At 46.3% G+C, this 72,089-nt stretch overlaps 2 long non-coding RNA genes across 2 annotated transcripts; one reads left to right on the top strand and one right to left on the bottom strand.

Moving 5' to 3' along the window:
* Positions 1-27,090: 27,090 nt before the first annotated feature.
* Positions 27,091-46,474, bottom strand: LOC120982560. The gene is made up of 3 exons (XR_005774942.1): positions 46,464-46,474; positions 43,373-43,382; positions 27,091-27,201 (listed from the first exon to the last, which is right to left on the bottom strand). It is a non-coding gene; the product is annotated as an uncharacterized LOC120982560 (long non-coding RNA).
* LOC120982561 lies at positions 27,112-49,839 on the top strand. The gene is made up of 3 exons (XR_005774943.1): positions 27,112-27,205; positions 36,258-36,266; positions 49,829-49,839. It is a non-coding gene; the product is annotated as an uncharacterized LOC120982561 (long non-coding RNA).
* The last annotated feature ends 22,250 nt before the right edge of the window (positions 49,840-72,089 follow it).

Here is a 72,089-nt window from a genome sequence, read left to right as displayed (position 1 = left end):
CCTAGTCTGCACAGCATATATAGAGAGGTTTCTTTACTATGGTGTCTGAACAAGTTAAATAGTAAAAATGCAGCAGTTGGCATCACAGATTATTCAGGACAATAAAGCCAAACATTTCTCACAATGAATGATTACAATAAGTCAAACTGCTCCAAATATTTTTCTATATTTCACAGTGCAGTTTAGTGAATGAATTTATCTCCACAGTCTCATCATTATCTGCAATTATGATACGTGTCTAAACTTATAGAATATTGGCCAAGAGTGGTCAGAATTGTACCCATTATCTTATCTAACTACTTTGTTATAGTGTTAAATCATGACTTCATTATGTCACGAATTAGCCTTATCTTCCAGCATCATGCAATTTTATGATAAATCTCCCACAGTACATTTTCTTCCACTTTTGAATATTACTTTGTAAGTCCTGCTTCCATTAAGTGTTCTTACCAAGTACATACAGTACTTATTTTCAATCAGTACATATTTTCAGTCATTAAGGAGATTGTCCAAGATTAGAAAAACATAGCTGCTTTATTGCAAAATGATTTTGGCTGAACTGTAATACCATAAACAACCTGCAGACAGGTGTGTGGCTGTTTTTGAATGATAGCAGCCATCTTTTTCTTGTCCTGGAGAACCCTTTTCACAATGGTGATATGTATGCATTGTGAGACCTCAACATAATGTATTTAGTGATGTACAGGGTGGGCCATTTATATGGATACTTCTTAATAAAATGGGAATGGTTGGTGATATTAACTTCCTGTTTGTGGCACATTAGTATATGTGAGGGGGGAAACTTTTCAAGATGGGTGGTGACCCTGGTGGCCATTTTGAAGTTGGCTATTTTGAATCCAACTTTTGTTTTTTCAATAGGAAGAGGGTCATGTGACACATCAAACTTATTGGGAATTTCACACGAAAAACAATGGTGTGCTTGGTTTTAACGTAACTTTATTCTTTCATGAGTTATTTACAAGTTTCTATTTGTTTACAGCCATTGACATGTCGCCAAGGTGAGGAGCGGATAGAAATTGTGTTGATGTCTGGTGAACGGAGTAACCGGGTCATTGCAGCAGATTTCAATGCAAGACACCCTACGAGACCACCCATCTCCCATGCTACAGTTAGCAAACTGCTTGCTAAGTTTCGGGAAACTGATTCAGTGTTGGATTTGCCAAAATATGCTTGAAATCTGTCTCTAATGAAGAAACATCAGTGGCTGTCCTAGCTTCATTCAGCAAGAACCCACAGCGTAGCACTCGCCGCATGTCACTAGAGAGTGGCATTAGTCGAACATCCCTTTGGCGGATATTAGCTACTCACAAATGGCGCCCTTACAAACTCCAGCTACTGCAGCATCTCAACGAGGGTGACCCAGATCGGCGCACTGAATTTGCAGAATGGGCAAAACAAAAATTGGAACAGGACCCTCAGTTTACGCAGAAGATTTTGTTCAGTGATGAGGCAAACTTTTATGTGAATGGTGAGGTTAACAAACAAAACCACCGCTATTGGTCTGACACTAACCCACATTGGATAGATCCCTCCAAGACTGTTGGAACAAAAAAATTTATGGTATGGTGTGGTATATGGGGTACAAAGATAGTGGGGCCATTCTTCATCAATGGAAACCTCAAGGCCACTGGATATGCGAAATTGCTACATGATGATGTGTTTCCCTCTTTATGCACTGAAGCTGGCACGTTCCCTGAGTTTTTCCAGCAAAATGGTGCACCACCACATTATGGGTGTCAGGTCCGAGCATTCCTAGATGAACAGTTTCCTGGAAAGTGGATTAGTCGTCGTGGGCCAGTTGAATGGCCCCCAAGGTCTCCCGATCTGACCCCCTTAGACTTTTATCTTTGGGGTCATCTGAAGGAAATTGTCTATGCTGTGAAGATACGATATGTGCAGCACCTGAAACTACGAATACTGGAAGCCTGTGCTAGCATTTCTCCTGCAGTGTTGCTATCAGTGTGTGAAAAGTGGGAGAAGAGGGTTGCATTGACAATCCAACACAATGGGCAGCACATTGAACACATTTTATAAGTGGTCAGAAACTTGTAAATAACTCATGAAAGAATAAAGTTACGTTAAAACCAAGTGCACCATTGTTTTTCTTGTGAAATTCCCAATGAGTTTGATGTGTCACATGACCCTCTATCTATTGAAAAAACAAAAGTTGGATTCAAAATGGCCGACTTCAAAATGGCCGCCATGGTCACCACCCATCTTGAAAAGTTTTCCCCCTCACATATACTAATGTGCCACAAACAGGAAGTTAATATCACCAACCATTCCCATTTTATTAATGTGTATCCATATAAATGGCCCACCCTGTAGTGTAGCTGAAGTACATCAACATAAATCAGCCATACATTTAAAAAAAAAAAAAGGTTGTTTCTAAATTGGATCTGGCTGCATTCTACCAGCGAATTTAGTCAATCTTTGTGAAGAACCGATAATTAAGAAGCTGGAGGAAGATGATATTTCTTCCACCAATTTCGAATAATCAAATAACATCTTATGGCATGCCAGACTCTATACATACTCGTATAAGAAGCTTCCAAGAAAAGTAAAATCTCTCATGATGAAATCGTACTCGCTAAAGAGACAGCTAAAGGGAATAGCTCCTGGAAACATCTGCTATTGCCGGTAAAGATGAAGAGGACAGTCTAGGAGAAATATAGTTGTCATGTACGGGAACCGCCTGGTCACATGACTCGGGTGCGACTGCTAAGAGTCTATTTCACGCACTTAATCTCTCGCACCCCTACATAAAGGCCTCCGATTTAAACTAGATCACACCCCAACACAGCCTTTCATGCACCCCAACATGCTTCCACCATCCATGTCTAATACACCAATTAATTAGGGGCTCATAGAAAACGCCACAGCGCCCCACTCACAAGCAGGCTCACAGTAGCACAGAACATTCTTATAGAAAATACACTTAAAAAAGGAGGTTACTGGGCTCATTCAGGGCACAAGGCAAAACCGTGAAAGTTGTGTTTTAATGTGCTAAGAAAAGGTACAGTACTTAGCTATAAAAAAATAACAAGAAATGAGAGCCATACATAAACGTGCACAAAAAAGTTATACAAATAAAAGGATTAAAAACAGAAAGGTTCTTACTACTCAATGAATTGTGTGATCAGAATCTGTTCCGATTCCGGGGACAGGAGGACGCGGAACACAACCCAATGTCGATCAGATCCCAAAATTGTGTCAATGCAATGTTCTCAATCGCTCATTGCTATCCCCATTGGGCAGAGGGTGGAGCTGAGAGGAGTCTCCCTCCAATTCTCGTCCCAGCCTTCAGGGACGGCCTTCATTACCTAGTCAGGCTCCACCTCTCTTACTCATGTGGCAGACATGAAATATTAATAAAACATGGCTTCCCATCCACAATTATGGATATTCTGGCCCGACATGTTTTAATAACGCATATTTCATCAGGCTGATCATTCTGATACCACATATGACTGGTCTAGGGGTCCTAGAAGGTGAGATACTCATTATGTGGGAATACTGGCTGTCAGGGCAGGGATGTTTGGATTCCCTACGATGCCCACATTATACAGAATGCAATGATTACAATTATTAATATGTGAGTTATCGCTTATTAGATATATTCTTCATCTTCTTATACTTGTAGGTCGCCAGCTAAGACCTGTCCTGGGTTGCTAATATACAGTACAGACCAAAAGTTTGGACACACCTTCTCATTCAAAGAGTTTTCTTTATTTTCATGACTATAAAAATTGTAGATTCACACTGAAGGCATCAAAACTATGAATTAACACATGTGAAATTATATACATAACAAAAAGTGAAAGTGAAACAACTGAAAATATGTAATATTCTAGGTTCTTCAAAGTAGCCACCTTTTGCTTTGATTACTGCTTTGCACACTCTTGGCATTCTCTTGATGAGGTTCAAGAGGTAGTCCCCTGAAATGGTTTTCACTTCACAGTTGTGCCCTGTCAGGTTTAATAAGTGGGATTTCTTGACTTATAAATGGGGTTGGGACCATCAGTTGCGTTGAGGAGAAGTCAGGTGGATACACAGCTGATAGTCCTACTGAATAGACTGTTAGAATTTGTATTATGGCAAGAAAAAAGCAGATAAGTAAAGAAAAATTAGTGGCCGTCATTACTTTAAGAAATGAAGGTCAGTCAGTCAGCCGAAAAATTGGGAAAACTTTGAAAGTAAGGGCTATTTGACCATGAAGGAGAGTGATGGGGTGCTGCGCCAGATGACCTGGCCTCCACAGTCACCGGACCTGAACCCAATCGAGATGGTTTGGGGTGAGCTGGACCGCAGAGTGAAGGCAAAAGGGCCAACAAGTGCTAAGCATCTCTGGGAACTCCTTCAAGACTGTTGGAAGACCATTTCAGGGGACTACCTCTTGAAGCTCATCAAGAGAATGCCAAGAGTGTGCAAAGCAGTAATCAAAGCAAAAGGTGGCAACTTTGAAGAACCTAGAATATGACATATTTTCAGTTGTTTCACACTTGTTTGTTATGTATATAATTCCACATGTGTTAATTCATAGTTTTGATGCCTTCATAGTCATGAAAATAAAGAAAACTCTTTGAATGAGGTGTGTCCAAACTTTTGGTCTGTACTGTAACTTTTATGTTTATATAGCTATACCTGCCAATAACCTTAAAACAGTTCCTATGTTTGTGTGTTAAAGACAAGTGCAGAGTTATCTACAGTGACTTCATGTTTGGATGTCATATAACTGTTATATATTGTGTTCATAGAAGCCGAAAAGATAATATGCCTTTAAGATTCATTATATGGATGTGAGGTAAGCTCAATGACACAGCAGAAACAACAGATAGCATAGAGTTAAACTGTTGTTGCTGGGCAGGAGTCTCGACCAATCACAGCCAGCCTCACACAGCCCACGAGTTTTGACCAATTACAGCCAGCCTCACACACAGTTTGTGTGGGAAATTCCCCTAGCAGAAGCTGCTGGAATCATTATTCACCAGAGAGAAAAGCTGAACCGACATTCACTCCACTAAGAGCTGTGTTTTATGGAAGCAGTGAGGCCAAAATAGGTATTTAAAACAGTTATATAATGTTCCTACTGTTAATATAGGGATTAGAACTGTATACTGAACCAATTATATGTGTGTTTACTTACAGTTCCACCAAATTCGATTGCAAACTACAAAGTTCACAATCCGAATTCAAATTCCATATTGCAATCCAAATTACATACAACCATACCAGATCATACTCAACCAATCTGCAAATAGTCACTACTAACTGCATACTGAAAATTTCAACCAAATTCAGCAAGTGAACTATTAGTTAGACCTCAGATATACCTCTCAGAGAGATCATAAAGTGCTTAAATAACTTAAAGTGAGAGTACAGATACTCAAGAGAGAAATATATCCACCATTTTATGTTGAATGACAAGATTCAACAAATGAACCACTATCTTATGCATACCGCCATTTTGTGATATCTTTTCAACATGTGTTATGTACATGGGCTATTGTAACATCCAAGCGTTACCCCGCTACATCCTGTTAAGTGTGTGTATATTGTCATCCTGTGTAATCTAACATTGCATTTTTAATTATGTGTATTTTCTAAGCCTGTCATATATATTATGCTGTAATTTCCATGTACACCAGCAGGTGGCAGCAGTATGTAGCAGAACCTTAGCCAGTTTAGTATATCTAGACTGGAATAGTACATTCCAGCCTAGCTCCCCCCTCTTTGAGGAGGTGTGGAATGTTCCCACATCCTGTCTCATGGGGAGGAAGGAAAGTTCTAGTTAGTGTACCAGCCACCCCGGCTAGGGGAAGGCTGTGTTGGTAGGAGCTCCCAGAAATAGGGATTCCAGACCAGGATCTGTCTCGGCTGAGACCAAAGATCACCCTTTCCAGACTGAGCCCTCAGCCTCAGCTGGTTGACAGGCAAGCAGCACCTCCAGTACTACAGATCTCCAGGACGAAACATTCCCTGCGAGCAGAACTGTGAGTAACTTATCCAGAGACCAGGAGAAGCCAAATTCCTCCTCATCTACTCAGGCCCACACTAAGCAGAAGATAGAGCAGAAGACAGATTCCTGCCATATTCTCCAGGCATATAGTATAGAAGCAGAAGAGATATTGATCCCTGCTATACATTGCCAAATACCTGCTGGGACCCAAGACTATTGATGTATCTCATGTGGATTTATGCTGCCATTCAGTAAAGAAAAGTTGGATTATGTTACCAGTCTGGATCTCATTTACTGCTACCAAAGTTCCTCAATTACTCCTACTAACAACACTCAATTTATTGCAAGTGAGCCAGGATCCAGGAGTCCAGCCGTACCAAGGTAGGAGACACCAATGACACTACATAGAGACATTATCCCCACTCTGGCATTCCTTACCTGGTACGTGAGTTATAACATCTTAAAGGGCCCTGCAACAGTACCCTGCGCAAACTGCAATTGGCGTCACAAACAAATCATAGACTTATATACACAAACTCTGACCCATTACATAATTGGCCACCGTACCACGGTCCTGCTCATTGCTCATTGCTCGAGTTGAGCGAACACCTGGATGTTCGGGTTCGAGAAGTTCGGCCGAACTTCCCGGAAATGTTCGGGTTCGGGATCCGAACCCGACCCGAACTTCGTCCCGAACCCGAACCCCATTGAAGTCAATGGGGACCCGAACTTTTGGGCACTAAAAAGGCTGTAAAACAGCCCAGGAAAGAGCTAGAGGGCTGCAAAAGGCAGCAACATGTAGGTAAATCCCCTGCAAACAAATGTGGATAGGGAAATGAATTAAAATAAAAATAAAAAAAATAAAAATGAACCAATATCAATTGGACAGAGGTCCCATAGCAGAGAATCTGGCTTCACGTCAGCAGAGAATCAGTCTCTTCATGCCATAGCAGAGAATCTGGCTTCATGTCAGCGCAGAATCAGTCTTCATGTCATAGCAGAGAATCAGGCTTCACGTCACCCACCACTGGAACAGGCCACTGTCACATATTTAGGCCCCGGCACCCAGACAGAGGAGAGAGGTCCCGTAACAGAGAATCTGGCCTTATGTCAGCACAGAATCAGTCTTCATGTCAAAGCAGAGAATAAGGCTTTACGTCACCCACCACTGGAACAGGCCACTGTCACATATTTAGGCCCCGGCACCCAGACAGAGGAGAGAGGTCCCGTAACAGAGAATCTGGCCTTATGTCAGCGCAGAATCAGTCTTCATGTCATAGCAGAGAATCAGGTTTCACGTCAACCAACCACTGAAACAGGCCACTGTCACATATTTAGGCCCAGGCACCCAGGCAGAGGAGAGAGGTCCCGTAACAGAGAATCTGGCCTTATGTCAGCGCAGAAATCAGTCTTCATGTCATAGCAGAGAATCAGGCTTCACGTCACCCACCACTGGAACAGGCCACTGTCACATATTTAGGCCCCGGCACTCAGACAGAGGAGAGAGGTCCCGTAACAGAGAATCTGGCCTTATGTCAGCGCAGAATCAGTCTTCATGTTATAGCAGAGAATCAGGCTTCACGTCACCCACCACTGGAACAGGCCACTGTCACACATTTAGGCCCAGGCACCCAGGCAGAGGAGAGAGGTCCCGTAACAGAGAATCTGGCCTTATGTCAGCACAGAATCTGTCTTCATGTCATAGCAGAGAATCAGGCTTCACGTCACCCACCACTGGAACAGGCCACTGTCACACATTTAGGCCTAGGCACCCAGGCAGAGGAGAGAGGTCCCGTAACAGAGAATCTGGCCTTATATCAGCGCAGAATCAGTCTTCATGTCATAGCAGAGAATCAGGCTTCACGTCACCCACCACTGGAACAGGCCACTGTCACATATTTAGGCCCCGGCACCCAGACAGAGGAGAGAGGTCCCGTAACAGAGAATCTGGCCTTATGTCAGCACAGAATCAGTCTTCATGTCATAGCAGAGAATCAGGTTTTACGTCACCCACCACTGGAACAGGCCACTGTCACATATTTAGGCCCCGGCACCCAGACAGAGGAGAGAGGTCCCATAACAGAGAATCTGGCCTTATGTCAGCGCAGAATCAGTCTTCATGTCATAGCAGAGAATCAGGCTTCACGTCACCCACCACTGAAACAGGCCACTGTCACATATTTAGGCCCAGGCACCCAGGCAGAGGAGAGAGGTCCCGTAACAGAGAATCTGGCCTTATGTCAGCGCAGAAATCAGTCTTCATGTCATAGCAGAGAATCAGGCTTCACGTCACCCACCACTGGAACAGGCCACTGTCACATATTTAGGCCCCGTCACCCAGACAGAGGAGAGGTCCCATAACAGAGAATCTGGCCTTATGTCAGCGCAGAATCAGTCTTCATGTCATAGCAGAGAATCAGGCTTCACGTCACCCACCACTGGAACAGGCCACCGTCACACATTTAGGCCTAGGCACCCAGGCAGAGGAGAGAGGTGCCGTAACAGAGAATCTGGCCTTATATCAGCGCAGAATCAGTCTTCATGTCATAGCAGAGAATCAGGCTTCACGTCACCCACCACTGGAACAGGCCACTGTCACATATTTAGGCCCAGGCACCCAGGCAGAGGAGAGAGGTCCCGTAACAGAGAATCTGGCCTTATGTCAGCACAGAATCTGTCTTCATGTCATAGCAGAGAATCAGGCTTCACGTCACCCACCACTGGAACAGGCCACTGTCACACATTTAGGCCCAGGCACCCAGGCAGAGGAGAGAGGTCCCGTAACAGAGAATCTGGCCTTATGTTAGCACAGAATCTGTCTTCATGTCATAGCAGAGAATCAGGCTTCACGTCACCCACCACTGGAACAGGCCACTGTCACATATTTAGGCCCAGGCACCCAGGCAGAGGAGAGAGGTCCCGTAACAGAGAATCTGGCCTTATGTCAGCACAGAATCTGTCTTCATGTCATAGCAGAGAATCAGGCTTCACGTCACCCACCACTGGAACAGGCCACTGTCACATATTTAGGCCCAGGCACCCAGGCAGAGGAGAGAGGTCCCGTAACAGAGAATCTGGCCTTATGTCAGCACAGAATCTGTCTTCATGTCATAGCAGAGAATCAGGCTTCACGTCACCCACCACTGGAACAGGCCACTGTCACATATTTAGGCCCAGGCACCCAGGCAGAGGAGAGAGGTCCCGTAACAGAGAATCTGGCCTTATGTCAGCACAGAATCTGTCTTCATGTCATAGCAGAGAATCAGGCTTCACGTCACCCACCACTGGAACAGGCCACTGTCACATATTTAGGCCCAGGCACCCAGGCAGAGGAGAGAGGTCCCGTAACAGAGAATCTGGCCTTATGTTAGCACAGAATCTGTCATCATGTCATAGCAGAGAATCAGGTTTCACGTCACCCACCACTGGAACAGGCCACTGTCACATATTTAGGCCCAGGCACCCAGGCAGAGGAGAGAGGTCCCGTAACAGAGAATCTGGCCTTATGTCAGCACAGAATCTGTCTTCATGTCATAGCAGAGAATCAGGCTTCACGTCACCCACCACTGGAACAGGCCACTGTCACATATTTAGGCCCAGGCACCCAGGCAGAGGAGAGAGGTCCCGTAACAGAGAATCTGGCCTTATGTCAGCGCAGAATCAGTCTTCATGTCATAGCAGAGAATCAGGCTTCACGTCACCCACCACTGGAACAGGCCACTGTCACATATTTAGGCCCAGGCACCCAGGCAGAGGAGAGAGGTCCCGTAACAGAGAATCTGGCCTTATGTCAGCACAGAATCTGTCTTCATGTCATAGAAGAGAATCAGGCTTCACGTCACCCACCACTGGAACAGGCCACTGTCACATATTTAGGCCCCGGCACCCAGACAGAGGAGAGAGGTCCCTAAACAGAGAATCTGGCCTTATGTCAGCACAGAATCTGTCTTCATGTCATAGCAGAGAATCAGGCTTCACGTCACCCACCACTGGAACAGGCCACTGTCACATATTTAGTCCCAGGCAGAGGAGAGAGGTCCCGTAACAGAGAATCTGGCCTTATGTCAGCACAGAATCTGTCTTCATGTCATAGCAGAGAATCAGGCTTCACGTCACCCACCACTGGAACAGGCCACTGTCACACATTTAGGCCCAGGCACCCAGGCAGAGGAGAGAGGTTCCGTAACAGAGAATCTGACCTTATGTCAGCACAGAATCTGTCTTCATGTCATAGCAGAGAATCAGGCTTCACGTCACCCACCACTGGAACAGGCCACTGTCACATATTTAGGCCCAGGCACCCAGGCAGAGGAGAGAGGTCCCGTAACAGAGAATCTGGTCTTATGTCAGCACAGAATCTGTCTTCATGTCATAGCAGAGAATCAGGCTTCACGTCACCCACCACTGGAACAGGCCACTGTCACATATTTAGGCCCCGGCACCCAGACAGAGGAGAGAGGTCCCGTAACAGAGAATCTGGCCTTATGTCAGCGCAGAATCAGTCTTCATGTCATAGCAGAGAATCAGGCTTCACATCACCCACCACTGGAACAGGCCACTGTCACACATTTAGGCCCAGGCAACCAGGCAGAGGAGAGAGGTTCCGTAACAGAGAATCTGACCTTATGTCAGCACAGAATCTGTCTTCATGTCATAGCAGAAAATCAGGCTTCACGTCACCCACCACTGGAACAGGCCACTGTCACACATTTAGGCCTAGGCACCCAGGCAGAGGAGAGAGGTCCCGTAACAGAGAATCTGGCCTTATATCAGCGCAGAATCAGTCTTCATGTCATAGCAGAGAATCAGGCTTCACGTCACCCACCACTGGAACAGGCCACTGTCACATATTTAGGCCCAGGCACCCAGGCAGAGGAGAGAGGTCCCGTAACAGAGAATCTGGCCTTATGTCAGCACAGAATCTGTCTTCATGTCATAGCAGAGAATCAGGCTTCACGTCACCCACCACTGGAACAGGCCACTGTCACATATTTAGGCCCAGGCACCCAGGCAGAGGAGAGAGGTCCCGTAACAGAGAATCTGGCCTTATGTCAGCACAGAATCTGTCTTCATGTCATAGCAGAGAATCAGGCTTCACGTCACCCACCACTGGAACAGGCCACTGTCACATATTTAGGCCCAGGCATCCAGGCAGAGGAGAGAGGTCCCGTAACAGAGAATCTGGCCTTATGCCAGCGCAGAATCAGTCTTCATGTCATAGCAGAGAATCAGGCTTCACGTCACCCACCACTTAAACAGGCCACTGTCACATATTTAGGCCCAGGCACCCAGGCAGAGGAGAGAGGTCCCGTAACAGAGAATCTGGCCTTATGTCAGCACAGAATCTGTCTTCATGTCATAGAAGAGAATCAGGCTTCACGTCACCCACCACTGGAACAGGCCACTGTCACATATTTAGGCCCAGGCACCCAGGCAGAGGAGAGAGGTCCCGTAACAGAGAATCTGGCCTTATGTTAGCACAGAATCTGTCTTCATGTCATAGCAGAGAATCAGGCTTCACGTCACCCACCACTGGAACAGGCCACTGTCACATATTTAGGCCCAGGCACCCAGGCAGAGGAGAGAGGTCCCGTAACAGAGAATCTGGCCTTATGTCAGCACAGAATCTGTCTTCATGTCATAGCAGAGAATCAGGCTTCACGTCACCCACCACTGGAACAGGCCACTGTCACATATTTAGGCCCAGGCACCCAGGCAGAGGAGAGAGGTCCCGTAACAGAGAATCTGGCCTTATGTCAGCGCAGAATCAGTCTTCATGTCATAGCAGAGAATCAGGCTTCACGTCACCCACCACTGGAACAGGCCACTGTCACATATTTAGGCCCAGGCACCCAGGCAGAGGAGAGAGGTCCCGTAACAGAGAATCTGGCCTTATGTCAGCACAGAATCTGTCTTCATGTCATAGCAGAGAATCAGGCTTCACGTCACCCACCACTGGAACAGGCCACTGTCACATATTTAGGCCCAGGCACCCAGGCAGAGGAGAGAGGTCCCGTAACAGAGAATCTGGCCTTATGTTAGCACAGAATCTGTCTTCATGTCATAGCAGAGAATCAGGTTTCACGTCACCCACCACTGGAACAGGCCACTGTCACATATTTAGGCCCAGGCACCCAGGCAGAGGAGAGAGGTCCCGTAACAGAGAATCTGGCCTTATGTCAGCACAGAATCTGTCTTCATGTCATAGCAGAGAATCAGGCTTTACGTCACCCACCACTGGAACAGGCCACTGTCACATATTTAGGCCCAGGCACCCAGGCAGATGAGAGAGGTCCCGTAACAGAGAATCTGGCCTTATGTCAGCGCAGAATCAGTCTTCATGTCATAGCAGAGAATCAGGCTTCACGTCACCCACCACTGGAACAGGCCACTGTCACATATTTAGGCCCAGGCACCCAGGCAGAGGAGAGAGGTCCCGTAACAGAGAATCTGGCCTTATGTCAGCACAGAATCTGTCTTCATGTCATAGAAGAGAATCAGGCTTCACGTCACCCACCACTGGAACAGGCCACTGTCACATATTTAGGCCCCGGCACCCAGGCAGAGGAGAGAGGTCCCGTAACAGAGAATCTGGCCTTATGTCAGCACAGAATCTGTCTTCATGTCATAGCAGAGAATCAGGCTTCACGTCACCCACCACTGGAACAGGCCACTGTCACATATTTAGGCCCAGGCAGAGGAGAGAGGTCCCGTAACAGAGAATCTGGCCTTATGTCAGCACAGAATCTGTCTTCATGTCATAGCAGAGAATCAGGCTTCACGTCACCCACCATTGGAACAGGCCACTGTCACACATTTAGGCCCAGGCACCCAGGCAGAGGAGAGAGGTCCCGTAACAGAGAATCTGGCCTTATGTTAGCGCAGAATCAGTCTTCATGTCATAGCAGAGAATCAGGCTTCACGTCACCCACCACTGGAACAGGCCACTGTCACATATTTAGACGCAGGCACCCAGGCAGAGGAGAGAGGTCCCGTAACAGAGAATCTGGTCTTATGTCAGCACAGAATCTGTCTTCATGTCATAGCAGAGAATCAGGCTTCACGTCACCCACCACTGGAACAGGCCACTGTCACATATTTAGGCCCCGGCACCCAGACAGAGGAGAGAGGTCCCGTAACAGAGAATCTGGCCTTATGTAAGCGCAGAATCAGTCTTCATGTCATAGCAGAGAATCAGGCTTCACATCACCCACCACTGGAACAGGCCACTGTCACACATTTAGGCCCAGGCACCCAGGCAGAGGAGAGAGGTTCCGTAACAGAGAATCTGACCTTATGTCAGCACAGAATCTGTCTTCATGTCATAGCAGAAAATCAGGCTTCACGTCACCCACCACTGGAACAGGCCACTGTCACATATTTAGGCCTAGGCACCCAGGCAGAGGAGAGAGGTCCCGTAACAGAGAATCTGGCCTTATGTCAGCGCAGAATCAGTCTTCATGTCATAGCAGAGAATCAGGCTTCACATCACCCACCACTGGAACAGGCCACTGTCACACATTTAGGCCCAGGCACCCAGGCAGAGGAGAGAGGTCCCGTAACAGAGAATCTGGCCGTATGTCAGCACAGAATCTGTCTTCATGTCATAGCAGAGAATCAGGCTTCACGTCACCCACCACTGGAACAGGCCACTGTCACATATTTAGGCCCAGGCACCCAGGCAGAGGAGAGAGGTCCCGTAACAGAGAATCTGGCCTTATGTCAGCACAAAATCTGTCTTCATGTCATAGCAGAGAATCAGGCTTCACGTCACCCACCACTGGAACAGGCCACTGTCACATATTTAGGCCCAGGCATCCAGGCAGAGGAGAGAGGTCCCGTAACAGAGAATCTGGCCTTATGTCAGTGCAGAATCAGTCTTCATGTCATAGCAGAGAATCAGGCTTCACGTCACCCACCACTGGAACAGGCCACTGTCACATATTTAGGCCCAGGCACCCAGGCAGAGGAGAGAGGTCCCGTAACAGAGAATCTGGCCTTATGTCAGCACAGAATCTGTCTTCATGTCATAGAAAAGAATCAGGCTTCACGTCACCCACCACTGGAACAGGCCACTGTCACAAATTTAGGCCCAGGCACCCAGGCAGAGGAGAGAGGTCCCGTAACAGAGAATCTGGCCTTATGTCAGCGCAGAATCAGTCTTCATGTCATAGCAGAGAATCAGGCTTCACGTCACCCACCACTGGAACAGGCCACTGTCACATATTTAGGCCCAGGCACCCAGGCAGAGGAGAGAGGTCCCGTAACAGAGAATCTGGCCTTATGTCAGCACAGAATCTGTCTTCATGTCATAGCAGAGAATCAGGCTTCACGTCACCCACCACTGGAACAGGCCACTGTCACATATTTAGGCCCAGGCACCCAGGCAGAGGAGAGAGGTCCCGTAACAGAGAATCTGGCCTTATGTTAGCACAGAATCTGTCTTCATGTCATAGCAGAGAATCAGGCTTCACGTCACCCACCACTGGAACAGGCCACTGTCACATATTTAGGCCCAGGCACCCAGGCAGAGGAGAGAGGTCCCGTAACAGAGAATCTGGCCTTATGTCAGCACAGAATCTGTCTTCATGTCATAGCAGAGAATCAGGCTTCACGTCACCCACCACTGGAACAGGCCACTGTCACATATTTAGGCCCAGGCACCCAGGCAGAGGAGAGAGGTCCCGTAACAGAGAATCTGGCCTTATGTCAGCGCAGAATCAGTCTTCATGTCATAGCAGAGAATCAGGCTTCACGTCACCCACCACTGGAACAGGCCACTGTCACATATTTAGGCCCAGGCACCCAGGCAGAGGAGAGAGGTCCCGTAACAGAGAATCTGGCCTTATGTCAGCACAGAATCTGTCTTCATGTCATAGAAGAGAATCAGGCTTCACGTCACCCACCACTGGAACAGGCCACTGTCACATATTTAGGCCCCGGCACCCAGACAGAGGAGAGGTTCATTCAACTTTGGGTTGCCCCGCAATATAATGGTAAAATGAAAATAAAAATAGTATTGAATGAGGAAGTGCCCTGGAGTAGAATAATATATTGTTAAGGGGAGGTAGTTAATATCTAATCTGCACAAGGGATGGACAGGTCCTGTGGGATCCATGCCTGGTTCATTTTTATGAACGTCAGCTTGTCCACATTGGCTGTAGACAGGCGGCTGCGTTTGTCTGTAATGATGCCCCCTGCCGTGCTGAATACATGTTCGGACAAAACGCTGGCCGCCGGGCAGGCCAGCACCTCCAAGGCATAAAAGGCTAGCTCTGGCCTCGTGGACAATTTGGAGACCCAGAAGTTGAATGGGGCCGAACCATCAGTCAGTACGTGGAGGGGTGTGCACAGGTACTGTTCCACCATGTTAGTGAAATGTTGCCTCCTGCTAACACGTTCCGTATCAGGTGGTGGTGCAGTTAGCTGTGGCATGATGACAAAACTTTTCCACATCTCTGCCATGCTAACCCTGCCCTCAGAGGAGCTGGCCGTGACACAGCTGCGTTGGCGACCTCTTGCTCCTCCTCTGCCTTCGCCTTGGGCTTCCACTGGTTCCCCTGTGACATTTGGGAATGCTCTCAGTAGCGCGTCTACCAACGTGCGCTTGTACTCGCGCATCTTCCTATCACGCTCCAGTGTAGGAAGTAAGGTGGGCACATTGTCTTTGTACCGGGGATCCAGCAGGGTGGCAACCCAGTTGTCCGCACACGTTAAAATGTGGGCAACTCTGCTGTCGTTGCGCAGGCACTGCAGCATGTAGTCGCTCATGTGTGCCAGGCTGCCCAGAGGTAAGGACAAGCTGTCCTCTGTGGGAGGCATATCGTCATCGTCCTGTGTTTCCCCCCAGCCACGCACCAGTGATGGGCCCGAGCTGCTTTGGGTGCCACCCTGCTGTGAACATGCTTCATCCTCATCCTCCTCCACCTCCTCCTCATCCTCGTCCTCCTCGTCCTCCAGTAGTGGGCCCATTTGTACCTGGCCTCTGGTGTTACAAAATACCTCCCTCTGAGTCACTTCGAAGAGACTGGCCTGAAAGTGCTAAAAATGACCCCTCTTCCTCCTCTTCCTCCTGGGCCACCTCCTCTTCCATCATCGCCCTAAGTGTTTTCTCAAGGAGACATAGAAGTGGTATTGTAACGCTGATAACGGCGTCATCGCCACTGGCCATGTTGGTGGAGTACTCGAAACAACGCAACAGGGCACACAGGTCTCGCATGGAGGCCCAGTCATTGGTGGTGAAGTGGGTCTGATCCGCAGTGCGACTGACCCGTGCATGCTGCAGCTGAAACTCCACTATGGCCTGCTGCTGCTCGCACAGTCTGTCCAGCATATGCAAGGTGGAGTTCCACCTGGTGGGTACGTCGCATATGAGGCAGTGAGCGGGAAGGCCGAAGTTACGCTGTAGCGCAGACAGGCGAGCAGCGGCAGGGTGTGAACGCCGGAAGCGCGAACAGACGGCCCGCACTTTATGCAGCAGCTCTGACATGTCGGGGTAGTTGCGAATGAACTTCTGCACCACAAAATTCAGCACATGCGCCAGGCAAGGGATGTGCGTCAAACCGGCTAGTCCCAGAGCTGCAACGAGATTTCGCCCATTATCGCACACCACCAGGCCGGGTTTGAGGCTCACCGGCAGCAACCACTCGTCGGTCTGTTGTTCTATACCCCCCCACAACTCCTGTGCGGTGTGGGGCCTGTCCCCCAAACATATGAGTTTCAGAACGGCCTGCTGACGTTTACCCCGGGCTGTGCTGAAGTTGGTGGTGAAGGTGTGTGGCTGACTGGATGAGCAGGTGGAAGAAGAGGAGGAGGAAGCTGAGTAGGAGGAGGAGGAGACAGGAGGCAAAGAATGTTGCCCTGCGATCCTTGGCGGCGGAAGGACATGCGCCAAACAGCTCTCCGCCTGGGGCCCAGCCGCCACTACATTTACCCAGTGTGCAGTTAGGGAGATATAGCGTCCCTGGCCGTGCTTACTGGGCCACGTATCTGTGGTTAGGTGGACCTTGCCACAGATGGCGTTGCGCAGTGCACACTTGATTTTATCGGACACTTGGTTGTGCAGGGAAGGCACGGCTCTCATGGAGAAGTAGTGCCGGCTGGGAACAACATACTGTGGGACAGCAAGCGACATGAGCTGTTTGAAGCTGTGTGTGTCCACCAGCCTAAATGACAGCATTTCATAGGCCAGTAGTTTAGAAATGCTGGCATTCAGGGCCAGGGATCGAGGGTGGCTAGGTGTGAATTTACGCTTTTTCTCAAATGTTTGTGAGATGGAGAGCTGAACGCTGCCGTGTGACATGGTTGAGTTGTTTGGTGACGCAGGTGGTGGTGTTGGTGGTACATCCCATGTTTGCTGGGTTGCAGGTGCCAACGTTCCTCCAGAGGCAGAGGAAGAGGCCGAGGCGGCGGCAGCAGCAGCAGCAGAAGAGGCCGAGGCGGCGGCAGCAGCAGAAGAGGCCGAGGCGGCAGCAGCAGAAGAGGTAGCAGGGGGAGCCTGAGTGACTTCCTTGTTTTTAATGTGTTTACTCCACTGCAGTTCATGCTTTGCATGCAGGTGCCTGGTCATGCAGGTTGTGCTAAGGTTCAGAACGTTAATGCCTCGCTTCAGGCTCTGATGGCACAGCGTGCAAACCACTCGGGTCTTGTCGTCAGCACATTGTTTGAAGAAGTGCCATGCCAGGGAACTCCTTGAAGCTGCCTTTGGGGTGCTCGGTCCCAGATGGCGGCGGTCAGTAGCAGGCGGAGTCTCTTGGCGGCGGGTGTTCTGATTTTGCCCACTGCTCCCTCTTTTGCTACGCTGTTGGCTCGGTCTCACCACTGCCTCTTCCTCCGAACTGTGAAAGTCAGTGGCACGACCTTCATTCCATGTGGGGTCTAGGACCTCATCGTCCCCTGCATCGTCTTCCACCCAGTCTTGATCCCTGACCTCCTGTTCAGTCTGCACACTGCAGAAAGACGCAGCAGTTGGCACCTGTGTTTCGTCATCATCAGAGATGTACTGAGGTGGTATTCCCATGTCCTCATCATCAGGAAAAATAAGTGGTTGTGCGTTAGTGCATTCTATCTCTTCCACCCCTGGGGAAGGGCTAGGTGGATGCCCTTGGGAAACCCTGGCAGCAGAGTCTTCAAACAGCATAAGAGACTGCTGCATAACTTGAGGCTCAGACAGTTTCCCTGATATGCATGGGGGTGATGTGACAGACCGATGGGCTTGGTTTTCATGCGCCATCTGTGCGCTTTTTGCAGAAGACTGGGTGGGAAATAATGTGAACGTGCTGGATCCACTGTCGGCCACCCAATTGACTAATGCCTGTACCTGCTCAGGCCTTACTATCCTTAGAACGGCATTAGGCCCCACCAAATATCGCTGTAAATTCTGCTGGCTACTGGGACCTGAGGTAGTTGGTTCACTAGGACGTGTGGCTGTGGCAGAACGGCCACGTCCTCTCCCAGCACCAGAGGGTCCACTAACACCACCACGACCATGTCCACGTCCGCGTCCGCGTCCCTTATTAGATGTTTTCCTCATTGTTCCCGTTCACCACAATTTTGAGAATGGCAAATTTGGGAATAGTTTTTCAACCCAGAACAAAAAATGTGCTTTTACGGTCACTACAAATAACTTGACCAGCTAAAACAGTACAGATTTGGTTGAATAGAAATGTGAGGCCTGGTTTTTTTTTGCGCTGTGTGACAGGTATAGGTTTAATCACAGAATTAGACTTATATCTGCACGGTAGCTTGTGTCTTAGGTTTTTCTGAATGACACTATCAGCACCTTCAATGTAAGATATCTTTTTTGGGATAGATTTCAAGTAGGCCTCATATAGCAGAAACTAGTTATTTTGAGAATGGCAAATTTGGGAATAGTTTTTCAACCCAGAACAAAAAGTGTGCTTTTACGGTCACTACAAATAACTTGACCAGCTAAAACAGTACAGATTTGGTTGAATAGAAATGTGAGGCCTGTTTTTTTTTTTGCGCTGTGTGACAGGTATAGGTTTAATCACAGAATTAGACTTCTATCTGCACGGTAGCGTGTGTCTTAGGTTTTTCTGAATGACACTATCAGCACCTTCAATGTAAGATATCCTTTTTGGGATAGATTTAAAGTAGGCCTCATATAGCAGAAACTAGTTATTTTGAGAATGGCAAATTTGGGAATAGTTTTTCAACCCAGAACAAAAAATGTGCTTTTACGGTCACTACAAATAACTTGACCAGCTAAAACAGTACAGATTTGGTTGAATAGAAATGTGAGGCCTGTTTTTTTTTTTTGCGCTGTGTGACAGGTATAGGTTTAATCACAGAATTAGACTTCTATATGCACGGTAGCGTGTGTCTTTTGTTTTTCTGAATGACACTATCAGCACCTTCAATGTAAGATATCCTTTTTGGGATAGATTTCAAGTAGGCCTCATATAGCAGAAACTAGTTATTTTGAGAATGGCAAATTTGGGAATAGTTTTTCAACCCAGAACAAAAAGTGTGCTTTTACGGTCACTACAAATAACTTGACCAGCTAAAACAGTACAGATTTGGTTGAATAGAAATGTGAGGCCTGTTTTTTTTTTGCGCTGTGTGACAGGTATAGGTTTAATCACAGAATTAGACTTCTATCTGCACGGTAGCGTGTGTCTTAGGTTTTTCTGAATGACACTATCAGCACCTTCAATGTAAGATATCCTTTTTGGGATAGATTTAAAGTAGGCCTCATATAGCAGAAACTAGTTATTTTGAGAATGGCAAATTTGGGAATAGTTTTTCAACCCAGAACAAAAAATGTGCTTTTACGGTCACTACAAATAACTTGACCAGCTAAAACAGTACAGATTTGGTTGAATAGAAATGTGAGGCCTGTTTTTTTTTTTTTGCGCTGTGTGACAGGTATAGGTTTAATCACAGAATTAGACTTCTATATGCACGGTAGCGTGTGTCTTAGGTTTTTCTGAATGACACTATCAGCACCTTCAATGTAAGATATCCTTTTTGGGATAGATTTCAAGTAGGCCTCATATAGCAGAAACTAGTTATTTTGAGAATGGCAAATTTGGGAATAGTTTTTCAACCCAGAACAAAAAGTGTGCTTTTACGGTCACTACAAATAACTTGACCAGCTAAAACTGTACAGATTTGGTTGAATAGAAATGTGAGGCCTGTTTTTTTTTTGCGCTGTGTGACAGGTATAGGTTTAATCACAGAATTAGACTTCTATCTGCACGGTAGCGTGTGTCTTAGGTTTTTCTGAATGACACTATCAGCACCTTCAATGTAAGATATCCTTTTTGGGATAGATTTCAAGTAGGCCTCATATCGCAGAAACTAGTTTTTTTTGAGAATGGCAAATTTGGGAATAGTTTTTCAACCCAGAACAAAAACTGTGCTTTTACGGTCACTACAAATAACTTGACCAGCTAAAACAGTACAAATTTGGTTGAATAGAAATGTTAGGTCTATTTTTTAGGCGCTGGGTGACAGGCTCAACTTGCCCCTGATGTAGTATATGGCCAAAAAATAACCACACTATTGATGGTTAAATGCACTTGGGTGACACAGGCTCAGCCTGCACCAGATGTAGTATATGGCCAAAAAATAACCAGACTGTTGATGGTTAAATGCACTTCGGTGACACAGGCTCAGCCTGCAGCTGATGTAGGATATAGCACAAAATAACCACACTATTGATGGTTAAATACACTTGGTGATAGCTTGTGCTGGCGCACCACAAGCCACAAAATGGCCGCCGATCACCCCAGAAAAAAGTGATCTAAAAACGCTCTGGGCAGCCTCAAAAAAGTGAGCAAGTCGATATTAGCACTTCAATGATCCACAGCTGCAGATCGATCACAGAATGAAGTCTTTTGGAGGAGTTAATCTGCCTAATCTCGCCCTAACGTCGCAGCTGCAACCTCTCCCTATGCTTGAATCAGCAGAGTGACGTGCAGCGCTACGTGACCCAAGCTTATATAGAGGCTGGGTCACATGCTGCACTGGCCAATCACAGCCATGCCAATAGTAGGCAAGGCTGTGATGGCCTCTTGGGGCAAGTAGTATGACGCTTGTTGATTGGATGCTTTGCAGCCTTTCAAAAAGCGCCAAGAAAGCGCCAAACACCGAACCCGAACCCGGACTTTTACGAAAATGTTCGGGTTCGGGTCCGTGTCACGGACACCCCAAAATTCAGTACGAACCCGAACTATACAGTTCGGGTTCGCTCATCCCTACTCATTGCTCATCTGCTGCGGAGGCGGCAGTGTTATATATTAAGAAAAGTTGAAGTTAATAAAAAAGTTATTTCAAGCATTTGGTGTCCTCTTTAAACCTGTTTCCATAGAATGGTGCTAGAGGAATTAAAGAGTAACAGACAGTCTGGTTAGACTAAAAGTCAGATATCAAAATTCTTTTAATGCCACAGCGCAAGAGGCACTTCATAGTGCTGCGCCTGCCACAGTACTCTATTTGAATAGCTGCTAGACCCCCATTGGGTGAGGTTCCATTCTGTCAGGGTGTATGCCTTTCCAGGAAACATCTTCATGCAAGGGCCAGTTTTTTAACATTCAAGTCATAAATTGATTTCCTCCATGGGAAATGTGTATCCTAAATGCGGGCCCAGACTGAACGGCATTGTACAGACAATTACAGAATGGCATGAAAATATAAAGGATCACCTGACATAGATATAAAAACATACACAGATAATAAAGTTTATGAGAAAGGTTGTCCATTTTTCACAATAGTGCTATGTGCCAGTTATGAAAATGAATAATTGCCCATTTAGTACATAGATATGGTCAAGTCCTCTAGACCTGGAGAGTTTGTTTTCGGCATTGTGCTCAAGGAGATTTTTGTTCCCAACCTAATGGCATTTTTAGACAAATTTAGGCCTCGTTCACATCTCCTTTAGGCACAGAGAAGCCTGCCTGAAGTCACAGAATGCGACGTTGCCCAATCCTCTACTTTACCATAGGATCTCCATTGACTGTAGTGAGGTCTGGCTGTGATCCAGTGATTTCCTGAAATAAATGTTGGGTATCAGCTGGACAAAAACCATTGTATGCCGAAATGTGATCATAGACTTATGTGACGGAATTTATTTGGAAAAAGTATTATACTAGAAAAAGGTGAAGGGAAAAAATAAGTAAAGATCTACAGGTGTAAGCAATCATGGAAATGTTAACAAGCTATGTTGAAGCCTAAAGCATTGAACAGGAGATGCATTCTTCTGGAGAAGCTGTATTGATATGGATTTAAACAGTCACTTCATATTAATAGCATGATAATAATTATAGTAATGTATGGTTAACTCATAGGGGGTTGGAGATTGTGCACCTCTTTTTTTTTTGTATGTCAATATATTGTCATTGCCAGATGTCAATTGTTATTTGGTCTGTCAAATCTACTGTCAAGCAGTGGCCCAGGAGGAGAGGAGTGGCTCTGGCGGTGGTAGTTACACTCACAAATCACAGTGGCAGTCCTCATACTAGCACTCCATAGGGCAGCGTCCCAGTTAAGCCAATGTACTCTCTTATTTGGCTAAATTTAGCTTTAATGAAGTTTGGTATTTTAGTACCTCCTATAAATGTGGCAGCAGTTGAATAAGATGCATACAGCAATATATTAGACCGCCCTTTAATACTTAGGCATAGTAAGTAAATCTATCTATAAAACAATGGATTAACTATGAATGTTGCAGCAGTTGAACGAGATGCACGCAGCAATTTCACTCAACCTGCAGTCTCTCTGCTGTCTCCCTATGCTCTCCCTACAGTCTCAAAAAACTCTCCTTACTCTCCCTCCCTCTCCCTGCATTTTCCCTTTCCAATATTCTTCTTTTAAACTATTTTCAGCAACACTGTCCCTAGTGCATAAGCGTTTGTCACTCCCTAAGTTCAGCTCACAGTGAAATTAGCGGAGACCACACAGGATGAGGGTTTTATAGGGCTGTGACATCACAAGGTGATGGATAACAGCACATTGGCTGGCTGCATGACATTATGGGTGATCTCACGTTCCCGGGCTTCTTACTTTCACTGTGTAACAAATGCATCCGCCATTTTAGGGGAAAAAAAACTATTTGTTACCACAAAGCGTGAGGAAATTCGTATTCGAGGGGAGTCAAATTTTTACTAAACTTTGGATCCAATTTCACTTCGGATGCTTCAATTCACTCAACACTAGTTACTATGTGTACAGAGAAGAAAGCTGATATTTATAGGAAATCAGAAATTTCTATTGATGCTGTCACTTGGACATTTTGCACACATTACTTTCATCTCTGTACTATGGAGCCATAGGTATTTTGCGTACCATTGGACGGTCTTGCAATGTTGGTGCAGAGGTGGGTCCTGTAAGACGTAATTTGATTGGCATAGCCTAAACCTGGGTAGAGTCTAAGGCAGTGGTCAGCAGCCTCTGGCACTCCGGCTTTAGTGAAATTACAACTCCTAGCATGCTCCATTCACTTCTACAGGAGTTCTGACAACAGCCAAGTGAGTGTGCATGCTGGGAGTGGTAGTTTCACCAAAGCTGGAGTGCCGGAGGTTGCTGATCCCTGATAAAGTATTATACATTGTACACTCCCTGCCATACAAGGAGGGATGGATATTTCCCCAGTGAATCCACAGGTTACGCTCACCCAAAGTAGCTCGTAGTCCATAGTGTTGAGCGCGAATATTCGAATATCGATTTTTTTTCGAGAATATCGGCACTTCGCTGATTCGCGAATATTTAGAATATAGTGATATAAATTCGATATTTCGAATATTCTTTTTTTTTTTTTTTTTTTTTTTTATTATTGTTATATTTTTTTCTTTCCCACTTCCCTAAAGTTGTTCTTACCTGTCCTTTGGATTCCTGGCTTCCTGGCTGCTCCAGTCAGTGCCCGTTGCCGCTTCTGCCGACTTCCGTGCTCATGGAGCGTCCCCATCACCATGGGAACGTCTCCATATACTAGAATGTACTGTCGGATTTGAGAATTACGTGAAAAATCGCAATTCGATTATTTCAAGTTATAATAATCGAATTTCGATTTTAACTTAGCACTGCTATATTTAATTCTAGCCTAATATGGAATATAGCAGTGCTAAGTTAAAATCGAAATTCGATTATTATAACTTGAATTAATCGAATTGCGATTTCAACTTGGACCTGGTTTACTATGGTTGGCTTGGTAGAATTAGCGAATATGACGAATGTATTCGTCATATCTCACAAAACGAAGATAACGAAGTATTCTGCATCTTCGTTTTAGCTACCTATTCATCAACTTCGCTAATTCTAGCAATCAAATAGGAAAGTTTACTATAGAGACAGCTAAGTTTAATTCGCTATGCGATTATATTACTTTGGTTATTTTTATAAATAGAATAATTATAATAATTATCAGGTATTATAATTATTCTATTTTTTTTTTTTAAAAAGCAGTCATATAATCGCATAGCGAATTAAACTTAGCTGTCTCTATAGTAAACTTTCCTATATGATTGCTAGAATTAGCGAAGTTGACGAATAGGTAGCTAAAACGAAGATGCAGAATACTTCCTTATCTTCATTTTGTGGAATATGACGAATACATTCGTTATATTCGTTTTGTGGAATATGACGAATACATTCGTCATATTCGCTAATTCTACCAAGCCAACCATAGTAAACCAGGTCCAAGTTGAAATCGCAATTCGATTAATTCAAGTTATAATAATCGAATTTCTATTTTAACTTAGCACTGCTATATTCCATATTAGGCTAGAATTAAATATAGCAGTGCTAAGTTAAAATCGAAATTCGATTATTATAACTTGAAATAATCGAATTGCGATTTTTTTACGTAATTCTCAAATCCGACAGTACATTCTAGTATATGGAGACGTTCCCATGGTGATGGGGACGCTCCATGAGCACGGAAGTCGGCAGAAGCGGCAACGGGCACTGACTGGAGCAGCCAGGAAGCCAGGAATCCAAAGGACAGGTAAGAACAACTTTAGGGAAGTGGGAAAGAAAAAAATATAACAATAAAAAAAAAAAAAAAAAAAATTCAAGTTATAATAATCGAATTTCGATTTTAACTTAGCACTGCTATATTCCATATTAAGCTAGAATTAACGAATATGGAATATAGCAGTGCTAAGTTAAAATCGAAATTCGATTATTATAACTTGAATTAATCGCATTGCAATTTCAATAGGAGAGTAGCCTTTAAGTTAAAATCGCAATACGCGATTATTTAAATCGCATATTAATCGCGATAACAAGAATAATGACGAATATTCGATTTTGACGAATATAAAACGAATATTCTATCGAATATTCGCGAATTTCGTCGAAATCGAATATGGCACCTGCCGCTCATCACTAGTAGTCCAGTGACAGGTAGAGATTAGGAACAAGTGGTCAGCAAAACTACCAGGGAAAAGAGAGTAACAAATTCTTAGCATTGGGACCATAGAGTTAAGCAATCCAAGGAACAAAGCAATAGACAGGTCAGAGTGAAGTCTGCAGTGTGTAGATGAGTATGTAGATCAGAAAACGGCCAGGGTCCACAAGACTAGCATACAGTAAAACCCACACTGACACAAAGTCGGCAGACCAGAAAGTGGATTTAAATTAGCTAACCATGACATCATCTTTGAGCAACGGCTTGGATTGTGGATGGAGGAGTAACACAATGCTTACATATGGCACTTCATTACCATTCACAGCTTGTTTAGACCTGTAACACAATGGTATTCATGAGCAATAAATCTACCTTGATAAATAAACAAGAAGCCTTTGCTTTTTTTTTTATCTCTAAGGAAAAATTTTGAAGTCTGTATAAGGTGAATAAAGTGAGAACAATGTTATGCAAGACCTTCACATTCCTGGCCTCCAAATTGCTTGTCAATTTAACTTTTATTTGTCAGCCTACATTTTAAGTATTGCCTAGCTTGAGGAAAGTGTGGGAGATTTTTTACCCTGAAAATAACCATACACTACAACTGTGCTACCTTGCAGTATAAAGGTCCTTCTACATGGCACAAGGATTGGGCAAATTATAAGGTACAAATGATCCTATAAACCCCTGTTTCCAATAATTGCCAAATGTGGCATTGATCCCCAGACAAATAAGTAAAATGCTCATTTGTCAAGTGACCCACTCATATATTAACCACATAAAATCGTCAATTATTAGTAGCACAATGACTCTTATGGGGATGAACAATCATCGTAACTACAGATGAGCAAAGTTATCAAAAATTTGATTTGGCTGCTTCGTTGAATTTCACAAAAAAATATGATTTGTTACGAATTACTGTAGCGGGTGCAATGACGGGAAATGCCAATCACACCCTCCTCCGTCATTGAACCCCTCAGATGCCGCGTTCATCATTGATTGCATTATCTGACATTAAAATTGATGCCTTTCAGGGGTTAGTCAAGGTTTAAAAAAAGAAAAAACATAATCACCTTATCCATTTGCTCGCAGAATGGCCATCGCGGCCATCTTGATTAAAGAAATGGTGAAAAATCACTGATCACGTCACCGCACCCGGCGTGTGCGCTGACTTGGTAACATAGTTTATAAGGCTGAAAAAAAACATCTGTCCATCCAGTTCGGCCTGTCATCCTGCAAGTTGATCCAGAGGAAGGCAGTGAGGTAGAAGCCAATTTTCCTCACTTTAGGGTGAAAAAAAATCCTTCCCGACTCTAATCAGGCAATCAGAATAACTCCCTGGATCAACGACCCCTCTCTAGTAACTATAGCCTGTAATATTATTACACTCCAGAAATACATCCAGGCCCCTCTTGAACTATTTTAGTGAATTCACCATCACCACCTCCTCAGCTAGAGAGTTACATAGTCTAACTGCTCTTACCGTAAAGAATCCTCTTCTACAAACCTTCTTTCCTCCAGACGCAGAGGATGTCCCCTCGCCACAGTCAGTCCTGTTGGATCCATCCTGACCCTAGTGTGAAAGCACTAAGTGAAAGTGAAAATACATTTTATTACCCAATTCCCACCCTCTTTGAGAAAATAAGTCCCCTCTTACCTGATTGTTGTCTTTAATCTCCCCTGGTTATGGCCACCTCTCCTGTCGAATCCGGCCGAGCCACGCCTGCGCAGAAGACTGAAGATTTTCTCCCAGCAGGGCTGCGCAATGTCCTGAATGCGCACACCGCCGCGCATGCGCCATGATGACTTCTTCCTGGCCAGTATAGTACAGAGCCGCGAACGGGCACACCGGCTCTGTACTATACAGGCCAGGAATAAGTCACCATGATGCATGCGCGGTGGCATGCGCATTCAAGACATTGCACGGCCCTGCTGGGAGAAAATCTTTAGTCTTCTGCGCAGGTAAGTATGAAAACTGATGATGGGAATACCCCTTTAATCCACACTATTTATTGTGTTTTTGGTGTGTGTTTTTTGTGTGTGGTAGTTATTATATTTTGGTGCAAATTTGATGTAGATTTTTCAGCAAATCTTACCCTTCCATTTAAAAGGATGAAATCCCCAAAAGAAAAACACAACAATTGACATGCTGCAGATTTCAAAATCCGCACAGCAGCCCTGTTTCCACACCTAAGAAAAAAAGGAAGTGTGCATGAGATTTGTCTGTATTGCAGTTTTTCCACATGAAAATCCATGCAGAAAAACACACATGTAATCTGCATTGTGTGCAGGCACCCTTAGGGTACAATGTATGTATAGTAGTATTATCCAGCTCACCTCCTTGGCCTTTGTTGTCACCGCCAGCTCTCTGAGAAGCTGTGGCAGACGTTCTTCTGTACCTCTTGCATGATGTTCTTTGTTTTGGTTTCACTTTGTCATCTCTTTTCCTTCTCCCAGCTGTCATCTATTTACACTGATTGCCTTCCTTTATATTCCCTCCCATACTGCCTCACTTTGCGGTTTATACTACTTCCTGGATTGTGTTCACTGCAAGAGGCTGCAACTGCTGGTTCCTCAGATAAGTCTTTTCCTTTATTTGTGTTTCCGTGCTGGCTTGATTCTAGGTGACCCCGACTCCCTCCGTATTAAGTGCAGGGAGCCGGTGGTCGTGTCCCCTCACTATTATAGGGTTTTCAGGTGTCACTCAGTCTGGGTACGAAGGCATGCAATTTTCTATCATAAAGATCTTTGCAAGGGCAAAGCAGTCAGGGAGAGCTCTAGGGGTTTTATAGGGCTATAGTCGGATGTTTATTTATAACTTCCAGTTTTCTGCAACACCATCCGTGACATTATAAACCACCATTACCGTCTTAAGCATGGATCCGGTTTCAGCATTGATTGACATGCAGGGTCTTTCACTGGAGGTAGCAGATCTCCGTAAAACTGTGTCTCAGTTTCAGGTGACCGGTTCTGCTTGCGTTCATGGAGTTTGTTCCGAGCCTAAGATCTCGCTTCTGGATACGTTCTCCGGGGGTAGTGAGAATTTTGTTTGTTTTAGAGAGGCTTGCAAACTCCATTTTCGCCTACTTCCCCATTCCTCTGGTGATGAGGAGCAGAGGGTGGGGATCATCATCTCGCTGCTCAGGGATAACGCTCAGTCTTGGGCCTTTTCGCTGCCGGTGGGGGCATGGCCCCTCCGATCGGTGGATTAATTTTTTGTAGCCCTGGAGCAGATATATGATGACCCGGATAGTATTGCTCTGGCTGAATCTAAACTGCGTCTTTTATGCCAGGGTAAACAGTCCGCAGAGATATATTGTTCAGAATTTCGGAGATGGGCAGCTGATACTGGTTGGAATGATGCTGCACTCCAAAGTCAATTTTGCCATGGTCTTTCAGAGTGATTGAAAGATGAATTTGCCTTTCATGAGAGACTTGGCTCCTTGGAGTCTGCCATGTCTCGAGCTGTTCATATTGACAGGCGTCTTAGAGAGAGAGGAGAGATCACTCCTTCCTGTCATATTCAGTTCAAGGACAGTGGGGCGGTCTCAATCAGTGTGCAGGGGCCTCAGCCTCTCAATCCCCTCTGAGAAGGAGGCCATGCAGCTGGGTTTTCTTGCCTCTGATAGTAGAGGACTCTGCTCTCAGAGAAGGGTTTGTTTCTGTTGTGGAGGTATAAATCATTTGGCAAATGTTTGCCCCTCTAGGAGATTCAGGGAGTTTTCTGAGGGTAATAAAGAAACAAAAATAAAAAAAAACCCTCTAAAAGCTTTCCATCTGTTACTATTGGCAAGGTTGATGCGGAAATTGAAGGTTTGCCATTTGCTTGTAGTTTCCGTTTTGTCCTACCTGCCAGGGTGGCGCTAGATAGCAAGAACATTGTTTGTGAGATTTTTGTAGATAGTGGAGCAGCTGTCAATCTCATTGATAATCAATTTGCTATAACACATGGTTTCCAGGTATGCACTTTGGGAAAGGATATACCTGATTTTGCTATCGATTCCGCTCCACTTTCTCAAAAATCGTTAAAGGGCATAGTTTACAATATCCGTTTGACTGTGGGTGATGCTCATGTTGAGGATATGTCATGTTTCGTCCTAAGCGGATTACCTACTCCTCTAGTGTTGCGGCTACCCTGGCTCACTAAACATAACCCCACCATTGATTGGCAAGCAAGGCAAATAAATGGTTGGAGTGACTTTTGCAGAGAGAATTTCCTCACGGCGTCTCTTTTAGAGGTTTCTACTAAGACTGTACCATCTTTTCTCTCTGAATTTTCGGATGTGTTTTCAGAGAGTGGTGTCCAGAAGCTGCCCCCTCACCGGGAGTACGATTGCCCTATTAATCTCATCCCAGGCGCCAAGCTGCCAAATCTCTCCCAACCTGAAAGAGTCGCTATGCATACTTATATCTCTGAGAGCCTGAGAAAGGGACACATCCGACCCTCGAAGTCACCTGTTGCCGCAGTTTTTTTTTTTTCGTTAAGAAAAAAGATGGTTTTTTAAGACCATGTCTGGATTTCAGGAAGCTGAACTGTATCACAATTCGTGACCCTTATCTGCTTCCTCTGATCCTGGACCTGTTTAACCAGATTGTTGGGGCTAAAGTTTTTTCTAAGTTGGATTTAAGAGGGGCATACAACCTAGTCAGGGTCAGGGAAGGGGACGAATGGAAGACGGCCTTCAATACCCCTGAGGGCCATTTCGAGAATTTGGTTATGCCCTTTGGTTTGATGAATGCTCCAGCCGTCTTCCAGCATTTTGTGAACAGCATTTTTTATCATTTAATGGGGAAATTTGTACTGGTGTAAATAGATGACAGCTGGGAGAAGGAAAAGAGATGACAAAGATAAACCAAAACAAAGAACATCATGCAAGAGGTACAGAAGAACGTCTGCCACAGCTTCTCAGAGAGCTGGCGGTGACAGTACCCCTCCCTCTACGAGTGGACTCCGGACACTTAGAGCCCACCTTCTCAGGATGGGACCTATGGAAAGCCCTGATAAGACGAGTGGCCTTAATATCCGCAGTTTGGGACATTCTCTGGAGAGGGGTCTTCTGGTTTACCTGATGAGGAGAGATTTTCCTCATCTTTGTCATTTATTTGACAAAAGATTCAGGATAATCTGAAGAGGATGAGTGAGAGATATAAGTGTGTGGCAGATAAGAGACGTGTGCCTGGCCCGGACCTGAATGTGGGTGATCTGGTGTGGTTGTCTACAAAGAATATCAAACTGTAGGTTCCCTCCTGGAAGTTGCGTCCTAAGTTTATTGGGCCTTACAAGATCTTGTCCGTCATCAATCCCGTTGCCTTCCGTCTTGATCTTCCTCAGACTTGGAAGATCCATAATGTTTTTCACAGGTCCCTATTAAAACCTTATGTCCAACCCACTGTACCCTCCTCTTTGCCTCCTCCTCCGATTGTTGTTGATGGTAATCTTGAATTTCAGGTCTCTAGGATTGTGGATTCTCGCATTATCCGCGGTTCTCTCCAGTACCTCGTTCATTGGGAGGGTTATGGTCCTGAGGAGAGGATGTGGGTCCCAGTGGCGGACATTAAGGCCACTCGTCTTATCAGGGCTTTCCATAGGTCCCATCCTGAGAAGGTGGGCTCTGAGTGTCCGGAGTCCACTCGTAGAGGGAGGGGTACTGTCACCGTCAGCTCTCTGAGAAGCTGTGGCAGACGTTCTTCTGTACCTCTTGCATGATGTTCTTTGTTTTGGTTTTACTTTGTCATCTCTTTTCCTTCTTCCAGCTGTCATCTATTTGCACTGATTATCTCCCTTTATATTCCCTCCCATACTGCCTCACTTTGCAGTTTATACTACTTCCTGGATTGTGTTCACTGCAAAAGGCTGCATCTGCTGGTTCCTCAGATAAGTCTTTTCCTTTATTTGTGTTTCCGTGCTGGCTTGATTCTAGGTGACCCTGACTCCCTCCGTATTAAGTGCAGGGAGCCAGTGGTCGTGTCCCTTTACTATTATAGGGTTTCCAGGTGTCACTCAGTCTAGGTACGAGGGCATGCAATTTTCTATCATAAAGATCTTTGCATGGGCAAAGCAGTCAGGGAGAGCTCTAGGGGTTTTATAGGGCTCACCCATATGTTCCTTAGTTTGGGATCAAGTCAGTCGGATGTTTATTTATAACTTCCAGTTTTCTGCAACACCATCCGTGACATTTGTTCTCCCGTGTGTCCAGAAACTCATCGTGTGTAGGTACCCTAAGGGTGTGTCCCAGTATAGCAGAAATAAGTGAAAAAAATGCTAAAATGCGACTATCCTCGGCACCTTATCACTAGTACGCTCAAGCATGCATCCTCCATAGTGAGCCCCGGCATGTTGCATTCACCCTGTTACTGTCTTTAACTTCTAACCACAATGTCATCTGTGTATTTATTCCAGGTCTTTTGTCATTGTGCATTGATAACATTGCTCTGAAACTGTTATGTTTATGTAATGTTCCTGATTGTTTGTATCTGGCAGAGAGAGAGAGAGATCTTTAGATAGAATAGAACTTACCATTCAATTCTCCCCTTTTGGGCAGAAGTGAGCTAGTCCTGCTTTCTACCAGAAGGAGGGGTTGCAGTTCTAGTTTATTCCAGTCTAGTCTAGACAGTTGATCTGAAAAGACGTGCCAAGATGTAGCAGCCAGGGGAAAGTTCCCCCTCCTGCACCAGTAGTCTCTCCATAGGGAAGCAGCTTATAGAGCACCATGACTCCTTATCGATTTACAGGCAGAATATTGTGAGGGGGTCAACAGCCGAAGGCACCCCACTCCAGACATGCCAGAACAGTCCTAAAGTCCAGCTGACAGAATAGAGAAGAGTTTAGCACAGCAGAGAGAGAAAGCAGATTACTCAAGTTTGCCTGCCATTTTATGGCAAAACTTGCTCAAACCAAGAGAAAGCCTGTATACAAGTTGATGCAAGTAAAGCTGTTGAACTTTTGTCTTTAGTTATGGTGGGTAGCTTTAAATCTCTCCACACATGGAGTACTGTGTACAGTTCTGGGCTCCTGTAAACAAGGCAGACATATCAGAGCTGGAGAGGGTCCAGAGGAGGGCAACTAAAGTAATAATTGGGTTGGGACCATCAGTTGCGTTGAGGAGAAGTCAGGTGGATACACAGCTGATAGTCCTACTGAATAGACTGTTAGCTGCTTTTTTCTTGCCATAATACAAATTCTAACAGTCTATTCAGTAGGACTATCGGCTGTGTATCCACCTGACTTCTCCTCAACACAACTGATGGTCCCAACCCCATTTATAAGGCAAGAAATCCCACTTATTAAACCTGACAGGGCACACCTATGAAGTGAAAACCATTTCAGGGGACTACCTCTTGAAGCTCATCAAGAGAATGCCAAGAGTGTGCAAAGCAGTAGTCAAAGCAAAAGGTGGCTACTTTGAAGAACCTAGAATATGACATATTTTCAGTTGTTTCACACTTGTTTGTTATGTATATCATTCCACATGTGTTAATTCATAGTTTTGATGCCTTCATAGTCATGAAAATAAAGAAAACTCTTTCTTTATTGTGTCCAAACTTTTGGTCTGTACTGTACATCAATTGAGGTAGTAGAGTTGGCCAATCAGTTCTTTTAGCAGGTGGTTCCGCTCTCAACATCTGAATCAAGGTTTGGTTCATTTTTTCGCAAAGTCCGTTACTTTGAAGATGGTACGCTATTGTTCTCATCTTCTGACAATTGTGAAGGGAACATAGTTCATGGAAGAGTTGGGATTCAAAAGCAGATCCTTGATCTGTGAGAATTTTTTCAGGGCATCCATAGGGCAACAGGAAATTCTTCCAGAAAACATTTGCAGTGGTTTTGGCTGTCAAGTCTTTAACAGGTACAGCTACTACAAATTTGGTGTAGTGAACAATTATTGTCATGGTGTAGGTATATCCTGAGCGACTTGGTTCTAGCTTTACGTGATCAATGGCCACTATTTCTAGAGGTGTCTTGCTTACAATGGGATGTAATGGTGCTCTTTGGTCATGTCTCTCATTTCTTCCAATGGCACAAGTGGAACATTCTCTACATCAATTCTCAATATGTTCTCTCACTCCAACGCAATAAAATCTTCGGCAGATGGTAGCTTCTGTTTTTTGTACACCAAAGTGTCCTGACCTGTCGTGGTACAATTCTGGCATCTCGGCGTGGTACTATAATTTGATAGAGCCGATCATTGGTGATGGGATCTAGGGTTCTACTCATTATTAGTCCTTTTTGCATGAAGAGTTGCTTTCTGTGTCTCCATAGCTTAAGCAGCTCTGTCAAGGCAGCGACTGCATCAGGAACCGGAGCTTGGGCTTACTGACTGACTATAGAGTGACATTTTGGAGATGTAGTTGGCTTATACACAGACATTTCAGCAGTCCTAGCAGCCTGACCTTAACAGGTCCCCTGCAGTAGCCGCAGTTGATCCTAGTGCATCACCAGCCGCTGCAGCACCAAGCATGATTCCTTTAACAATGCCTTATTTCTTTGGAGCACCCTCGTTCCCACAATACGCAGGGGAAGCTCATACTTTAAGGGAATTTTAAGAAAAAATGTTGGCTATATTCAGATTGTACCCTATGTCAGCAGAACAGCAAAGGGAAATCCTCATTACACAATTGGAAGTAGCTGCCCTCAGAGAAGTGAAATCCTGGCCAAGCTCAGGGAGAAAAACACTGAAGCAGATATTTGAACGACTCTACACCACCTTCGAACCCAGGACTGTATCAGAGGTCAAGATGAGATTCTTCAGCAAGAGACAGCAGCGGGGTGAGTCACTTAGATACTTTGCATTATCCTTACAGGAAGCCCTGGGAGCTGTTCTACAGTTAGACCCTCATGAAGCAGAGGATCAAGATAAAACACTGAAAGAATAATTCATTGAAGGTGTTAGGATCGAAACCTTAAAGAGCCAGTTAAAAATGTTAGCTGCACAGCACCCAAGTTCTACCTTCCTAGACTTCAAGAGCTAGCCATCAGTATTTTGGGGAAAGACCCACAACCAGAACCTGCTCACTATCTCCTTGTTAATACATGGCAGTGACAGGCCTTCAATATAATGCAGGTTAAATATAGTTTCACACACATTTTGCGTTGCATTGCTATGGGCAACAGCTACTTTGAAGATGTCTGGCCCTTTAAGAGTCATTGTGACAACTTAAATCTCTTCAGCGTACGTACGCACATCACGCTCCCTTCTCATGCGCGGCTCTCCCCCTAGGTCCGTTTGCAAGGCAGGAGGGGCAGCACTGATTTGCAAGTATTAGCAGCAGCATTAGTATTGGCACAATTGTAATAAGTTATTTTGCGTAAGAGGATTGCCTTCTTTTTTCCGATTTATAGGAGGCGTGGCCTCACAACAATAGCGCAGCACAACTAATAAAGAGACTTCAGGCGGCCATTTTAGATGCATTCACTGACAGCAAGCGATGACAATGACAAAGAAATATGCTATTTTTCCAGTTTTGACACTGCAGTTTAATACCAGGTGACTAGTACTGCATATCCAGGCAACTCTCAATATATATTTGGACAGTTCTGCAGCTCAATAAAAGCGTTTAAATTTTGCACTGTATTAAAGCATATTGACAGTCTCTCAGGCAAACAAGTGGGGCTTATTCTCATAAGGCAATGGCACACAGTTATATTGCATGAATCCTGTTCATAGTGACGCACATTCATGCAACATGCCGGACTCCCTACGGAGGATGCGCGTGTGAGCGTACTAGTGATAAGGTGCTGAGGACAGTAGTACTAACGGTTTAGTTGTCCCTTGGGGCCAGCAGTGCAGTGGATGGGAAGATAGCACAAAATCCTCCGGGGCACTCTCGGTTGCAGGGAACACCAGCCAGATGTTGGTTAAGGTGCCCTTGATGGTAATAGGTGTAAGGTGCTTTTGCGGCTGGGCCCCTGGTTTGTGACGCCAGCACCATTAGATGTAAATGTTAGTAATAGTAGTTGAAATGATGATATAGGGCGACTAGAGCTTTTAACAAACTTCACAGATCATCAAGGTATACAACAGTCATCTACATAAAGGCAGCTTTCACAGTGATTCCCATTAGTTCCCAGAAGTTGGATAAGGAATCGTCCTCTATAACAATCAGGCTTTCTCTCTCTTATTTCTCCAGGTTGGAGGGATGAACTATCTCTGTTGTACTGTATAATGCTGTACCTCTGTATCCTCTTCTAGGAATACTATACTCAAATGGCCCTTTTTGTCTTTAGTTATGGTGGGCAGCTTGTAGCTTTGAATCTCTCCACCTGATGCAAAGGAGTCTGGAGTCTGATAAATGACAGTTACCTTCCTTTGTCAATATCCTCATTACCTCTTGGGTTGCCTGGAGATACTTTAATCTTTTCCCTTTTATGGGCTGGTGCATGGAACTAACTATGGAGCTTTTATATCTCTGCAAAATGGCTGCTGAGGTTCAGCTTGTCCTCAGACATCATCAAAGACCCACAGCAGTAAAGTGGATGAGAACTTGCAACAGAATTTGCACATAACTTGACATGTGCTGTGGCTTTTTAGTTTGCAGCATATCAATCTATGTAGATTGTGGATTTCCACTACAGATTTCACGCTTTAAAATGCAGATGGTGAAATGTGCTAAAAAACCACAGCATTTCTGCAATAAATTCTGCAACAAATTACATACCATTTTGTACAGATTTTGGTACTGGGAAATGCTGGCAGTGAACCTGCCACTCATGGCCATACACTCGCTAAAACATCAATGAGCAAATACCAACTTTGTACATTTACAGGAATATGGTTTTGCTCATGGTTAGGGTGCATTCACAAGGCCGTAAATATTTTGTAGACCACAAAATCTTGTGCAAACCGCATATGAGGGTCCGCATGATTCGGCAAACTATAGGACATGTCATGTAGCCTCACAGATGTGAAGCATGCGGAAGTCAATGGTTCTGCATTGCGATGCAACCTGCACACAGGAGGTATCCGTGTTTTGCGGATCTTGCGGTATGAGGACCGCAAAATACTTACAGCCGTGCGAATGCTCGTGGAGTTTTTTTGTGCTCAGTTTGGAGCATTTCCATCTCAATAGGAAGCAATACACACATGGAAAAAAGAAGTGGCATGCCATATCTTGGGGTGTAATCTGTGCAGAATTTCTCATTGAAATGTATGGGAAGCATCAACAGCCTCGTACATATTCATGCGCAACCAATCTCAACATGAAAATTGAGTTTTGTTTTGAATTAAGCACGCGTTGATAAAAATAAAAAAAAACTGCATAAACACGCTGAAAAAAATGTGTGGATTCCTTGCTGAATTTTGTAGGCGGATGGGAACATAGCCTAAGGTTAATTTTCTGCCATTAGCCGGCTTGTTACACTGTTACGTAGTCTCACTATTTATTCCATGCATTCTTAGATATATGTAGGGCTACAGTAATACGTACACAAAATCAATCATTCTGACGTGCTAGAGTACAAGGAGTGCTACTACATCGTACTGTTACTACACTATTGACTATGTGAAGCTTATTAATGACTTGCTGTTCCAGTAAGAAGCTGTGGTTGCAGAGCACTATCCCAAGGGTGTGATGGCTGGTGGGAAATGGTGCATTCTGGGAACGTAGCCCTTACCCTCTCTGAAGCTCCCAATGTCACCTTTGGCTTAAAAACACTAGCTAGAGCAAGCTTATCAGCTGAGAGAGCAGCAGAAGTGGCTTGATAATGCTGTTGAGAAAGTGATCTGATTCCGTCTACATTTCATTCATGGGCTGGAAGGATTAAAGGAGGTTTATCCTGCCTGGCCTACATAAGTGCTGCTTTCTAATGAAACAATATTGTTTTCTAACAGGGTCACATAAGGGAGAGAAGGAAGGACCATGAACAGTTCAATCAGACACTCCCTATCATTTCGGATGAATGCACCCTAAAATTATTTGAACTACTCTGAAAGAAGGGGAAACAGATGGCATCAGAGGGAGAAGGTTAAAAAAAACGGACACAAGGGGATCACTTTTTTTTTTCTTTGTCTTATAGAATTGTAGTGCAATATGGATAATTATGGAGGGGAAAGAAGGGCCATAATGCCAGTTTACTTTTAAGTTTAGAAAGAAATTAATCTGAACTGTGACACTGGAATGTAAACAAGATACTGTATGTTATGAGGAGCAGGAGGCATCACCAAGTCCTTGAACATCATCCTCCATCCAATTTTACAGTATAATTACCAACAGCCAACCTATCATATAAAACACCATGTTTGCTCATGCCAAGTAGAGTTGAGTAAATTTCATTGGTTCGCCTAATTTTCCCAAAAAATAGATACATTTTTTTCATGATTTTTTATGTGACGAATCACATTAAAAATCAGCTTTTTCCTGGATGCAGAGAGCCTGTATATTGGTGTAGTACACTGTGCACTGTAGAAACACGCATAGGGAGTCTGCTGTGGTAGTGAAATAGTTACTTTGCATCAGTATGACAGGCAGTTGACAGGTGATACTGTTAGAATCACTTCACACTTCACTTATTTGGTCAGTTATAGGGCCAAAACTGACCAAATAACTCAAGTGAGAACTTATCCTTACAGGTCAATGTAAGCGTCGGGTATAAAGAACCATGTAGTGGCCCAAGATTGTACTATAGTGTGAAAGAACGCACTCCTTTTACACCTGATTCAACATACATTTCTACAAAACTTGTTCTGTTACACGCTGATACAAGTAGTGGCCCCATGACAGAGTGGAGAGTGTGTCAGCAGTAAGTGTCACGAGGGTATCAAGAGCCACGTCTGACTCCGTTATACCCGGGGTCAGGAAGTCGCAGCGGGTGGCTGCGCGCTCTATATCTAAAGATCACGTTGTTTTTTAGTGATTGTTTTCTGTGTTTGCCTTGCTATCCTTTTTGTCTCTCTCAGGGATCCGTAGCTTCTCCTCCTCAGCTGTTTCTTGTCTGCCACTCCCTACCTCCTCATATTCTCCCCTCACACTTCTCTAGTTGCCAGTTATAGAGCTTCCTGCCTGGACATCTATACTGACCCACTGGAGTGGTGAATCCTGCTTGTCGTTCCTGAGTGCTACCCTCCGGATCCCTGTTGGGCTTATTGTTGTCTCCTGTTGTCGCCCACCTGGGAATATATGTTGAGTCTGTGTTGTCTGTCCTCCCCTTGGTGTTTTCCCTTAGAGTTAGTGGTGCGGACTAGTGTTCCCATCGCCCTGTTCACTACCTAGGGCTCAGCTCAGGGAAAGCCAGGGCTCTAGGCACGTGATCGGCGTACGGGTGAGGAACCCGTCTAGGGACGTCAGGGCAGCCAGGTGCCAGCCGCCAGGTGAGTCAGGGGTCACCATCTTCCCTCTCACTTGGGCAGGGCCTTCCTCGTTCCCTCCCTCTGTGTCACGTATGTGATAGCCACGCCGACCGTGATAGTAAGTTTATGTTGACGTTACTTTTTATTTTTCCCTTCTTCTGATCTGTCATAAAAACAACCCCAAAAAAATGGATCCTGCCTTTTGAGCATCCCCCTTCACATGGTCAGCAATTGGCCAGTAATCCATCAGTATTGCTAAGGCCCAAAAAAAAACAGGAGTGGATCCAAAACAGAGATGACACGTGATTGGAATGTTTGCATGTCTTCTGTGTTTTGTACCCACTCCCGGTTTTAGCATCTAAATCATGAGCATATCCTGATGCAAAATAGGAACCATGTGATACAGTGGCCCAGTTAGAGTATAGGAAGGATGGCAACGCATGAGGAGTCAACCCAGTGGCCCAGTTACAGTGTGGGAGGTGGCAACTGCATGAAGAGTCAACACAATCGCCCACTCAGAGTGGTGAGGTGGCAACCGCATGAGGAGTCAAAATAGTGGCCCAGTAACAGAATGGTGAGGTGGCAACCACATGAGGTGGCAGCACAGTGGCCCAGTTACAATATAGGGAGGGTGGCAACCGCATGAGGAGTCAATGTAGTGGTCAGTCACAGAATGGTGAGGTGGCAACCGCATGAGGAGTCAATGTAGTGGCTAGAGATAAGCGAATCAAATCTGACCAAGTGGAATTCGATCCGAATTTGAATGCGAATTTCCTCATGCTTCGTGGTAAAGAATCACAATTTTTCCTAAAATGGTGACTACAATGGCAGCTACACATGTGAGGATATTGGGCAAGGAACTCTGGGAAGGCGGGCTGACCCATAATGCCATGCATGCAGCCAATCATCAGCCAGCCAGCCCTGTGATGTCACAGCCCTATAAATACGGCGGCCATCTTAAAGTCAGACATTTTCCAGCGTTCAGAGTGCAGGGACAGACGTGAGAAGGCTCTAGGGACAGTGCTAGAAAAACTGCATTGTGAAAAAATAAAAGTGATTTACAAATGCAGGGAAACATTATATGGGGATCCAGATAGCAATTATACAGCTCTGGAATTCTAGCAATTTGTTCTTGTAATTGGGGTGCAATGTTGAAAAGCCTTTAGTGGCTTATATCTGTGGAAAAAGAAAAATATATACGCATTTCACTTCTGCAGTTATATTTGTTGAAAGGATACAGTGTCCTATTTCAGTACAAAAAGAAAAAAATATTCTGTACACACTTCACTGGTGCACTTATTTGTGGCAAAAGCATTTAGTACCCTCAACAAAATCCTTCAATTCAGCCGTCCCTTCAAATTCCCCTACAACTTATAGACACCTACATCCAGATAACCGAGACCAATCCACATCTTACTTGCAAATTAATTCAGACCTCAAAGACTACGACTGCAGGACCAGCTATACACCCTCCAGTTCAGTCATTCCAACAAACACTCCAAAACAATAGACATGTCTGACATTCAAGGCACCTTACAATCAAGAGATGGGTCGACACAGGATACCCCCCCTTCCATTGATAAACCAAGTTTTCAGTCATCTTGCCCAAAAAACATCATAGGACAGGAACCTATCAAAATCTTAGATAGTCCATCAGTTTTATTAGACCATTCCAGTCACACACGACAAGAATCAATATCGAACCTATCCATGCATTTCAACTCAACTACCGACTCTGATACTTTTTTAGCCCTTCCCACCAATCTGTCGAACAGCCCTTTTTTAGAAAAACTGTCACCAACCACATTGACAATGAAATCCACACCTCCCGTCAGCAAAACATTAATCCAGTTTCCAAATATTAATCTCATTTCTCACCACAACAGCGCCATCGCTCACAGTAACTCTGATAACCAAACAAAACCTCAAGATCACTCCGTTCTTCACTCCTGTATCCCAAATACGAAAAAGGCAAAAAATCAATATAGAGGATGCAGAGGAGGGAGATCTAAAAATACCAAAAAATAAAAAAAACAAAACCAAGAAAACCCAGCCCGCCCCAAAAGAATCTCTCATCCCCAACGGAATAGTTCAAACCCAGATAGCGAGAGGAAGAGCGGATCAAATACAAACCGAAAAAGATAAAGGCACCTTCAACCTCTCCAGATACAAACTCCAAACAAACGACATACAATTATTAAGTAAAGGTTTATCTTTCTGCTCCACCAGCAAACCAGATCTATTTGAACTGTTCATCGACTTAAATCAATTCATTAGGAAACTCACCCTTAGACGTCACTTTAGTATAAAAGAACATTTACAGTAAGGCCCAAACCTTACCATTATCCAACAACCAACTGTATCCCTTAGCCCCCCCCAACACAACAACCGATCCCCCACCCCAAGACCTCATACCAATACAATCAACTCTAAAAAATAGATTGAATTTCTATCCCTTGGAGAGCAGGGGCCCTCACTTAGAAAGCTATTATAATATGGTACTAGACGACCTCAAAATTCTAATAGCCTCAAACCATACAGAAGTGCCATTTATCTCCACAAATAATTTAAACCCCAGAGAACAAAGAGCACTACAAAGCCCCAATATTGTCATAGCCTGAGAGGTTTTTTTTCTCTCAGGCTGTGAGCTGAACGCTGCGATTGGCCAGCGCTACAGCCTGGAGAAGGAGATGCCGGCAGGCTCCTCCCAGTTGAGCCAAAAATCTGAAGATACCGGAGCCTATACCGGGAGAACGGAGCGGCGCCCAGGGATAATAGTATGTGCAGGGAGATCCCTGGACGCCGCTCTTCATATCTGTATGATTAGTTTCGATTTTTTATTGTAGTGAAAGGTCCTCCTTAAGCTAGAAATACAGCTATAATTATCTGGGTTTTAAAAAAACACCCTTTTTGGTCAAAATACACTATTTTACAGCCCTTGCTGCATCTGCACGTGTGAAATTTAAGCATTATATACTGTTGTCGTATTCTGTTATTAAAAAAACACCCATTTTGGGCAAAAAACTTAATATTGCAGCCCTTAATGCATCTGTTATTGTTAAAAACAAGTTTGAAATACTTCAATAATTTTGTGGCTTTGAAAAAACACCCATTTTTGGCAATAACCTTCATCTTGGGCCTCTGCCGCATTAGTCAGAGCAATTTAAGCTAGAAATACAGCTACAATTTTCTGGGTTTTAAAAAACACCCTTTTTGGGCAAAATATAAAATTTTACAGCCTTTGTTGCATAGGTCATTGTGAGATACAACCTTTAGATACTGTGGTTCTATTCTGCTATTAGCAAAACACCCATTTTGGGCAAAAATCTTTAATTGCAGCCTAGTCTGGAGCTGTACGTGTGAGATACACACTTTACATACTGTCGTTCTATTCTGCTATTAATAAAACACCCATTTAGGGCAAGATCCTAAATTTGAGAAATATGAGGAGAGCGTCAAAAAAGGGACGTGGCCCAGGTCGTGGTGCTGCTGGTGAAACTCCTGTTGCAAGGAGAGGACGTGGTCGATTTGTGCCAGCTACATGCACAAGTGAAACCCCTTCCTCAGGTGAGAGTAGGCGACATAACCTGCAGCGGTATTTTGTCGGGTCTAATGCGGCTCTACGAATGGTGAGGCCAGAACAAGTACAGCAGATAGTAGATTGGGTTGCTGACAGTGGATCCAGTTCCTTCACATTGTCTCCCACCCAGTCTCATGCTGAAAGACCACAGTTGGCACCTTCAGCCGATGTCCATCAGTCTTTCACCTCACCCCCTTGCAAATCAGCCAAGTAGTCTGAGCCCCAAGTCATGCAGCAGTCTCTTCTGCTTTTTGATGACTCTGTTAGCAGGGTTTCCCAGGCCATCCACCTAGCCCTGCCCCAGAAGTGGAAGAGATTGAGTGCACCGATGCCCAACAACTAATTTTAAAGATGAGTACATGGGAGGACCATCGCAGCATGTCTCGGATGATGACGCAACACAGGTGCCAACTGCTGGGGCTTTCGAAAGTGTGCAGACTGACAAGGAAGTCAGGAGTGAAGACTGGGTGGAAGATGATGTGGAGGACGATGAGGTCCTCGACCCCAGATGGAATCAAGATCATGCGAGTGACCGATGTAGTTCGGAGGAAGAGGAGGTGGTCGCACCAGCACAGCAGAAGAGGGAGCAGGGTGCAAAAGCGCAGCGGCCGTCCCCTAGACAGTACGCCTGCTACTGCCCACTGCAGCAAGGGACCGAGCACATCAAAGCCAGCTCCAAGAAGTTCCCTGGCGTGGCAGTTTTTCAGACAATGTGCTGAGCCTGAAGCGAGGCATAAATGTTCTCAACCTGAGCACCACCTGCATGACCAGACATCTAAGTGCAAAGCACGAGCCGCAGTGGAGTAGACATCTCAAAAACCAAGAAAGGTCTCTGGCTCCTCCTGCTTCCTCTTCTGATTCAGTCTCGGCCTCTTCATCTACCTCTGGAGTGACAGTGCCACCTGCCACACCGCAAACAGAGGATCTACCAGCAACATCACGATCTGGGTCACCAAGCATCTCCACAATGTCCCACGGAAGCGTTCAGCTCTCCATCTCCCAAAGACTGGAGCGGAAGAGAAAGTACCCCCCTACCCACCCGAGATCCCTGGCCCTGAATGCCAGCATTTCAACACCTTCACCACCAACTTCAGCACAGCCAGGGGTAATCGACAGCAGGCAGTTTTAAAACTTATCTGTTTGGGGGACAAACCCCACACCGCGCAGGAGCTGTGGACGGGCCTTGAACAACAGACCGATGAGTGGTTGGTGCCATTGAGCCTCAAGCCCGGCCTGGTGGTGTGCGATAATGGGCGAAATCTCGTAGTAGCTCTGGGACTAGCCGGTTTGACGCACATCCCTTGCTTAGCGCATGTGCTGAATTTGGTGGTGCAGAGATTCCTTAAAAATTACCCCGATATGTCAGAGCTGCTGCATAAAGTGCGGGACGTCTGTGCGCGCTTTTGGCATTCTCACCCTGCTACTGCTCGCCTGACAGCGCTGCAGCGTAACTTCAGCCTTCCCGCTCACCGCCTCATATGCGACATGCCCACAAGGTGGAACTCCACCTTGCACATGCTGGCCAGACTGTGCGAGCAGCAGCAGGCAATAATGGAGTTTTAGCTGCAGCACGCACAGGTGAGTCGCTCCGTGGAACAGCACCACTTCACCACCAATGACTGGGCCTCCATGCGAGACCTTTGTTCCTTGTTGCACTGTTTCGAGTTCTCCACCAACATGGCCAATGCCGATAACGCTGTTCTCAGTGTTAATATCCCACTTCTATGCCTCCTTGAAAAAATGCTGCTGACGATGATGGAAGAGGAAGTGGCACAGGAGGAGGAGGAGGAAGAGGGATCATTTCGTAGGGTTCCGAGGGTGGGTTCCTGAACCCACAAACGCCAGGTACACAATTGACCAGCCAGGGCACAGTTCAGGAGGATGAGGAGGAGGAGATGGAGGAGGAGGAACCTTGTTCACAGCAGGGTGGCACCAAGACCAGCTCATGGCCATCACTGGTGCATGGCTGGGGGGATACAGAGGACACAGACAATACACCTCCCACAGAGGACAGTTTTTCATTGCCTCTGGGCAGCCTGGCACATATGAGCGATTTCATGCTGCATTGTCTCCGCAACGACCGCCAAGTTGCCCACATTCTAACTTGTGCTGATTACTGGGTGGCCACGCTGCTGGATCCCCGTTACAAGGACAACATACCATCCTTAATTCCATCACTGGAGCGTGATCGTAAGATGCGCGAGTACACGCGCATGCTGGTAGACGCACTGCTGGTGGAATTCCCACCTGACAGCGGGGGCACAGTGGAAGCACAAGGCAAAGGCAGAGGAGGAGGAAGAGGTCGCCAACGAAGCTGGGGCACCGCCAGCACCTCAGAAGGCAGGGTTAGCATGGCCGAAATGTGGAAAAGCTTTGTCAGCATGCCACAACAACCAGCACCACCAGCTGATATGGAACGTCTTAGCAGGAGGCAGCATTTCAGCAACATGGTGGAGCAGTATGTGTGCACACGCCTACACGTACTGAATGACGGGTCTGCCCCCTTCAACTTCTGGGTCTCCAAATTGGGCACATGGCCTGAGCTTGCCCTTTACGCCTTGGAGGTGCTGGCCTGCCCTGCAGCCAGTGTATTATCTGAACGTGTGTTTAGCACTGCAGGGGGCGTTATTACAGACAAGTGCAGCCGCCTGTCCACAGCCAATGTGGACAAGCTCACATTCATTAAAGTGAACTAGGCATGGATCCCACAGGACTTGTCCATACCTTGTGCAAAATAGACATGTATACTGACTTTAACCAGCCATTGTTATACTACAGCACAATTGCTCATTGTTTTATTTTGGATATTTCACACTCTTTTGGAGTGTACCCTAATAAAAAATAAAATAAAAATTTAAACCAAAAACCAGTGTTGGCTACCTCGTCCTCCTCCACCGCTGCTTCCACCCACACTGCTACGTCCACCGCCTCCTCAAACTCCTACTCCATATCGACCTCCACCTCATAAATCAAGTATTTTTTTAAAAAATTTATATGTATTTTATTTTATGTCATTTCCCTAATTTGTCTGTTACATTTTCGGGTGAAATTCATTTATTTTTGGGTGTGATATACCGCTGCTCTACCTAGTAGACGGGTAAAAAAAAATCACAAATTTGTCTGTTACATTTTCGGGGTGAAATTCATTAATTTTTGGTTGTGATATACCACTGCTCTACCTAGTAGACGTGGGAAAAAAAATCACAAATTTGTCTGTTACATTTTCGGGGTAAAATTCACCTATTTTTGACTGTGATATACCACTGCTATACCTAGGAGACAGGTAAAAAAAAATCACTAATTTGTCTGTTTCATTTTTGGGTAAAATTCAGCAATTTTTGGGTGTGATATACCACTGCTTCACCTAGTAGACAGGTATAAAAAATTCACTAATTTGTCTGTTACATTTTCGGGTAAAATTAACCAATTTTTGGCTGTGCTATACCCCTGCTCTAACTAGTAGACAGGTTAATAAATTTCACAAATTTTTCTGTTACATTCTTAGGTTGATATTTTACAATTTTTGCCGTGAATAAACCCCTGCTCTGCATAGGTGACAGGGACCAAAATTTTAAAAAATAATCTGTTCCATTGGTGGGTGACATTAACCCATTTCTGGCGATGAAAAATCCCTACTCTGCATAGGTGACAGGGACTTAAATCTCAAAAATTCGTCTTTAATTGGCCCTTTCCTTCGATCCTTCTGCTTTAATAACTTTTTCCATATTTCTGCTTGATCAAAATAAAATTTTATCCATTTATCTCCCTTGGATGTGGTCTCTCTTTCTCACGCTCCCTCTCTGGCGTGGAACCCTGATTCGCTGATAACCGTGATCAACATGGTAGGCTCAGAAAAGAACATCGAAAGTTGATAGAGAAGATATCCAAATGCATGGTGGACGTCACATGGACGTGGGATCAGGCAGAAGTTATCTAGAGTCAACAAAGCGGCAGCAGGGCCTCTCCTGGCTAACGTTTCCTAATACAAAATACCGCAGTGACATTCCCTGTAATTTTTAATTAATCAAGGGCATCTTAAGAGTCCTGCATTGTTATTTATCGTCACTAACTCCCTGAGTCGGGAGAGGGTAATTGCCGCGCACGCCCCCTCCTTAACTTAGAAAATCGTTTTTCAATACTTTGTCCCACATTTCCGCTCAATTACATTTAATTTCATCCATTGACTTCCCTTGGATGTGGTATCCCTTTCTCAGGCTCCTTATCCAGCCTAGAACACTGATTCCCCGCCACCCGTGATGACTATGGTAGGCGCATAAAAGAACATCGAAAGTTGATAGAGAAGATATCCAATTGGATCGTGGAAATCACAGGGACATGTGACATGGTGGAGCAGTATGTGTGCCCACGCCTACACGTACTGAATGATGGGTCTGCCCCCTTCAACTTCTGGGTCTCTAAATTGGGCACATGGCCTGAGCTTGCCCTTTACACCTTGGAGATGCTGGCCTGCCCTGCAGCCACTGTATTGTCTTAACATGTGTTTAGCACGACTGGAGGGGGTTATCACAGGTTATATTTCCCAATGTTTTGGGGTGTACCCTAATAAAAAATAAAAAAAATACATTTAAAACCAAAAAGCAGTGTAGGCTACCTCTTACTCCTCCACCACCTCTTCCACCTACACCACCACATCAACCGCCTCCTCAACCTCCTACTCCATATGGACCTCGTCCTCTTAGATCAAGAGTATTATTTTTTATTTTTACGTATTTTATGTTATTTAAAGTCATTTCCCTATCCACATTTGTTTGCAGAGCACTTGCCATGCTCTTAACCACATTTTGATGTCATTTGCAGCCCTGTAGCCCTTTCCATTACATTTTTACAGCCATTTTAGTGCTCAAAAGTTCGGGTCCCCATTGACTTCAATGGGGTTCGGGGTCAAGTTCGGGTCCCGAACTCGAACTTTTTTGTGAAGTTCGGCCGAACCCGTCGAACCCGAACATCCAGGTGTCCGCTCAACTCTAGTTCATTACCTTCTGGAAAATGGCCACTAGCTTGTTATGAAACAAGTACTGTATAAATAATTATCATGTGCTGATTTGATGAAGAATACGCATCTTAATAATCTTTTATTATATATATATATTTTTTTAACTATTATTTTTTGCAGGTATATTTTGTGTCAATTTGTCATCATGTATTGTCTGTTGAGGCCTCCCATCTTTTTTATATATGATATTTTTTATTTTATATTTCATATGATATCTTAATATTTTTTAAATTTTTGTGTATTTATATACTTATGTACGGTATCTACCGAGATTTATGTGCTTTAATATCTATATATTTATGTATTCATAATATGTATCACCATATTTGCTTAAGGTTTTTATACACATATATACCTACTTAGCATAACACTTATTTCCCCACTAATCAGTGCAATCTGTGAAGACCCGCCCATTTTTTGCTCTATTATAGAATAATCCATATATATATACATTATATAGGGGTTCATAAAATATAAAACATAGTGGTGTGGGAGGTGGTGTTGTGAGCGGTCAGGCTCCTGACCCAGAGACTATTGAGGAGGACATCAGTGACGTGCAGACACTACTCGATGATGATGAAGCCGATCGCGCTTGGGAGCCGGGTGCAGAAGGGGCTTCATCATCATCAGGAGAAGAGGGTGTCAACTTGCCCGTGAGGCAGTGGCAGAGCAAGCAACATGGTACCATGGCTAGGAGTTAGCAGGGTGGCAGCAATGGGAGGTCAGGAGCCAAACGTGCCCATGGTAGACCACCTGCTTCGCAGCAGACTACCTGCCCGGGAAGTAGTGGTGCAGGGGTTCATTGAGTCAGCGGTGGTAGCAGTCAGACAGTGTGGACTGTTGGGGGGAAAATCACCTACTCGACGGTGTGGCAGTTTTTTATTAAGCTGCCAGAGAAGGTTAATGTGGCCATGTGTAGAATATGTGGGCAGGGTGCCAATGTTGGCACTACGGCCCTGCTTCAACATATGCAGCGTCGCCATGCAGTGGCTTGGGAGAACCATGGCTCCAATGTGGTGGCCCAGCTTTCCGCAGCTACCGCTGCATCACCCAGTGGCACACACCCGGTTTTAGCCAGTTAATGCTCCACCACCTCAGCTGAAGGGAGCTGTCTGTCATTCCCATCTTCTGCTGGTCCAGATGCTCCTGCTCCTACTCCTCATCAGTCATTCTGTCAGCAATCGATCGCCAAGAGACAGCAGTTTGCGTGCACGCATCCAACAGCGCAGAAGCTGAAACGTGCTCCTGTCCAAGTTGCTGGTGCTGCAGTCCCTCCCTTTCCAAGTGGTGGACTCTGGACCTTTCAGAGAACTGATGGCTTGTGCTGAGCCGAGGTGGAGAGTCCCAAGCCGTCATTTCTTTGAGAAAAAGGCAGTACCAGCCCTGCACAAATATGTAGAACAGAAGGTGGGCCAGTCCTTGAGCCTGTCTGTGTCTGCCAAAGTGCACGGCAGTGCCGACATGTGGAGCTGTAACTACAGTCAGGGACAGTACATGTCCTTTACAGCCCACTGGGTAAATGTGGTTCCTGAACAACAACACCAGCAATTTGGCCAGGTCACGCTTTTCCACCACGAGGTTGTCACGCCGTTGGTCCAGCGACAATGTCTGCCTCTGCCTCCTCATCCTCCACCATGTCCTCAGCCTCCACTGCAGGGATAACTCACAATGCTCCTCCAGCATACCACATGTGCAGGGCACGGCTGTGTCAAGCTGTTCTGAACCTGGTTTGCCTTGGCAAACGGAGTCACACAGGTGAGGAACTGCTCCGAGTGATTTATCAACAAATCGAATCCTGGCTTTCTCCGCGACAACTGAAAATCGGAGCCATGGTGACAGCGGGAAGAAAATAGTGTCAGTGCTGCGTCATGGAAGGCTGAGTCATGCGCCCTGCTTGGCACACGTGCATAATCTGGTTGTCAAGCGGTTCCTGAAGTCTTCCACCCATCTGCAAGACATCCTAAAAATGGCCAGTAAACTTTGCATGCACTTCAGCCACTCGTACACCGCAAAGCACACCATCCTTGAGCTGCAGCGGCAGAATGGCATCCCCCAACATAGGCATGATGCAAGCGGATAGTACTACACTGTGTAACTTTGATGTCAGCCAGTGGCAGCTCCTGCTTGACACTGGCCGTTTGCTCATGCTTTTGAGGACGCCACGTTATTTGTCAGTTGCCAGGACTACGGGATGAACAATGTCATTCCACTGCTTCATGTCCTGGAACAGATGCTGGTTACAATGGCTGGTCAGGGGACTGGAGATGTGGCACCTAGATCTCAAGGCCACATGAGCCCTGGGGGGGGGGGGGCTGAACTGGAAGAGGAGGAGGAGGAGGAGGAGGAGGGGGAGGAGGACATTGGAGCACAGGCAATGTGTAGCCAAATGGGTGGTTTTTCTACTCAGGTGACAGGAGAGGAGGAGCAGGAGCAGCCAGAGGAGCCCCAGGGCGATTAGGAAGCTAAGACAGAGGACCCAGACACACCGTGGCAGTATGCAGTAGAGATGGAGGTAGGAAGTCCCTCCGAGTCACTTGTAAATGGACCCATCCATGCTCACTTGCTTGCGTAGTGACAGTCGAATTGTCACCATTCAGCAGAGGGATGACTTCTGGCTCTCCACCTTGTTGGACCCTCGCCACCTGTCCAGAATGGGGGCCTTTTTTTACACCCACTGAGAGGGAGGACAAACTGAACTTCTACAGAGACATCCTATGTAGTCAGTTGGCCGCTGCCTATCTGCGCCATCGTCCATCTTCTCGCAGGTCTGACCATGGGGGCCCTCTGTGCTCACATTCCACTGCCATGGCTGCTGGGGAGGGTGGGGTGGCAGGAGCAGTACCAGCTCAATCAGCAGCAGCCTGAGTCTACAGTCGCTGATAAGTAGCTTTGTTCACCCGCATAGTGAAGAAACTCCTCACCAGGAGCAGCAGAAGCAAATAGACCTGGAGCAGGACCTGAAGCAGCAGGCAGTGGCATACTTGGACAGCACCCTGCCAACCCACATTGAAGATCTGCTGGACTACTGGGCATCCAAACTGGATTTGTGGCCGCAACTAGCAGAGTTTGCCCTGGAAAAGCTGTCCCGCCTGGTCAGTAGTGTGGCATCGGAGCGGGTGTTTAGTGTGGCGGGGGCCATAGTTACCCCAAGGAGAACCCGCCTGTCCTCCCAAAATGTGGAGAGACTGACCTTTGTAAAGATGAATCAGGCATGGATCAGCCAGGATTTTCAACAACCAATTCCTGATACACCAGACTAGATCATCAATGGTGCCGCACCAACACTTTGATAAAAGAGACCTGTTTCTTCTGAATACCTACCTCAGCTACTACTCTGTTGCTGCCACCCGCCTGATGCCACACATCTGATGCCAAGTGCTCCTTCTTTCAGCCACCTTCATCAGCGGGTACTGGTATTGCCACCCACTGGCTTACTCTGTCACCGGGTCACTTTCTGGTCTCCTGATGCAGCTGCTGCTGCCTTCTCCACACTATGTCACCTTGCCACTCTGTGGTATCCTCCTGCTGCTGCCATCCCCACACTATGTCACCTTGCCACTCTGTGGTATCCTGATGCTGCTGCTGCCCTCTCTACACTATGTCACCTTGCCACTCTGTGATATCCTGATGCTGCTGTTGCTGCCATCTCCACACTATGTCACCTTGCCACTCTGTGGTATCCTGATGCTGCTGCCATCTCCACACTATGTCACCTTACCACTCTGTGGTATCCTGATGCTGCTGCCATCTCCACACTATGTCACCTTGCCACTCTGTGGTATCCTGATGCTGCTGCGGCTATCTCCACACTATGTCACCTTACCACTCTGTGGTATCCTGATGCTGCTGCTGCCATCTCCACACTATGTAACCTTGCCACTCTGTGATATCCTGATGCTGCTGCCATCTCCACACGATTTCACCTTGCCACTCTGTGGTATCCTTATGTTGCTTCCCCCCTCATTAATATGTCATAGGTCCATTTTGTGGACTTCTCATGCTGTTCCCACCCTCCCCATTTCATGACTGGCCCACTATTTTGCCCTTTGGCCTGGCTGACATCATAATTTATTTGACCTTTCTTCTGATCTGTCAGAAGAAAGGAAAAATGAGACGCACAACGGATCCTGTCTGTGTAGCAGCTGTAAGGCCTGTATGGTCCCATTAGAATTGGCTTATTATTTGGTAGCCAAAAGCAGGAAGCCAAAAACACAGAAGACATGCAAATATTTCATTCATGTGTCATCTGTTTTACATCCACTCCTGTTTTTTTTTGGCATTAGAAATACTGATGGATTATTGAGCAAATGCTGACCAAGTGAAGGCGTATGCTCCACAGAAAGGATCCGTTTTTTGTGGGTTATTGTTCTGTAAGATCAGAGGAAGTGCAAATTAATCAGTGACGTCAACACAAACTTACTGCTGACACCCTCTCCACTCTGTCCGGGGGGCTCTAATTGTATACGCGTTTAATAGACCAGGTTCTGTAGACATCTATGTGGAATCAGCTGGCAACAGTGTAAAAGGAGTGCACTTCTTCTTGACGCTAACATCGACCTGTAAGGCTGAGTTCATACTTGAGTTATTTGGTCAGTTTTGGCCCCGTGCCTTAATAAAGTGAAGTGCAGTGATTCTAAGAGCGATGCCTGTCATCTGCATGTCATACGGACTCACAGTATTATTCCACTACCAAAGCAGACTCCCTATGCGTGTTACTACAAGGCACAGTGTTCTACGCCACTATAAAGGCTCTCAGCAGCCAGGAAATAGACGTTTTTTAACGTAATTCGCCGTAAATATATTTGGATCAACATAATGGCCCAGTCACAGAGTGGGGCGGTGGGGGGGGGGGGGGGGGGGGGGCAACAGCAGTGGCAGTAACAGCACAAGATGGTGGGTGGCAGTAGGATAACATGGCAACAGTGGCAGCAGATGTGTGGCATCAGGCGGCATCAGGCGGATGGCAGCATCAAAATAGTGGCTGAAGCAGGTGGCCAGAAAAAAAATGAGTCTCTTTTGACAAAGTTTGTTATGGCACGCAGAATGATCTAGTCTGATGCATCAGGCACTAGCATGTGGAAATCCTGGCTGATGCACACCTAATTCATCTTTATCAAGGTCAGTCTCTCCACATTCTGTGTAGAAAGGCGATTTCTCTTTGGGATAACTATGCCCCCTTCTGCAATAAACACCCGCTCTGATGCCACACTACTGGCCGGGCAGGAAAGCTTGTCCAGGACAAACTCGGGCCACTTGTGGCTACAAATAAAGTTTGGCTGCCCAGTAGTCCAGGGGATCTTGGATGTGGGGTGGCAGGGTATAGTCAAATTATGCTACCACCTGCTAGTTCAGGTTCTGCTCCTTGTATTGCTGCTGCTGGTGGGTGAAGAAAAGTGCACATTAGAGACTCCAGACTTAAGTTGCTGCTGATGGAGCTGTTGCTGCTCATGCCCCCCAACCCCCTACAGCAGTCATGGCAATGGAACGTGAGCGCATAGGGCCCCCCGGTCAGACCTTCATGAGGATGGGCGATTGCGCACATAGGCAGCATCCAATTGACTATTTAGGACTTCTCGATAGTAGTTGAGTTTATCCTCCCTCTCAGCGGATGGGAACATTTTGGAGCGCCAGTAGTCATCCCTCGAGTGGCGATATTATGGCTGTCACTATGTATGGAACTCAGCATGCATCTGGCCATTTGCACAAGGCACTCGGGGGGACTCCCTGCCTCCATCTCCACTGTATACTGTCACAGTGTGTTGGGGACATCTGCCTGGTCTTCCTCATCGCTCTCTAGTTCCTCCTGCTACTCTCCTGTCACTTGTGCAGAAAAGCCACCCATTTCTGTATACATTCCGTGTGTGTGAATGTCCTCTTCCTCTAGTTCAGCCCCCACAGGGCTCAGGTGGCCGTGAGATGTAGGCACTATGTCTCCTGTCTCCTGGCCAGCCAGATATATCAGCATCTTCTCCAGTGTGTGAAGGAGTGAAATGATGTCGTTCATCGAGTAGTCCTGGTGAATGACAAATAAAGTTGCCTCCTCAAAGGGCCTGAGAAAACGGCAGGTGTTACACATGAGCTGCCTCTGGCTAACATTGAAGTTACACAGGGGATTGCTCCTGTCTGCCTGCATCATCAATAAATCATTTACGGCCTTCCTGTGCTTATATAGTCTGTCCAACATGTGGAGGGTGGAGTTCCAACGGGTAGAAATGTTGCATATCAGTCGATGTTGGGGAACGCTATTCTGCCTTTGCAGCTCAAGGAGGGCGTGTTTTGCAGTGTAAGAGTGGCTAAAGTGCATGCACAGTTTCCTGGCCATTTTTAGGATGTCTTGCAGATGGGTGGAAGACTTCAGGAACCACCTTACAACCAGATTAAAGACATGCGCCATGCAGGGCGCATTGGTCAGGCCTCCTTGACACAGCGCTGACACAATGTTCTTCCCGTTGTTGGGGACCATGGTTCCGATTTTCATTTGGCGAGGAGAGAGCCAGGATTCGATTTCCTTTTGAAGCAGTTACTCCTCGGGGTGACTCTGTTCGCCCAGAAAAAACAGGTGCAGAACAGCATGACACCCTCGTGCTCTGCATAGGTGGTATGCTGGAGGAGCACTCTGAATTGTGCTTGCAGTGGAGGATGAGGAGGCAGAGGAGGACATTGGGCAGTACTCACAGCTTGAGAACGTGGAGACAGCAGTGCTGTCAGCTGGCTAAGTTGCTGGTATGGCTGGGCAGGAACCACATTTACCCAGTGGACTGTAAAGGACATATTGTCACGAGGGTATCAAGAGCCACGTCTGACTCCGTTATACCCGGGGTCAGGAAGTCGCAGTGGGTGGCTGCGCGCTCTATATCTAAGGATCACGGTGTTTCTTAGTGATTGTTTTCTGTGTTTGCCTTGCTATCCTTTTTGTCTCTCTCAGGGATCCGTAGCTTCTCCTCCTCAGCTGTTTCTTGTCTGCCACTCCCTACCTCCTTATATTCTCCCCTCACACTTCTCTAGTTGCCAGTTATAGAGCTTCCTGCCTGGACATCTATACTGACCCACTGGAGTGGTTAATCCTGGTTGTCGTTCCTCAGTGCTACCCTCCGGATCCCTGTTGGGCTTATTGTTGTCTCCTGTTGTCGCCCACCTGGGAATATATGTTGAGTCTGTGTTGTCTGTCCTCCCCTTGGTGTTTTCCCTTAGAGTTAGTGGTGCGGACTAGTGTTCCCATCGCCCTGTTCACTACCTAGGGCTCAGCTTAGGGAAAGCCAGGGCTTTAGGCACGTGATCGGCGTACGGGTGAGGAACCCGTCTAGGGACGTCAGGGCAGCCAGGTGCCAGCCGCCAGGTGAGTCAGGGGTCACCATCTTCCCTCTCACTTGGGCAGGGCCTTCCTCGTTCCCTCCCTCTGTGTCACGTATGTGATAGCCACGCCGACCGTGATATTATAACTGGCCCTTACTTTTTGAGAAAAAAAAAATAAATAATAATAATTTTTTTTATAATTTTTTGTTTGTTGTTTTTTTTTTTCTCTCTCTACTTAGAATCCAATATGGATCGTATTGATGCCTTGGCAGAACAGCTTCAAAGCCTGTCTTTGGAGGTGGCAGGATTGAAGGCGTCTGTTCTCCAACAACAGCAGCAAATGCAGCAGACCGCACCCCCAGCGGTTGCTATGGGTAACCAGGTTGTCACTGAACCCAAGGTTGCTCTTCCCGACAGATTTTCTGGGGGAAGGGACAAATTTGCGACGTTCCGTGAGGCCTGCAAATTATATTTTAAGTTGCGCCCTTACTCCTCAGGTCATGAAGAACAGCGGGTAGGGATTGTCATTTCCCTGCTTCAGGGGGATCCGCAATCCTGGGCGTTCTCGTTACCCCCTGGTTCTCAGGCTCTTCGGTCAGTGGAGGGATTTTTTGGGGCTTTGGGTCTCATATATGATGACCCTGACCGAGTCGCCCTGGCTGAGTCGAAGTTACGGAGACTCCTACAGGGAGATCGGTCAGCAGAGGAATATTGCTCAGAGTTCCGTAGGTGGGCTACGGATACTCAGTGGAACGACCCGGCTCTCAGGAGTCAGTTCTGCTCTGGGTTATCTGAAAGGGTTAAGGATGCACTGGCGCTGTATGAGACCCCCCTTTCCCTTGATGCTGTTATGTCCCTCTCTATCAGAATAGATAGACGTCTTAGGGAGAGATCGAAAATTCCGGAGCAATTGGTTACCTCTCCCAAGCAACAGTCAGCCTGTACTGACTTAGATGAGCCTATGCAGCTAGGCGGAACTTCTCGTCAGGTCCGTCCTCCCGAGGTTCGCCGTAGGGGGGGGGCTTGTTTTTTCTGTGGGGGGAGGGGTCATTTCATTAATGTCTGTCCCTCCTTTCTCAAAAACAAAAGACCGTCGGAAAACTACTAACCCCGGGCTGTGCGGAGGATGTCAGCCGGGGGGTATACGTTTCCTCCATACGAACATCTCAATTTGTGTTACCAGCGGTCATTGTTTTTGGTGTTAAGACGGAGTCTATTTCTGTTTTTCTAGACAGTGGAGCAGGGGTAAACTTGATTGATGCCCATTTTGCCCGCACTATGGGTTTGTCTCTCTGTACGCTGCAGAGACTTATTCCCATATTCGCTATAGATTCTGCTCCTCTGTCTCAGAGAAACCTCACCCACATTGTTCGTAATTTACACCTTCAAGTAGGGGACCACCATAATGAGTGTCTTTCATGTTACGTTCTGGAGGGCCTTCCCTCTCCGGTGGTATTGGGTCTTCCCTGGTTGGTAGCGCACAATCCAGTGGTGGATTGGCAGGCCAGGGAGATATTGGAGTGGAGTGAGCATTGCAGAGAGAATTGCTTAAATAACAATTGCTTAATCGCCTCCATAGCTTCCCTACCTACATTTATTTCGGACTTTGAGGACGTTTTTTCTGAAAAGGGTTGTCAGAAACTACCACCTCATCGTCCTTATGATTGCCCTGTTAACCTGATTCCCGGGGCAAAATTACCCAAGTCCAGGTTGTATAATCTTTCGGGTCCCGAGAGACAAGCCATGAAAGATTATATCTCCGAGAGTCTGGCTAAGGGACACATCAGACCCTCTTCTTCACCCGTGGCTGCAGGGTTTTTCTTTGTTAAAAAGAAAGATGGGGGCCTGCGTCCTTGCTTAGATTTCCGTGAGTTAAACCAGATAACCATCCGTGACCCATACCCTCTTCCTCTCATTCCTGACCTTTTTAATCAGATTGCGGGTGCTAAGTGGTTCTCCAAACTTGATCTTAGGGGGGCCTACAATCTGATTCGTATCAGGGAAGGGGATGAGTGGAAGACAGCTTTTAACACCCCTGAGGGGCATTATGAAAATCTAGTTATGCCTTTCGGTCTGACCAATGCCCCTGCTGTCTTCCAACATTTCGTTAATGATATTTTTAGTCATCTCATCGGCAGGTTTGTAGTCATATACCTAGATGATATCTTAATTTATTCGGCTGATCTGAAAACACATGAGGTGCATGTCAGGCAAGTACTGCAGGTCCTACGGACGAATAAATTATATGCGAAAATTGAAAAATGTGTCTTCGCTGTTCAGGAATTACAGTTCCTGGGATATCTATTATCTGCTTCAGGTTTCCGCATGGATCCTGGGAAGGTCCAGGCAATTTTAGATTGGGATCTTCCTGAGAACCTTAAAGCCCTACAACGGTTTTTGGGTTTCGCTAATTTCTATAGAAAGTTCATAAAAAATTATTCAGTGATCGTTAAACCCCTTACCGACATGACTAGGAAGGGGACGGATTTTTCCAAATGGTCTGACGCCGCTAAAGATGCATTTTCCTCTCTAAAGGAGAGGTTTACCTCGGCACCTGTTCTAATTCAACCTGATGTCTCCCAGCCTTTTATTGTCGAGGTAGATGCGTCAGAGGTGGGAGTGGGAGCTGTATTGTCTCAGGGTCCGTCTGCTGGCAAATGGCGTCCTTGCGCTTTTTTTTCCAAAAAATTATCTTCTGCGGAGAAGAATTATGATATTGGAAATAGGGAACTGTTGGCGATTAAACTGGCGCTTGAAGAGTGGCGTCACTTCTTAGAGGGAGCAATCCACCCCGTCACGGTGATTACGGATCACAAGAACCTTCTGTACCTAGAATCGGCTAAGCGTCTCACCCCTAGACAAGCTAGGTGGTCGCTATTCTTTACCAGATTTAACTTTGTAATCACCTATCGTCCTGGGGCAAAAAATACCAAGGCAGACGCATTATCTCGTAGTTTCCCTGGAGGGGGTAATGTTTGTGATCCGGTACCTATTTTACAAAGAGGAGTGGTTGTCTCTGCTGTACACTCTGTTCTAGAGGGAAAGGTGTTAGAGGCTCAGGGGGACGCCCCGGCCTCTTGCCCCTCAGAGAAATTGTTTGTACCGTTAAACCTGCGTCTTGAATTATTAAAAGAACATCATAATTCGGCACTTGCTGGACACCCGGGTAGTAAAGCAACCTTGGAGCTTTTATCTCGTCGTTTTTGGTGGCCAAGGTTGCGTCAGTATGTAATGGATTTCGTGTCTACTTGTTCTACTTGTGCACGCGCGAAAGTCTCTCATACACGTCCAGCAGGGTCTTTATTGCCACTTTTCATCCCCAATAGGCCATGGACACATCTGTCAATGGATTTCATCACTGACTTACCGTTGTCGGCGGGTAAAACAGTTATCTTGGTAGTAGTAGACAGGTTTAGCAAAATGGTACACTTTATTGCGCTACCCGCACTTCCTAATGCTAAAACTCTCGCTCAGGTGTTTATCAGTGAAATCGTGAAGCTTCACGGGGTCCCTTCCGATGTGGTTTCGGATCGGGGAACCCAGTTTATTTCTAAGTTTTGGAAAGCTTTTTGTTCCCGTTTGGGGGTTCACTTGTCCTTTTCCTCAGCTTTCCATCCTCAGTCGAATGGACAGACTGAGCGTACCAACCAAAACCTAGAAACATATTCAAGGTGTTTTGTGTCTGAAAACCAAGAGTTGTGGTCATCATATTTACCGTTAGCTGAGTTTGCCATAAATAATCATTATCAGGAGTCCACTGGCAAGTCACCATTCCTTGGTGCATACGGTTTTCATCCCCAATTTTGTACTTTCAAAGAGGGGGGGTCTTCTGGGGTTCCCGAAGAGGAAAGGTTTTCTTCATCTCTTTCATCGGTATGGCAGAAGGTGCAAGTTAACTTGAAAAAGATGAGTGGTAAATATAAATGCATGGCCGATAAGAAACGGTCGCCAGGTCCGGACCTAGGAGTGAATGACTATGTGTGGTTGTCTACTAGGAATATTAAGTTGAAGGTTCCTTCTTGGAAACTGGGTCCTAGGTTCATTGGTCCCTATAAAATAGTAGCCGTCATTAACCCTGTGGCTTTTCGCCTGGAGCTACCTCAGACTTTTAAGATCCATAACGTCTTCCATAAATCGTTACTCAAGAAGTATGTTCCACCTCTAGAACCATCGCCGCTGCCACCTCCTCCTGTCATTGTGGCTGGTAATCTGGAGTTTCAAATAGCCAGAATTGTTGATTCTCGTCGGGTCCGCCGCTCTCTTCAGTATCTGGTGCATTGGAGGGGTTACGGTCCCGAGGAAAGAATGTGGGTTCCAGCGTCAGAGGTAAACGCCAACAGGTTAATTCAGACTTTCCATGCCTCTCATCCGGAGAGACCTGGTCCTGAGTGTCCGGAGGCCCCTCGTGAAAGGGGGGGTACTGTCACGAGGGTATCAAGAGCCACGTCTGACTCCGTTATACCCGGGGTCAGGAAGTCGCAGCGGGTGGCTGCGCGCTCTATATCTAAAGATCACGGTGTTTCTTAGTGATTGTTTTCTGTGTTTGCCTTGCTATTCTTTTTGTCTCTCTCAGGGATCCGTAGCTTCTCCTCCTCAGCTGTTTCTTGTCTGCCACTCCCTACCTCCTTATATTCTCCCCTCACACTTCTCTAGTTGCCAGTTATAGAGCTTCCTGCCTGGACATCTATACTGACCCACTGGAGTGGTTAATCCTGGTTGTCGTTCCTGAGTGCTACCCTCCGGATCCCTGTTGGGCTTATTGTTGTCTCCTGTTGTCGCCCACCTGGGAATATATGTTGAGTCTGTGTTGTCTGTCCTCCCCTTGGTGTTTTCCCTTAGAGTTAGTGGTGCGGACTAGTGTTCCCATCGCCCTGTTCACTACCAAGGGCTCAGCTCAGGGAAAGCCAGGGCTTTAGGCACGTGATCGGCGTACGGGTGAGGAACCCGTCTAGGGACGTCAGGGCAGCCAGGTGCCAGCCGCCAGGTGAGTCAGGGGTCACCATCTTCCCTCTCACTTGGGCAGGGCCTCCCTCGTTCCCTCCCTCTGTGTCACGTATGTGATAGCCACGCCGACCGTGATACATATATTGTCCTTGACCATAGTTACAGCTCCACAAGTCTGCTCAAGGACTGGCCCACCTTCTGTTCAACATACCTGTGCAGGGCTGGTACAGCCTTTTTGGAGAAGTAATGACGGCTTGGGACTCTCCACCTTGGCTTGGCACAAGCCATCAGTTCTCTGAAAGGTGCAGAGTCTACCACATGGAAGGGGAGGGACTGTAGTACCAGCAACTTGGCCAGGAGCACATTCAGCTTCTGCGCCATTGGATGAGTGAACGCATACTGTTGTCTTTTTGCAATCGCCTCGGTGATTGATTGCTGATGAAATAAGTGACCAGGAGTAGAAGCATCAGGACCATTAAATGATGGGAAGGAAACACAGCTCCCTTATGCTTAAGTGGTGGAGCCTTCAGTGCTGGAAAAAGGGGTGCGGACCACTGCTGCGTTAGGCTGTACCACTGCATTAGCACTACAGTTTTCCAAGGTCACTTTATGGTGACGCTGCATGTGTTGACGCAGCGCCGTGGTGCCACCCTGGCCACAATGACATCCTCCAGTGGCTTGATGAAAAATTCCCACACAGGCGAGTATTGCATTTTCTCCTCAACCACTCTCTGCTGACTGCCTGTTGCCGCTGCCTCCATGAACCTGTGCATCGCTAGTTCTTTCCAGACAGGTAGGCTCCTGAGTAGAAGGTGGTCTACACCGGGCACTTTTGGCTCCAGACCTCACACTGCTGCCACCCTGCTGACTCACGGATACTCTATCACCCTGCTGGCTCAGCATCTGCTTCACGTGCAAGCTGCCACCCTCTTCCACTGATGATGATGATGATGATGAAACCCCCTTTTCACCCGGCTCCCATGTGCGATCAACTACATTATCATCCACTACTTTCTGCATGTCACTGATGTCACCCTCACCAGTCTAAGGGCTGTGTGCCTGACCCCTCAGAAAACCAGCTCCCACGTAACACCAGCTTCATATCGGAGAAGGCAGCGGATCTCTCCTCCATATCTTGGCAGGGCAGTAGCTGCTGACTGTCCTCTAGAAGCTATATAGATTGAACTATATATAAAAGAGGGAAAACTCCCTAAAATATGTAGTACCAAGCTGCAATTTCAGCCCAATTACACATCAAGGATTAACATATTCAATTATATATAAAAGAATTTGAACCCTTCCCTCCCCAAATTCTGTATTATCAAACCGCAGTTTTGCCCCAATAACAGAATCAAGGACTACTGGCATTATTTGTGTATCAAAGAATGCAAACAACCTAAAATATGTAGTATTAGAATATTTTAACCCCAATTAGTGCATCTAGGTGTAATAGAATAGCTCCAGGCTTTACACTCTTCTATTTGCCCCTGCTCTCTCCCTATACTGTAGATAATGCCTCCCTATTATATCCCTACACTATCCCCTATAGGAGGGGAAGATAGTGCAGATAGAGACCAGGGGCAAGGTAGTGGGACTGGGGGAGGAATGGAAGGAGGGACTAGAACAGTTCAGAAGGAAAGGTGTAGGGTAAAAAATATACATAAACCTCTCAAATGTATTATATACTAATGCCAGAAGCCTGACTAATAAAATTGGGGAGCTGGAATTAGTGATGTGTGAGGAGGACTATGACATAGTGTGAATAACTGAGACATGACTGGATGATAGCTATGACTGGGCAGTTAATGTACAAGGTTACAGTCTGTTTAGAAAGGATCGTCAAAACCGGAGAGGGGGAGGGGTTTGTCTTTATGTAAAGTCTTGTCTAAAGCCCACACTCCGTGAAGATATAAGTGAGGGACATGAACATGTGGAGTCACTGTGGGTAGAGATACATGGAGCTAAAAACAACAATAAATTACTAATAGGAGTTTACTATAAACCACCTAATATACCAGAGTCCACAGAAAATCTACTACTAAACGAGATAGACAAGGCGGCAAATCATAATGAGGTGGTTATTATGGGGGACTTCAACTACCCAGATATAGAATGGGAAACTAAAACTTGTATATCTCATAAGGGAAACAGGTTCTTAGCAATAACCAAAGACAATTACCTCTCCCAACTGGTTCAGGACCCGACTAGAAGGACGGCCATACTGCACTTAGTATTAACCAATAGGCCTGACAGTACAACAGACGTGCAGGTTGGTGGACACCTGGGAAATAGTGACCATAAAGTAATAACCTTCCAATTATCATTCAAAAGAGCATTTCTACAGGGAGGAACAAAAATACCAAACTTCAAAAAAGCTAAATTTGGCCAACTAAGAGAGGCCATAGGCCTAACTAACTGGGACAAAGTCCTCAAAAATAAAAATACAGCCACAAAATGGGATATCTTTAAAAACATCCTAAAATCTCATTGTGAGAGGTACATACCGTATGGGAATAAAAGGTTAAGGAACAAAAAGAAACCAATGTGGATAAATAGAACTGTAAAGAAAGCAATAAATGACAAAAAGAAAGCATATAAATCACTAAAACAGGAGGGTTGCACGGAAGCACTGAAAAACTATAAGGAAAAAAATAGAACATGTAAAAAACAAATAAAAGCGGCCAAAATAGAGACCGAGAGATTAATTGCCAAAGAGAGTAAAACTAACCCTAAAATGTTCTTCAATTATATAAATGTTAAAAAGTATAAATCTGAAGGTGTCGGCCCTTTAAAGAGTAATGAGGGGGGAGTCGCAGAGAGCGACGAGGAGAAAGCAAAGCTGTTAAATATTTTTTTCTCCAGTGTATTTACTGAGGAAAATAAACTGTCAGATGAAATGCTGAATGTAAAAATAAATTCCCCATTAAAAGTGTCCTGTCTGACCCATGAAGAAGTACATCAGCGACTTAAAAAGATTAAAATAGACAAATCGCCAGGACCGGATGGCATACACCTAAGGGAATTAAGTAATGTCATAGCCAGACCCTTATTTGCGGACTCTATACTGACAGGGAATGTTCCACAGGATTGGCGCATGGCAAATGTGGTGCCAATATTCAAAAAGGGTCCAAAAACAGAGCCTGGAAACTATAGGCCGGTAAGTTTAACATCTGTTGTGGGTAAACTGTTTGAAGGTTTTCTGAGAGATGCTATCTTAGAGCATCTCAACGGAAATAAGCAAATAACGCCATATCAGCATGGCTTCATGAGGGATCGGTCATGCCAAACTAATTTAATCAGTTTCTATGAGGAGGTAAGTTCTAGACTTGACAGTGGCGAATCAATGGATGTCGTATATCTGGACTTATCCAAAGCATTTGACACTGTACCACATAAAAGGTTAGTATATAAAATGAGAATGCTCGGACTGGGTGAAAACGTCTGTATGTGGGTAAGTAACTGGCTCAATTATAGAAAACAGAGGGTGGTTATTAACGGTACATACTCAGATTGGGTCACTGTCACTAGTGGGGTACCTCAGGGGTCAGTATTGGGCCCTATTCTCTTCAATATATTTATTAATGATCTTGTAGAAGGCTTGCATAGTAAAGTATAAATTTTCGCAGATGACACTAAACTGTTTAAAGTAATTTACACTGAAGAGGACAGTATACTACTACAGAGGGATCTGGATAGATTGGATGCTTGGGGAGATAAGTGGCAGATGAGGTTTAACACTGACAAATGTAAAGTTATGCACATGGGAAGGAATAATGCAAGTCACCCGTACATACTAAATGGTAAAACACTCGGTAACACTGACATGGAAAAGGATCTAGGAATTTTAATAAACAGCAAACTAAGCTGCAAAAACCAGTGTCAGGCAGCTGCTGCCAAGGCCAATAAGATAATGGGTTGCATCAGAAGGGGCATAGATGCCCGTGATAAGAACATATACCTACCACTTTACAAATCGCTAGTCAGACCACACACGGAGTACTGTGTACAGGTCTAAGCTCCTGTGAACAAGACAGACATAGCAGAGCTGGAGAGGGTCCAGAGGAGGGCAACTAAAGTAATAACTGGAATGGGGCAACTACAGTACCCTGAAGATTATCAAAATTAGGGTTATTCACTTTAGAAAAAAGACGACTGAGGGGAGATCTAATTAATATGTATAAATATATCAGGGGGCAGTATAGAGATCTATTCCATCATCTATTTATCCCCAGAACTGTGACTGTGACGAGGGGACATCCTCTGCGTCTGGAGTAAAGAAGGTTTGTACACAAACATAGAAAAGGATTCTTTACGGTAAGAGCAGTGAGACTATGGAGCTCTCTGCCTGAGGAGGTGGTGATGGTGAGTACAATAAAGGAATTCAAGAGGGGCCTGGATGTATTTCTGGAGCGTAATAATATTACAGGCTATGGCTACTAGAGAGGGGTCGTTGATCCAGGGAGTTATTCTGATTGCCTGATTGGAGTCGGGAAGGAATTTTTTATTCCCCTAAAGTGGGGAAAATTGGCTTCTACTTCACAGGGTTTTTTTTTGCCTTCCTCTGGATCAACTTGCAGGATAACAGGCCGAACTGGATGGACAAATGTCTTTTTTCGGCCTTATGTACTATGTTACTATGTCCATGAACTGCTCAATAGTAATTTTTTTGTGAATAAAGTCTTTCCTAACCACTGTCCCTAGTGCCTATAACTAGAGTTGAGCGAACACCTGGATGTTCGGGTTCGACGAGTTCGGCCGAACTTTCGAAAAATGTTCGGGTTCGGGATCCGAACTCGACCCGAACTTCATCCCGAACCCGAACCCCATAGAAGTCAATGGGGACCCGAACTTTTGGGCACTAAAAAGGCTGTAAAACACACCCGGAAAGGGCTAGAGGGCTGCAAAAGGCAGCAAAATGTAGTTAAATCCCCTGCAAACAAATGTAGATAGGGAAATGATGAGTTAACATAAAATAAATAAAAATTAAACAATATTAATTGGAGTGAGGTCCCATAGCACAGAATCAGGCTTCAAGTCACCCACCAATGGAGAAGGTCACTTACTATTATTTTGACCACAGCACCCAGACAAAGGAGAGAGGTCCCACAGCAGAGAACCAGGCATCATATCACCCACCACAGGAGTAGGCCACCATTTAGTTACTTTGACCCCTACACCCAGACGGAGGAGAGAGGTTACACAGCAGAGAATCAGGCATTTAGATCACCCACCACAGGAGTAGGCCACCATTGAATCAGACCCCGGCAACCATGTCAGATGGCACAAGCATAAGCTTTATATCAATCAGCACAGGAGAAGGCGACTTTGACAGACTTTGACCCCTACACCCGGACGGAGGAGAGAGGTTTCAAAGCAGAGAATCAGGCATTTAGATCACCCACCACAGGAGTAGGCCCCAATTTAATGGGACCCCGGCAACCATGTCAGATGGCACAACCATCAGCTTCATATCAATCAGCACAGGAGAAGGCGACTTTGAAAGACTTTGACCCCTACACCCAGACGGAGGAGAGAGGTTTCACAGCAGAGAATCAGGCATTTAGATCACCCACCACAGGAGTAGGCCCCCATTGAATCAGACCCTGGCAACCATGTCAGATGGCACAACCATCAGCTTTATATCAATCAGCACAGGAGAAGGCGACTTTGAAAGACTTTGACCCCTACACCCAGATGGAGGAGAGAGGTTTCACAGCAGAGAATCAGGCATCATATCAACCACCACAGGAGAAGCCACCATTTAGTTACTTTGACCCCTGCACCCAGGAAGAGGAGAGAGGCACCACAGCACATATTCTGGCATCATATCAGCCACCACAGGAGAAGCCACCATTGAGTTACTTTGACCCCCGCACCCAGGAAGAGGAGAGAGGCACCACAGCACATATTCTGGCATCATATCAGCCACCACAGGAGAAGCCACCATTGAGTTACTTTGACCCCCGCACCCAGGAAGAGGAGAGAGGCACCACAGCACATATTCTGGCATCATATCAGCCACCACAGGAGAAGCCACCATTGAGTTACTTTGACCCCTGCACCCAGGAAGAGGAGAGAGGCCCCACAGCACATATTCTGGCATCATATCAGCCACCACAGGAGAAGCCACCATTTAGTTACTTTGACCCCTTCACCCAAACAGAGGAGAGAGGTTCCACATCAGAGAATCAGGCATCATATCAACCACCACAGGAGTAGGCCACAATTTAATGGGACCCCGGCAACCATGTCAGATGGCACAACCATCAGCTTCATATCAATCAGCACAGGAGAAGGCGACTTTGAAAGACTTTGACCCCTACACCCAGACGGAGGAGAGAGGTTTCACAGCAGAGAATCAGGCATTTAGATCACCCACCACAGGAGTAGGCCCCCATTGAATCAGACCCTGGCAACCATGTCAGATGGCACAACCATCAGCTTTATATCAATCAGCACAGGAGAAGCCACCATTGAGTTACTTTGACCCCTGCACCCAGGAAGAGGAGAGAGGCCCCACAGCACATATTCTGGCATCATATCAGCCACCACAGGAGAAGCCACCATTGAGTTACTTTGACCCCCGCACCCAGGAAGAGGAGAGAGGCACCACAGCACATATTCTGGCATCATATCAGCCACCACAGGAGAAGCCACCATTGAGTTACTTTGACCCCTGCACCCAGGAAGAGGAGAGAGGCCCCACAGCACATATTCTGGCATCATACTAACCACCACAGGAGAAGCCACCATTGAGTTACTTTGACCCCTGCACCCAGGAAGAGGAGAGAGGCCCCACAGCACATATTCTGGCATCATATCAGCCACCACAGGAGAAGCCACCATTGAGTTACTTTGACCCCCGCACCCAGGAAGAGGAGAGAGGCACCACAGCACATATTCTGGCATCATATCAGCCACCACAGGAGAAGCCACCATTGAGTTACTTTGACCCCTGCACCCAGGAAGAGGAGAGAGGCCCCACAGCACATATTCTGGCATCATACTAACCACCACAGGAGAAGCCACCATTGAGTTACTTTGACCCCTGCACCCAGGAAGAGGAGAGAGGCCCCACAGCACATATTCTGGCATCATATCAGCCACCACAGGAGAAGCCACCATTGAGTTACTTTGACCCCCGCACCCAGGAAGAGGAGAGAGGCACCACAGCACATATTCTGGCATCATATCAGCCACCACAGGAGAAGCCACCATTGAGTTACTTTGACCCCCGCACCCAGGAAGAGGAGAGAGGCACCACAGCACATATTTAGGCATCATATCACACACCACAGGAGAAGGCCTCTTTCAGTGATTTAGGCCTTTGGACCCAGACAGAGGAGAGAGGCACCACAGCACATATTCTGGCATCATATCAGCCACCACAGGAGAAGCCACCATTGAGTTACTTTGACCCCTGCACCCAGGAAGAGGAGAGAGGCACCACAGCACATATTCTGGCATCATATCAGCCACCACAGGAGAAGCCACCATTTAGTTACTTTGACCCCTTCACCCAAACAGAGGAGAGAGGTTCCACATCAGAGAATCAGGCATCATATCAACCACCACAGGAGTAGGCCACAATTTAGTTTATTTGACCCCTGCACCCAGGAAGAGGAGAGAGGCCCCACAGCACATATTCTGGCATCATATCACACACCACAGGAGAAGGCCTCTTTCAGTGATTTAGGCCTTTGGACCCAGACAGAGGAGAGAGGTCAGAGATTAGCTTCATATCCCCCAGCACAGCAGAAGACCGCTTTATTTGACTTAGGCCTCAGCACCCAGACAGAAGACAGAGGTAGCATGGCAGAGGTTATGGCTTCATGTCACCCGTTAGTTTAACCGGCCACTTTCATCTGGTTAGGCCCCGGCGCCCAGACAGAGAAGAGTTTCATTCAACTGTGGGTTTCATAAAATTTGTATCAAATAAAGAAGTGGCCCGTAGCACAACAAGACATGTTTTAGGCAGTTAATAAGGACTACTCTGCACAAGGGAGGGACAGGTCCTGTGGGATCCATGCCTGGTTCATCTTTATGAAGGTCAGCTTGTCCACGTTGGCTGTGGACAGGCGGCTGCGCTTGTCATTAATGACGCCCCCTGCCGTGCTGAATACGCGTTCAGATAAAACGCTGGCCGCCGGGCAGGAAAGCACCTCCAAGGCATAACATGCTAACTCTGGCCACGTGGACAATTTCGAAACCCAGGAGTTGAATGGGGCCGAACCATCCGTCAGGATGTGGAGGGGTGTGCAGACATACTGTTCAACCATGTTAGTGAAATGCTGCCTCCTGCTAACACGTTCCGTATCAGGTGTCGGTGCAGATAGCTGTGGCGTGGAGACAAAACTTTTCCACATTTCTGCCATGCTAACCCTGCCCTCAGATGAGCTGGCCGTGACACAGCTGCGTTGGCGACCTCTTGCCACTCCTCTGCCTTCACCTTCCACCTGTTCCCCTGTGACATGTGGGAATGCTCTCAAGAGCGCCTCTATCAGCGTGCGCTTGTACTCGCGCATCTTACGGTCGCGCTCCAGTTCAGGAATTAAAGTGGGCACATTGTCTTTATACCGGGGATCCAGCAGGGTGGCCACCCAGTAGTCTGCACACGTTAAAACGTGGGCAACTCTGCTGTCGTTGCGCAGGCATTGGAGCATATATTCGCTCATGTGGGCCAGGCTACCCATGGGTAAGGACAAGCTGTCCTCTGTGGGAGGCGTATCGTCATCGTCCACCGTATCCCCCCAGCCACGCACCAGTGATGGGCCTGGGCTGCCACCCCGCTGTGAACTTGCGTCAGCCTCGTCCCCCTCCACCTCCTCCTCCTCCTCGTCCTCCAGTACAGTGCCTTGGCTGGCGACTTGTGAACCTGTCCTCTGCTGCTTAAACAAACCTCCCTCTGAGCCACTTCGAACAGACTGGCCCGAAAGTGTTAGAAACGAGCCCTCATCCTCCTCCTCCTCCTCCACCTGGGCCACCTCCTCTAACATCATTGCCCTAAGTGTTTTCTCAAGGAGACATAGAAGTGGTATTGTAACGCTGATAACAGTGTCATCGCCACTGGCCATGTTGGTGGAGTACTCGAAACAGCGCAGCAGGGCACACAGGTCTCGCATGGAGGCCCAATCATTGGTGGTGAAGTGGTGCTGTTCGGCAGTACGACTGACGCGAGCGTGCTGCAGCTGAAACTCCACTATGGCCTGCTGCTGCTCGCACAGTCTCTCCAGCATGTGCAAGGTGGAGTTCCACCGGGTGGGCACGTCGCATATGAGGCGGTGAGCGGGAAGGCCGAAGTTCCGCTGTAGCGCAGACAGGCGAGCAGCGGCAGGATGTGAACGGCGGAAGCGCGCACAGACGGCCCGCACTTTATGCAGCAGCTCTGACATGTTGGGGTAGTGGTGAATGAACCTCTGCACCACCAAGTTCAGCACATGCGCCAGGCAAGGGATGTGCGTCAAACCGGCTAGTCCCAGAGCTGCCACGAGATTTCGCCCATTATCGCATACCACCAGGCCTGGCTTGAGGCCCACCGGCAGAAACCACTCGTCGGTCTGTTGTTCAATACCCCGCCACAACTCCTGTGCGGTGTGGGGCCTGTCCCCCAAACATATGAGTTTCAGAATGGCCTGCTGACGTTTACCCCGGGCTGTGCTGAAGTTGGTGGTGAAGGTGTGTGGCTGACCGGATGAGCTGGTGGAAGCAGTGGAGGAGGAAGCCGAGTAGGAGGAGGAGGCTACAGGAGGCAGAGAATGATGCCCTGCGATCCTAGGGGGCGGAAGGACGTGCGCCAAGGAACTGTCCGCCGGGGGCCCAGCCGCCACTACATTCATCCAGTGTGCAGTTAGTGAGATATAGCGTCCCTGGCCGTGCTTACTGGTCCACGTATCTGTGGTTAGGTGGACCTTGCCACAAATGGCGTTGCGCAGTGCACACTTGATTTTATCGGACACTTGCATGTGCAGGGAAGGCACGGCTGTCTTGGAGAAGTAGTGGCGGCTGGGAACCACATACTGCGGGACAGCCATGGCCATCAGCTGTTTGAAGCTGTCTGTGTCCACCAGCCGGAATGACAGCATTTCAAAGGCCAGCAGTTTAGAAATGCTGGCGTTCAGGCCAAGGGCTCGAGGGTGACTCGGGGGGAATTTGCGCTTCCTCTCTAAGGTTTGAGATATTGAGAGCTGAACGCTGCTGTGTGATATAGTGGAGACGCTAGTTGACGGTGGCGGTGGTGGTGGTGTCGGTGGCACATCCTCTGTTTGCTGCTCGGCAGGTGGCAACATTCCTCTCGAGGCGGAAGCCGAGGCAGCAGCGGTAGAGGGAGCAGGGGGAGCCTCAGCGAGTGCCTGGTTTTTAAGGTGTGTACCCCACTGCAGTTCATGCTTTGCATGTAGATGCCTGGTCATGCAGGTTGTGCTGAGGTTCAGAATGTTAATGCCTCGCCTCAGGCTCTGATGGCAGAGCGTGCAAGTCACTCGGGTCTTGTCGGTAGGACATTGTTTAAAGAAGTGCCATGCCAGGGAACTCTTTGAAGCTGCCTTTGTGGGGCTGGGTCCCTGTTGGCGATGTCCAGTAGCAGGCGAACTCTGGGGGCGGCGGCTCGTCTGCTTTGGCCCCCTGCTCCCTCTTTGGCTTCGCTGTTGTCTCGGTCTCACCACTACCTCTTCCTCTGAACTGTGAAAGTCATCGCCACGACCTTCAGTCCATGTGGGGTCTAAGACCTCATCGTCCTCTGCATCGTCTTCCACCCAGTCTCCCTCCCTGACCTCCTCCTGTTCAGTCTGCACACTGCAAAAAGACGCGGCAGTGGGCACCTGTGTTTCGTCATCATCAGAGAGTCGGTGACTCTGCTGTGGTGGTATTCCCATGTCCTCTTCATCTGGAGACATAAGTGGTTGTGCGTCAGTGCATGGTATGTCTTCCTCCACTGGGGAAGGGCTAGGTGGACGCCCCTGGGAAACCCTGGAAGCAGAGTCTTCAAACAGAAGAAGAGACTGCTGCATAACTTGTGGCTCAGACCGTTTCCCTGATATGCTTGGGGGTGATGTGACAGACTGATGGGCTTGGTTTTCAGGTGCCACCTGTGCGCTTTCCGCAGAAGACTGGGTGGAAGACCATGTGGTGAACGTGCTGGAAGCACTGTCGGCCACCCAATCGATTAATGCCTGTACCTGCTCAGGCCTTACCATCCTAAGAGCGTCATTGGGCCCCACGAGATATTGCGGTACATTCTGCCGGCTAGTTGAGGGAGTTCGTTCCCTACTGTGTGCGCCTGGGGCCGAACGGCCACGTCCTCTACCAGCAACAGAGGCTCCACGGACACCACCACGACCGCGTCCTCGTCCCTTAATAGTATTTTTCTTCATTGTTGCGATTCAACTCGCATCACAATGAAATATATTATTTTTTATAAGCAAAATCCCCTCACTGGAATACTTTCAGTCTTTTGACTGTATGGATTACAGATGGAATGACTGTTATATGTGAGTACCGCTTTCTTTGACAGATTCTAGTATGGGTACATATATGTTTTCCCAACCCCAGCACATTAGTTTGCTAATTCCAGATGTATGAAACGCAGGCCTAACTGTATCTAGTATATTGAACGCCAGATAAACTAACTTGGCCTTTTTTAAATAAAAAAAATTCCCTCACTGGAATACTTTCAGTCTTTTGACTGTATGGATTACAGATGGAATGACTGTTATATGTGAGTACCGCTTTCTTTGACAGATTCTAGTATGGGTACATATATGTTTTCCCAACCCCAGCACATTAGTTTGCTAATTCCAGATGTATGAAACGCAGGCCTAACTGTATCTAGTATATTGAACGCCAGATAAACTAACTTGGCCTTTTTTAAATAAAAAAAATTCCCTCACTGGAATACTTTCAGTCTTTTGACTGTATGGATTACAGATGGAATGACTGTTATATGTGAGTACCGCTTTCTTTGACAGATTCTAGTATGGGTACATATATGTTTTCCCAACCCCAGCACATTAGTTTGCTAATTCCAGATGTATGAAACGCAGGCCTAACTGTATCTAGTATATTGAATGCCAGATAAACTAACTTGGCCTTTTTTAAATAAAAAAAATTCCCTCACTGGAATACTTTCAGTCTTTTGACTGTATGGATTACAGATGGAATGACTGTTATATGTGAGTACCGCTTTCTTTGACAGATTCTAGTATGGGTACATATATGTTTTCCCAACCCCAGCACATTAGTTTGCTAATTCCAGATGTATGAAATGCAGGCCTAACTGTATCTAGTATATTGAACGCCAGATAAACTAACTTGGCATTTTTTAAATAAAAAAAATTCCCTCACTGGAATACTTTCAGTCTTTTGACTGTATGGATTACAGATGGAATGACTGTTATATGTGAGTACCGCTTTCTTTGACAGATTCTAGTATGGGTACATATATGTTTTCCCAACCCCAGCACATTAGTTTGCTAATTCCAGATGTATGAAACGCAGGCCTAACTGTATCTAGTATATTGAACGCCAGATAAACTAACTTGGCCTTTTTTAAATAAATAAAAAATTCCCTCACTGGAATACTTTCAGTCTTTTGACTGTATGGATTACAGATGGAATGACTGTTATATGTG

Source organism: Bufo bufo, chromosome 11, assembly GCF_905171765.1.
Source record: "Bufo bufo chromosome 11, aBufBuf1.1, whole genome shotgun sequence".
In the NCBI taxonomy this organism is placed as follows: domain Eukaryota; kingdom Metazoa; phylum Chordata; class Amphibia; order Anura; family Bufonidae; genus Bufo; species Bufo bufo.
This window is presented reverse-complemented; position numbering and strand designations above follow the sequence as displayed.